Consider the following 72,089-nt stretch of genomic DNA (forward strand, 5'->3'; position numbering starts at 1 on the left):
AACTACTGCAAAAGTACAGTAATGAAATAAGGTACCAGTGGAATAGACATAAACACACAGCTCCGTGATGCAGAATTGAGCATCCAGAAATAAATATGTCCATGCATCTCTGGTCAAGTGATTTGTGACAAGGACACAAAGTCCATTTTGGGGGGGAGGAAAGAACCATCTTTTCTACAAATAACACTAAGAAAACTCAATATCTTCCATGTAAACAAGTGATGCTGGGAACATCCCGTATGCCATATATAAATATTACTTCAAAAGTCATTAGCAAAGTGACTATAAAACACTGGAGATATGGCTCAGCAGCTAAAGGTGCTTGCTTGCAAAGCTGGACAGCTCAGGTTCAACTCCCCCAGCACCCATTTAAAACTCTATGCATGAAATGGAGGATGCATTTGGAGTTTGTATGCATGAGCATAGCAGAAGACCACAGTGCGTGCGCTCGCTCGCTCTATTTCTCTCTCTCTCTCTTCCTCTCTCTCTCTTCCTCTCTCTCTCTTTCTCCTCTCTTTCTCTCTCCTTATAAATACATAATATTCCTCAAGAAAATCAGAAGTAAATCTTGAAGTTTAGCAAGAGATTCTCAGATTCCAAAATTATAAATTACAAAAAAACTACATAAAATGTACTCTATTAAAATAAGAAAAACATGTGCATCAAAGGCTTCTATCAAGAAAGGAAAGTACTCTTTAGGAAAATAGAAAATGCTTGATATAATTTAATTGATGATATTTCTGTGAAAAATATATTAAAAGTCTTATAACTTAATTGTTAAAATATAACCCAACTTAAAAATAGACAAAATATATTAATATCTATCCAATGATGATGTAAAAGTGACCAAAATACACCTGTAAAACATGATTTCATTAGAGAAATCCAAATTTGAAATAAAACTTTATCCCCACTAGGATTGTTAAAATCAACTAATCAAAAAAAAAAAAAGCACTAACAAAGGTGTGAAGACTGGTACTCCCATGCATTCCATGTGGAAATGTACTGTGTTCCAATCACTTTGGGAAGCATTTGTATGTCATGTTAAACATCAAGTTACTCTGTGACCTGGCAATTCCACACAGATATATAGGTACTGAAAATTGAAAGCATGTGTCCACACACTCAAAAAAGATTTGTGTGTAAGAGATCATATCACCATTGAACACTAATCATGATAATACAAATTTAATGCCCATCAAATGATAAGTGGATATAGGTATGATCTATCCGCACAATGTATGATAACATACTTGCATTATGAAAATGAAGTCCTGATATAGCAATGGATAAATCTTGCTACAAAATACTCATATAAAATTACAGATCCTATGGTTCTGTTTATACAAAACGTCAAACATTAGCAAACCTAGTGACAGAAATATCTTAGGGCTTCTGAACAGCTGAGGAGAGACGATAATGGGACATGAATGCTAGTGGGCATGGGCTCTTATTCTACGGGTAATAGAAAATTCAAATGAAAGATGGTGATGATGGCTGTATCATTGTTAATGTGCTAACATTACTGAATCCTGCACCTTAAGTGGCTAAATGTATGGTACTTAAATCAGTAAAGCTATTTTAAAATTCATTATTTCATCAGATTCAACAATTTGTTGGTATGTGAACTTATTTTATTCTTAAGAAGAGGTCTTTAAAGGGAAATATTTTCATAATATGCAAATAATCCTCACAAATTGGCCAAAAACAATTCAGTCAATAATGGGTGAAGTATTTAAATAGACATTTCTCCAGAAAAGATCTACAGATGCCAATAAGTCCATAAACTAGGTAAAATACCCATCGCCATTATGAAAATGATCACATCAGTTGCACAGTGTGCCATCACTTCACAGTTATGACCATCATCAAGAAAAGAAATTAAATTAACAACAAAACTAGCAAACATTGGTGAGGATGCATAGAAACAACAATCTCTGTGACTATAGGTAGGAATGTAGATTGGAATAGCCACCAAGGAAAACAGTATGTTCACCTCCCAAAAACTAAAAGCAATTGCTGTATTGTCCAATAATTCTACTCCCAGCTGTATACACATAGGAATTGAAAGAGGGGCTGACATAGAGTGTGTATGAACATGTTCATAGCCACACAATAGAGACAATCTAACTATAAATCACGGGATGAAGGGTATATGCATACAATGTGTTGTTATTTAAACAACAAAAAGGGAAGGGCTGATAACTGCTAAAGGGCCTTGCATGCCTTATGGTGAGTGAAATAAACAGGATATAAAGCCACAAACATTGTGTGATTCTACTTACATGAGTTACAGAAGACAGAAAAATGTATCCAGACAAGGCATAGATTAGACGTTATGAGAGCTGAAGTGAGGGAGTGATAATTGATTGGCTGTAATTCTTCTCTATGGAGTAATCAAAAGTTCTGGAAGTGGAATGGTGATAGTAATCCAGCATCATGAATAGCTCAGGACTGTGCAGTGCTTAAATCTTTCATCCTAGTAACCTTTTTGTTATCTGTGTGTGTGGGGGGGGGGTATATATAATGTAAAAGGTACAAAAATAGCCCAACCCCAGCTCTCCATTCACCTAATAATGCTTGAGAGCTCTCCCTTTTCTCTCCAGGGACTGAAGTTGTACTTTCCAACATTTTATTCATTTGACCTTTGTAGAGGATAAGATTAAACTATTTCTTTCCATGAACTATTGAATTTCCTCTCCTATCCAAAGTTGGTACAAAGTATTTAATCTTTTTTTTAAATATCCTATTATCTTTTCCACTCTCAGAAACTTTTCTCTGTATCTGAATTTTTCCTAGTTTCTCCGAGATGTAAAAGAAAACTGTAAAATATAGTTCAGAGAGCATGTGACAAATACTGTGTTGTGAAAACTAACTTTTAATGGAGGATCAGACAGATATCTGACTTTTTATAGTCCGAGAGTATATATTGTTTTATCTCCTGCTTTTTTTATTTGCATCTCCCAGTTATTTTGTTTCTATTCTCAACTTGAAATGCACATTTATTCTTAGTTACTGAACCCATCTGAAATTCCATTTTGTGACACCTAGTCACTTCTCTGAAGTGTGTGTAAATTCCTCATCCCATCTGGCTAAGTGTTGGTTACCTCCCTCCATGCCTGACCTGGGCTTAATGAAAGTTCTCACTCACCCAGCTCACAGATCAGACTTCTCATTTACCTCTTAGGGCTCTGGTAGAAATTAATTGGCTCTACCCCAGTATTCCCTCTGATAATTTTATTTTTATTATTTATTTATTAGAGAGAGAGAAAAAGAGGCAGATAGAGATAGAAAAAGAGAAAGAAAATATGGGGAGAGAGAGAGAGAGAGAATATGGGCATGCCAGGGCATTCATGCTGTAAACTAACTCCAGATACCTACGCCACCTTGTGCATCTGGCTTATGTGGGTCCTGAGGAATCAAACCTAGGTCCTTTGGCTTTGCAGGCCCATTTTCCCCCCTTATACTTTTATATCACATGTTCTGCTGCTTTCCAATGCCTCTTTTCAACAACACTATTCTATTATCAGTTACAGGGTCTTAGAAAAATCTACAGTGAAGATGACATGTGGAAGACAATACACATGTCAATATCATCATGTTTTAATAATACTCATTTTATCACAATAACACTATATAATCCTTATTTAAAATATTTGAAAACAGAGGAGAAGATTGTTTTTAGTTCAGTACATAAAATTTCATCAAGACTTTACAGTATTTCTCCTGTCAGTTGCTTTTCATCATGTATTTTTTTCCATCAGCACACAGGTAGCTAGAAAAAAACAAATTAGTACCAGACAAATGGGATCATTGTTGCTAGAGGCCTAAGTGGCTTTGGTTTTTGGAAGGGATTTGAGGAAGAATGTGCAAATATGTGAAACCTTGGATTAGGCTACACCTTATAGCAGCTGGAGATATGGCTCAGTGGTTAAAAGTGCTTGCCTGCAAAGCCTGTCAGTCTGAGTTTGATTCCTCAGTACCCACATAAAGGAAGATATCCAAAGCGGGACATGTATCTGAAGATAGTATGTAATGGCAAGAGCCCTGGCACACTCATTTGCATTCTTTCTTTCTCTTCCTCTCTCTCTCTCTCTCTCAAATAAATAAATAAAATTTTAAAAATTGACATACCATGCAGTACTGTAAATAGAGCTTGAGGGACCATTTTTGTGAGAGTTTAAAGACCTAAATGCAGAATGAACTATGGAATGTTAAGGCTTGGCTTGTGAAGGGAAGAAGGAACTTTTTCCAGACTAGGATCAAGGCATTTTGTGCTCTGCCCATGTCTTGAGATCTCAAGCAAAGATAACTTTAAATCAGAGGTAGAACAAAGAGCAGAAGAATATAGCAGAGAAAGAAAGAAAAGTTCTGCGTAGAAGACAGCAGCCAAGTTCAGCTGCAATTGGTTAAGAGATTACCACCATTGAGATTGGACCAGCTGTCCTATACTGACAATATGAAGAATGCTAAAGGAGTGGTGTAGACATAACTTAGCAGTTAAGGTGTCTGCCTGTGAAGCCTAGAGACTCGTGTTCAACTCTCCAAATCCTACATAAGCCAGATGCACAAAGTGATGCAATGTGCACATGAGGTTCCACGGGTCTGTAGTTTGATTGCAGCGGCTGTAGGCCCTGGCATGCCTGCCAATTCTCTCTCTCTCTCATAAAAAAAAAAAAAAAAAAAAAAAAAGTTTTTTACAAAAAGGAATGTTGAAGGAGTTTTAAAGCTCTTCAAATTCAGATTCATTCTCCCTGGATTAGCAAAAGTGGTAACATACCTGGTACTATAATAGTATAACAAATGCATGGAAAAGGAAGACTGCTGAATTTTCCAAAGCCACTTCTTTTTTGAGAAATGCTCCCCCGCCTGGGTAATATATGTGTTGTTGGAGTCTCTGCAGAGACCCATTGGATCCATAAGGATGAACTATGGGTTGTAGCTGAGACCCAGGATTTTGGAGATGTTAGTCTTATAGAAAAAGCCACTGAGGAGAGCTACTGGCTCAGTATAGTGTTTATTCAGGCTAGCAACAGCTGGGTTGGAGGGGTGGAAGTTAAACTTCACTGGCTGTCACTGGTTACAGATGTTAAACTTGGGGCTATAGGATTTGATATTTGCCCTGCTGGTATATGTCTTGCTTTGATTCAATCTTTTCTAGGTGTGCTATCTTTCGAAATGTGAATGTTTACTCTGTGCCATTGTATAGATTTAACTTACATTTTGGTTTAACAGGCTCATAGTTAAGAGATATTGGACTATGGGGATGTTTGAGCAGTTTGGGGACTGATTAAAAAATTATGGTGACTCTTACAGCTTGAGGAGAGATGATGTAGAAGTTTAAGGTACTTGCTTGCAAACTCTGCTGGCCTGTTTCAATTCCCCGGTACCCACTTAAGCCAGGTGAACAAGGTAGTGCATGTATTTGGAATTCATGTGCAGTGACAAGAGGTCCTGGTGTGCCCACTCTCCCTCTCTCTTAAATAAATAAAAATATGCTTGCTCAGCAGTTAAGATGCTTGCCTACAAGGTCTAATGACTTGAGTTTGATTCCCCAGAACCCACTTAAAGCTAGATGCAGAAATTACATGCATCTGGAGTTTGTTTGCAATGACTGGAAGCCCTGGTGTGTCCATTCTCTCTCCTTTCCCTCTCCCTCTTTCTTCTCTCTCAATCTCTCTCTCTCTCTCTCTTTCTTCGTCCCTCCTTTCCTCTCCTTGGATAAATAAATAAAATATTTTTAAAATATTTATTTATTTATTTGACAGAGAAAGATTGAGAGAGAATGAATGAATGGGCACGCCAGGGCCTCCACCCACTACAAACAAACTCCAGACACATGTACCCCCTTGTGCATCTGGCTAACATGGGTCCTGAGGAATCAAACCTGGGTCCTCTAGCTTTGCAGGCAAATGTATTAAACATTAAGCCATGCCTCTAGCCCTAAATAAAATATTTTTAAATGTTAAAAAATATTTTAAAAACTCCTAAATTCTTAAGTTCATTTTATATCATGGATGGTTAGGATTCTATGGAAGCCAGGGTTGGAATGTGGTATTTTGAATCTCATGCCATCCATAACCTCATGTGTTTTGAATGCTTGGCCCCTAGATGATGGCCTCTTGAGTGGTGGAGACTGGCTGGAGGAGGCATATTGCTAGGGGTTAGACCTTGAGGTTTATTAGTCTCTCACTTGCCAGTGTCAGTTTGGCTCACTCTCTCGCTGTTATTTTCCACATGTTGTGTCAGAAGCTATGTTCAGATTCTGCTCATGCCTTGCTTCCCCTGGCCGTCAAGAAGCTTTCCCTTGACATGATAAACCCAAAGAAACTCTTACCTCCTATCAGCTCTTTTGGTTGTTGTTGTTGTTGTTAGGGTGATTTGTCCCAACATGAAGGCAACATCAATAATAACATTGCCAAATGGCACTATCCATTGGGGACCAAGTGTTCAAACTCATGAAGCTATCAGGGACATTTTCCATTCAAACCACAACATTCCACCCTGGCTTCCATAGGCTCCAAGGCCAATTCATGATCCAAAATAAACTCAGCACAACTTCCAAAGTCCCCATGGTCTTTAATAACTCCAACACATTTCAAAAGTCCAAAATCCAAAATCTCTTCTGAGATTCAAGTCAGTCTCTTAAGTGCGGATCCCTGTAGCATCATAAGGCAAGTTGCGTACTCGCAACAGATAATGAACAAAGTAAACATTTCCCTTCCCAAAGGAAGTAAAAGGAGGCATAGAAAGGAAGATCGAACCAAAAAAAAAAAAAAAAGCTGAAACCTGCCTAGGCAGACACTAAATACTGGGGCTTCATGTCCAGTATCTGAGATTCTTGATAAAATCATGTAGGCTCCAGACACTTGGACAGCCACCTCTGCTGCCTAAAATATCCCAAATATATACCTTTTTTGTTCTGGAATATCCTGAGAGATGTTATCATCCCTTCACAGTCCTATGCAGTGGCCTTTCAGAGCCTGACCTTGCTGTGTTTGTCTGGCCTCAGCAGCTATCTGAAACTGTGCTGAAACACTCCATCATCCACTCAATCTGTATTTCTCATGCCCATGAAACCGCTACAATGTGGACAATGCTACCAAGTTCTGCTACCGTCTGGGGTTGAAGACACCCTGTTGGATCAAAGGTGCAGCAGGCTCCATGTGCCTACCGGGTTGAGTTTGGTGAAACTTTTTCCTAGGCAGTTGCTTTTCAGGAGAATGACTTCAACCTGATTCCCTCTAGGACTTCTTTCAGTAGAAATTACTTCCACATTAGCTAGAGCCTTCCATGGGTTGGGCCTTGCCCCTGTTGTAGTCTGAATGTACGCCCCCCTCCGGGTGTTTTATTAAAGCTTGTAACCTGGGTGTCCGGCTGCCTGGCTACAGGAGTCATCGGTGGGGGAAGACCCTGGAGTCCACCCTATGGTGTAAATGAATTAATTCCAGCCCAGAGGTATACAGAGCTATGTGAGCTGTGGGCTTGAGGAGAGTCCCTAGTTGCTGTTGGTTTTTTGTTTGCTGATTTTTTGTGTGTGTGTTGGCTGGCTAGTGGCAATTTTTCTGTCTATGTTTGGATTTATGAATGGGAATTGGCTTCTTCTCCCATTACGGATGGAACTTTTCTTGGATCCGTGAGCTTAAATAAAGCCCCTTCCTCCCAAAAAACTGTGTCTGTTTTGAATGTTCATCCCAGCAACATGAAGTCAAAATGTCTACAGCACCTTTAGGCATCTTTCCTGTTATCTCAGTGCAAAGCAGATTTCTCATTAGTGATGCCAATCATTTTAACAATTACCTTACTAGTGCACTCATTGTGGGAAATTTCAAGCTCTTTTCTTTCTTCACCAAATGGCACATTTTTCCCCCATATCTTTTGCCCGGCTTCATGTTCTCCCTCTCTCCCTCTCATTGTATACTTGGATAAGCAATCCAAAAGCCACTCTGCAGCATGAAGGGTAGGCTGTTTTGAAATTTCCTCCACCAAATATATTAGTCCATTAATTTTAAATTCATCCTCACCTAAGTTCTCAGAGCAGGAACAGAATACAGAAAATTTCAGCACCAAATACCTTAACTACTAAGCAATCTCTCCAGCCTCATATTGATTGTCTTGAAATTCAATCTTTTCTTTGTCTACTTGACATTTAATAGTTTTTTTTTTTTTTTTTTTTTTTTTTTTGAGATAGGCTGACCTGGAATTCACTATGTAGTCTCAGGGTGGTCTCAAACTCATAGTGATCCTCCTACCTCTACCTCCCAAGTGCTGTGATAAAAGGTGTGCACCACCATAGCCAGCTAATAGACTGGCCTTCTATGAGACAGATACAGGGGGAGAGAGAGAGAGAGAGAGAATTGGCATGCCAGGGCCTCCAGCCAGTGTAATTAAACTCCAGATGCATGGACCACCTTGTGTGCATGTGCAACTTTGCACAAGCATTACCTTGTGTGTCTGGCTTATGTGAGATCTGGGAAGTTGAACATGGGTCCTTGGATTTTGCAGGCAAGCAAACTGCCAAACCATCTCTGTAGCCAAGATATTTCTTAATATTAGTAATATTATCGTATTTAGTCAAAGAGTAAATCTGTTTCAAGGTATTTCCTATGTGCCTACAGTGTGCACAAGATCATAATAAGAATAAGGCCACATTTTCTGTTTCTTTATCTTCAGCAAACAGTAATCCAGTGGGAGCAACTCATCCATACACAAATCCTCATAATATGATAATAAAAAGAGAGTCCATGGACAAATAGGGCTCTAAACAATGGTGCAGGCCCAAATACTTCCAATACATCAAGGAACATCCTATCCTACTGCCATAAACAGTGAGTTATAGGAACACAAATAAGGGAATGATTGCTGTTACCTTTGTGAAGACAATGGAAGCTTTTATAGAAACATTGATTTGTGAAGACACCTTTGAAAATTCACAGGGTTCTGTCAACTAGTAAGGAAAGGAGAAAGCATATGTCTTCTTTGAATTTGCTTTCAGCATTTTATCTTAATTTCTCAATATTTGGCACCTGCTCAATATAGTAACTTTTTCATAGCACTGACCTTTGAGTTTAGAGAACAAGATTTGTGTGTTCGAGTGCAGAGTTGCATCAGATCATACTGAGCATACTGGGATGTTGGGACTCCAACCAGATTTCAGAACACAGAGTGGCTTTTTGGTGCCCAAATTTTATCTATGATGCAGAACTTAGCTCAGATACGGGGTTAAGTTTAGAATCAGATTACAAAGTATTTCTTATTGATTTATTTTCTTTTCTTTTACAGAGGATGTAGTCTTATATTCCTTACCCCTAGCCTCACTACCATTTTCCCTGAGGGCTTTCTTCTGTAAGGTTATTGATATTCAGTACTGTGTAAATAAGGTCTCCTACCATGTTTGGAGGCAGGGTACACTGCTGTGCCTACAGATATTTATACCTACCCTGTGGCTTTTACAATCTTCCAGGTCCCTCTTTCACAGTGATCTCTGAGCCTTGATGAGTCTGTTAGCAGTCTGGTTTAGGGTTGAGCTCTCCGTAGCCTCTGGGTTTCTGATTCAGTGTGTTTTGATCCCCCACAGTGCCTGTTGCCTTTCCCTGAAGTTGGTTGTCAGACTGGCAGTGGGTGCTAGGCTCATGTCCCTGTCTCCTCTGCAATTTCCCTTGGAACCCTGCAGTTATGGTAGAGGGGGAGAGTCTCGTGGCAGGTCGTCGGTACCTTCTCTTGTCACATTGGTGGAACCTGCATCTCCTTATTTTTCTCTGCCATCTGTACAATAAAACCAATCCTCCAACTAAGAGTGTGAGCAGCTTGGATTAAAGGAGATATGCATAGTATTTGAGTGTGTTGTTGGATAAGCCCACTCTTCTTGTTCAGAGGCCAGTGGGGGCTTCTCTCTGGACTCTATGAGTTTCCTGATAAAGTATTTTTAAGATAGTCCCTCCAAACAGGGAAAGGCCATTCATATTAAAGATGATTTTGCCAGATGTGACAGAGGGCACATGTGATCATAGCACTTGGAAAACAGGAAAAGATGGATCATAAGTTCAAGGAGAGAAGCCTGGGAGAGAGAGAGAGAGAGAGAGAGAGAGAGAGAGAGAGAGAGAGAGAGAGAGGGAGATAATAGATAGATAGATAGATAGATAGATAGATAGATAGATAGATAGATACAGAGAAAAGCAGTTGTTCTGCTCTCTTAACACCCTGTTTTCTCTCTCTCTCTCTCTCTCTCTCTCTCACACACACACACACACACACACACACACACATACAAAGTCATACAAATCACAGAGCAAGAAAGTACCTAGAGTCATCCGAGACAAGATTAAATACTTCAAAGTGACAGGATTCTTTAATTACACCCTATTCCTGGTCTTAGTACATGGGAATTTGCAGCTGCTTTGAGGATCAGACATGACTGAGGTTTCCAGGGTCCACCAATATGCCTGTGAAGTAAACAAAACGAATGATGCATTCTCTCCTTCCTTGTGAAACTCTCTTCTCACTTATCCCTGAACACAGGTCCTAGTGGCACACACAAAGAAGAAAAAACTTGCTATAAGGTGATGACCTAATTATCCACATTAGGGTTTAAAGTATTCCCTCATGAATAAACACACTAAAATGTGAGACAGGGTTTGATGAGCAAAAGATTCAATCACTGCTGTGGTTTCAGACCATAATAAGGAGTTGGAGTAGATTTCATTTTTATGAAGGGAAACATTCTTGAAGTCACTCCAAATTCTTGGTGATGTATAGGGCTAGTCATTTTTGGTACTATAATTACATAGAAATATGTTCACTCTAATTACTGTGTAATAGTATATTACAATGACAGGTTTACATGCCTTGAAGGACTTTTCCTATCTAGAACAAATGACTAAATTTAATGGAGTAGTTAAAAACTTAGATTTAGAAATAAATCAGCATGGAGCAACATTTTCTAATTGTTTAAAGATGAGAAGTTGGGCATATTGTCAAAATTCTGATTATTACAAAATATATATCACTTATAAACAGAAATAGTATTACTGAAATTAAAACATGAGTGGACTGAAGCAAAATTAAACTTCAATGTTTGAGTCAGTTATCAACAGCAGCTACTATTTTCCTTGTACTTATGCTATAGCTCGATGTGTGAGCCACCTCCCCTCCCCACACACACCACACATGTTGAAGCATGATAGTATTTACAGGTGGGATCTTTGAGAAATGGGTATGTCCCGAGGGAGGAGCTTCCAGGGATGGAATTCGTGGTCTAATAAAAGAGAAGCTCAGAAGAGGTCCCCATGAGGACACAGAAAGAAGATAACTTGCCTATTAAATAAGAATCCTCTAACCACCATAGCTGTGAGAAATAAATCTATTGCTTGCAAGTCTATGGCAGTGTTTCTGTAATAGCCCAGACAAGCAATTAACAATCCACAATGGTTTTCTTTAGAGCTGGAAGACAGCCCTCTAAATTTGTTAGAAAATATTGGTGCTGAGTAATAATAACATTATTTAATAGAAAATATCATAGGTCAATTCTGAAACTGGTGCTTGTAATAGTCTATAAAAATGGCGGCAAAGCTTAGCAGCAATGCTATTAAGATGTAAAAGCCTATTTGTCTACATTTTTGCTACTTTGCTTATGTGCTTTGACCAATAAAAGTGCAGCAAATGTGAAGGTGTCTTACTTTTTATTCTATGACTAAAAACATCCAGAAGCTTTTTTCTCTCATTACTTTCATATCCTTTTCTCTGCCATATTAACCAGGATAGGCTAACCTCCAAAAAAAAGGCGGGGTAATATGTACAATAGACACTGGCCTTCCAGGTTAGGTCCCTGACAACCATTCAGTCTTTAGTAATGTGGTCATGAAAAACAGACACAAAAGGACCTAAAAATGGTCCGCAAAATAAGCATACCATTAAGTTCTGCTCAAACAGTCAATCAGCAGAATTATGAGATACGTGCTTATTGTTTTAAACCACATCAACAACATTTTTTAAAATGTTGTACAGTAGCACCCTAAGTTTAATATTTTAGGAATAAGCCTTTTAGCTGGATGTGATGACATACACCTTTAGCCCCAGCCCTCAGGGAGCAAAGGTAAGAGAACTGCGGTGAGTTCAAGGCTAGCCTGAGACTACAGAGTAAGTGCCAGGTCAGCCTAGACCAGAGAACCTACTTTGAAAAAAAATATAAACAAAATAAAATAAAGGAAGATTTTTAAGCATTATCTGAGTAAAAGGAGAAAGTAAGCTTAATTAACTGAATATACTAGAAAGAAAAAATTAGATCTGTTTTTAAGCAAAAACAAATAGTGCAGAAATACATGACTGTTAAATCACAAATGTTTGTAAATAATTATGAGAAATTAACTAATTACTTTGAGTTACAAAGTATTATTAGATTGTGAGTTGTATTTTTAAGATTGAGTAAAAGAGAAATCAACTTTAAAATTTCTCACTCTGTCTAGATATGTAGTCATGATTTACAGTTCTTAGAAGATTTCAAAGTTTCACCAACATTTTTATTCAAATATCACAAAATTACTGTTTTCAGCATTTCATTGTTTTTATTATATGGAAATTTTGAAATATGACATAACATTATGAATCAGGAATAAACAGAACCAATCACACGATCAGTTATTGGACAACTTGTACTTTGGACTATTTAGCTTGTTTAATTTATACATAAATTATACAGTGTGTTAAAGGATTAGTTTTACTGTGATAACCTACTAAGAGTAGCCTGTCTCAATTTGTAACTTGGTCCATTCTTAGTACCTGATTATTTTGTTTGAAACCAACCCTTGAGTATTAGAGAAATAATGACATATTTGAAGATTTTAGGTTATGTTAATTGAGGAAGGAAAACCTAACAACATTCCAGTACGGAGAATTGTATCACTAATAAACACATGGAAAGAAACAACTTCCTAACACCATGGGGAAAAGAAATCAACATTGAATTGCTTCTATACTGAAAAGCTTTGTAGGAAGATGAGTAGATCCTGTGGAGAGGATAATCACAACTTGGCATCTATACTCCTTTTGTTTTTGCCTTAGCCATCATATGATTGATTTCATTAAACCCATTTTAATCCTCAAAAGCAACTTGTTAATTTCTCAAATTATTTACAAATACTTATGATTTAACAATAAATGCCTCTATAAAATTTGGCTTTCCTAAAATATCAGAGCTAATTTTGTCTCCTAGTGTATTCAGTTGAATAAGCTTACTTTCTCCTTTTAGATACTTCAAAGCCAATTTTTATAAATAACCTTACAAATTATCTGATTCTGCTTTTGCTGCTTAGATGAGAAAAGCTAAAGCCCAGAAATGGTGGTTCTGTTTTCTTGATCTTCTCTTGGTGAGTTTATCTTAGGCGATCACAAGATCGGTCTTACCTTCTAAAAACAGGTAGAAAATAAAACCATGTAAGTCATGACATTTTTTCAGAGCGTTTGTTTCTGAGTAGCTGAGTAGCTTACACCCTGGTTGCTCCAAATGTTGTTGGCCCCCCCCCCCCCCCCCCATGGCCCATGTAATGATTTCCAGCACAAGAAGAGCTAACTGGCTCTCTTCCAGATTCCAGCTAGGTCTCTCCACATTCTGTGCCAGTAGCATATGTTGTCTTCAGCAATAGGGTCTTACCTTTTACCTCAAGTAGGTAATCAAGTGCTTTGACAGAAGCCTGTCATGATTTGGGGACCACGTAGGTCCCTCCTCCAATCAACAGCTCACTGTGGGTAGCAAATTATTTCTGGTACTGGGTCCAGGGCCTTCTCTGACAAGCTATCATTGTTCACAATAAGCATCTCTGGCTTGAAGATCGCAATACATGTTTCTCCTCTTGGTAGATGTAGTATAGCCTAGTCCCAGACACTCCCTAGAGTTCTTCCAAAGGTTTGCTGACTGGAATGGAGTATCAGTGCCGAGCATTATTTGTTCTGTCATCTTTTAGGATGTCTTCCCCTGCGTACGACACATACAGCTATGCTTCCGTGATGAGAGGCTCTGAGTCCTTGAGCAGATGCTGTCCAATCTCACACCACCCTCATGCGCAATAGGTTCTTTCGAGTAACCTGGCATTTCTCAGAGGTCATGCTTTCCTACTCTCTAAAAACTGGGCAACAATAAACAACAAACAGAGTTAAAGGGTATTGTCAGAGCTGACTACATTTAGGACATACTTTTTAAAGATAACCTGCTCCATATCAGCTACTTTTAAAGTCATATATCCCTAGATAGTCTCCTAAAGAAATAGGTAGTAAATATAATTTTATGTAAAACAGTTGAGTACTCTCCCTATTAAAAAATATTTTTTATTTGACCTATAGGACTATACATACTTCCTTTATTTCTTTCCTCCCTTCCTAACATTCCTTCTTGATCTCAATTTCTAGCACCTTCTCCTTTTTCTGACACTTCAGTGTGAGAGTGCCTTATTATGCCTTCTTTATACTTCTTTAGGGGATTGATTCTAAAGCACTATCTTCAAACATTCACTCCCCAGTGCTAACCCTCTGCCTTCCCTCTCCTCCGAATGCTATACCTGAGTATCCATGTGCCCATCCAACATCTCCAGGTGCATGTAGAAGGTTATAACAGTTCACATGTGAAAAGCAGATGTACTCTCCACTCCCAGTAAACATGCTTTTCATTTGGTAACTCTGGGCTTGACAGATAAGGCCACCATTCATCTGGTTGCTCAGGAAGAACACTAACCTGAAGGATCACACCTTTCTGATAACACCTCTCCACAGCACCTGTAAATCCGTTGAGTCTAACTTCACATACATACGTCTGGAAAGTTCTAGGTTTTACTCACAGTTATAATGGTTAGCCCAAGCCAACACCATAGTTTCCATACTGCAGAGTCCCCGGCATGGGTATTTCAGTGTCCACTCTTACTTCCTGCTCCTAGAAAGCATCAAACAGTACTCGCAAATGTAGAATGTATCTGCTGTACCTCAGCTCTAAATTCTCCAAATAGAGTTTTGTCATGTACAGATAAAGGCATTTCATTTTGTGGCTCATAAGTTAGTTCAGTTGTTAAGAGTGCTTGCCTAGGATGCCTGAGACCCTGGGTTTGATCCTCAGCACCTCATATACTGGGTAGGATGGTGCATATCTGTAATCCCAGTACTGAGGTGGAGGAGGCAGCAGGGTCACAAATCCAAGGTAATCTTTCCCTACATAGTAAGTCTGAGGCCAACCTGAGATATACAAGACCCTATCTCAAAATAAATAAATAAATAAAATAACCAAAGCTCTCCAGGTTCTATACTCTTTACTCTCTTTCGCTCTCTCCCCACCTCCCCCTCCTTCTCTCCATTTCTTTTCCAGGATTCAGTCTTCATTCTGACCTTTGAAATGTGTCAACACAGAGACCTTCTGGTGGTTCTTTCTCTGGTTAAAAGTCTGTTCTCTCAGATACTGAAATAGCTGCTTAATAAGCTTATTCAAATATCTTTTTACATTTTAATATTTTATACATATAGACAATGAATTTTGACCTTATTCCCCAAAACTAATCTCCCTTATCCCTCCCCCCCCCATTAACACCCATCTTACCCATGACTTTTATTTCTTTTAAAAACCCATTGAGTTGAGTTAGGACTGCTGTGCATGATCATGGGTAGAAGGTTATTCACTGTGGAATGGGAGGCTCACCAGCAGCTACACCACTGAGAAACATGTCTCATTCCAAACAATCAGCCATGTAATTAATATTTTCATAACCTGGGAAAATTAACAACAAAATAATATTTTTACTGTCTATTAAATGGATGGAGGGCTGGAGAGATGGCTTAGCAGTTAAGGTGCTTGCCTGTGAAACCTAAACCTAAGGACCCAGGTTCAACTACCCAGAACTCTCTTAAGCCATATGCAAAGATGGTGCATATATCATGAGTTTGTTTGCAGTGGCTAGAGGCCCTAGAATGTCCATTCTCTCTCTCTCTCTCTCTCTCTCTCTCTCTCTCTCTCTCTCTCTCTCATAAATAACTATAACATGGATGGAAACATTGCCCATTTTAGAGTGTTTATCTGTTGATAAAAAATAACTTTATCTTTTCAAGGCACTTTATATAGTTTTTAACAGTCAGTACTCAAGAAATGAAACTAATCATTATTTCCCTGTCTACAGTCCATCATTTATACTAAGGCAAAGTTGCTTAAATTTGACATGCGTTTACAGGATTAATTTATCTCCATCCTGAAACATACAGTCTTCTCATGTACCTCTAACCTGCATTTCCAGTTTAACTCTACCACTTATGTTAATTAACTATGTGCTATATATTAGGCAGAACCCTGGGCCCTACAGAAACAAGGCATCCTGATGCTGCTAAGTCCTACTAATTCTGCCACACAGAGTGTTGGAAAATGAGCCCTGTGTGAACTATAATAACAAGAGTACACTCGTAGTATCTCAGAACAGATCTTTAAGAATCTAGTGTCTGAGAGAAAACTGGTTACCACAAAAAGAGAGATTACAGCTATGAAAGAAGTTCCTCCCTAGGAGACCAAAAACTAAGGATCAACTCACACTGGATATCATGTTTTGAAGATTTAGGATATATTTTCTTCCCCACAATGCTTCACCTAACATGCACTTTGCATAGGATCAAGGTACTTCCTTTTTTGTTCCTATTAACAAAGGCCCTGTGAGGCCCCCATAGGGACAAGTATCATCATCCCACTGCAATTGCAGCCACATGGGGCAGACCGTGGAAGTACATATTTCTTTTGATGAGATTGATATTTTGTATATCAACATCCTTCACTTGTGTGTGATATCCTGAAGGGAAAATTCAGCCTTTTTCTAGGTTGTCTAGGAGCTGATAAAGAAAAGCAAATACACATTGTGGCTGTCTGAATGTAAACTGCAGGCCCTCCCCCACCCCAGCCTCTTGTGTTTGTGATGAAGCTGCATACTTCCTCCTCAGCTGGCAGAGCCTTTGGGAGGTGGAGCCTTGTGGGAGAAGGTGTGCTGCTGGGTGTGGACCTTGAGATGTTGTAGACCAGCCTCACTTGCCATTGGTAAGGTAAGGACTACTCACATGACTTGTTGAGAGAATGTTCTCCAAAGAAAGGATGTGGGGCTGGAGGGATAGCTTAGCAGTTAAGACGCTTGCCTGCAAAGCCAAAGCATCCTGGTTCAACTCTCCAGGACTCACATAAGCCAGATACACAAGGTGGTACATGCATCTGAAGTTCATTTACAGTGGTTGGAGGCCCTGGTGTGCCCATTCTCTCCCTTTCTCTCTTTCTCTCTCTCTCTCAAATAAATAAATAACATATGTTTTTTTTTTTTTTTTTAAAAAAAAAAGCCAAGAAAGGGTGTGAAGGAAGTACAGCAGGACAGAGGAGAGAGCTGTACCAGAAGATCATCAGAGCCTACAGTCATCCCACAGGCTAAAGCCAGAGAATTTCCAGCCATGAGCTATATCACTTAACTGGTCCTATTTTGAGCTGCTGGTGTCTGAGAAAGTCATGGCCTGTGATGATCACAAGGAAGGAGTGGAACTTACTTGTTCCCCCCCACCCCCAGCCCAGTTCTCTGGAGCAGGTAGCTATGGATCCTCACCAGCCTTCTTTCTCACGGTGAGGGAGGATGCATGTAATGCCTGATTAGGGACACTAGGCCAGAGCCACAAAATGCATCACACTTCTTGTCAGTGTATGTAGGTAGCCTTACATAACTTTTCTTGTCCATGTACTAGATACTCAAAAACATTCAGTATATCCTGAAAAGAATGACCTGACTACATTAATGAGCAATGGTTTGTGCCTTAAAGAAGACAGGTACAGCCAGGTGAGGTGGCACATGCCTTTAATCCCAGCACTGGAGAGGCAGGGTAGGAGGATTGCCATGAATTCGAGGCCATTCTGAGACTACATAGTTAATTCCAGGTCAGCCTGGGCCAGAGTGAGACCCTTCCTAAGAAAACAAAAAACAAAGCAAACAACAACAACAACAACAACAACAACAAAAAAAAAAAAAAAAAAAAGAGCTGGAGAGATGGCTTAGCATTTAAGACATTTTGCCTGCAGACCCAGAGGATCCCGGTTTGACTCACCAAGCCAGATCCACAAGGGGGCACATTCATCTGGAGTAGGTTTGCTGTGGCTGGAGGCCCTGGCATACCCATTCTCTCTCTCTCTCTCTCTCTCTCTCTCTCTCTCTCTCTCTTATAAATAAATAAATAAATAAATAAATAAATAAATAAATATTTTTAGAAATACAGGTGCAAATAACTTTCCATCCAGTCATTAGCGATGTACCCTGATCTGTGAAGAGTGGGTGAGAAAGATAGAATTACTAACTCGCATAATTTAAGGCAGAATATGACAACTTCTACAAGATTGATCATAGATTTTAATGGAGCTACAGAAGAGGTACAAGTTCTGTCTCAAAGTAATCAGGAAAAGTTTCAAAGAAATAAAACTAGTGCTCCTCATAAGTACATTGAATCTGAAGGAAAAAAAAATGCAGATGAATAATCCAAGTAAGGAAAGTGACATGACAAATATCACAGAGGCAAGACATTTTTAAACTGGGCAAAGAGAAGTCACCCTGCTGCCAGATAGATCTACACAACCACACCTCCCAGCACTGTCCCGTGGGTTCATTCTAGGATTTGACACAGATACTCAAGCCCCTTATATTATGGAATGGCTGACAAATGGATAGGTACGATGAAAAGTGTGGATTTGATTGACAAAGGAGTGAACTATTTTTCAATAGGAAGGTACAATTTTATTACCCCACTTGAAACAACTTGCAACTTAAAACTGAGTAGCTGTTTATTTCTGGGATTTTGCATGCAATAGTTGTGGCTGACTGCAGGTTACTGACTCTATAAAAAGCAAATGAGAATAAAGGGTCATTGCTATATAAATGCAAGGTATGAGGAGAGATGTTTTGCATACATATGAGTGTGTAGTGTGCAAATATACTTATATTCATGTTCAGATGTGTATAGGCACATCTATGTAGGAAATGGTTCATGTGCACATGTGTGCATGTGCATGTGGAGGCCAGAGGTATGGTGTGTCTTCCCATGATATGCTGCTACATTTTGAGACATGGTCTTATGCCAAACCTAGAATTTGCCAATTCATCTAGACTAGCTCACCAGCAAACTCCAGGGAACCTCTTTTTATCTGCCTCCCCTGCGCTGGGAATACAGGTACATGCCACCACACCTGGATTTTAAGTGGGTGCTGGGGATCTGATCTCAGGTCCTCATGGTTTGCACAGCAAGCTCTTAATACACTGAGCCATCACCCCATCCAAAGAGAAAGGTTGTTATACAGTGTTATACAGTGATACAGGCTCACAGCCAGGCTACTGTATCATCACCAGTTCCCTAGAAGACCTAGAGGATATGGCACAGTAATATGGACTCACAGCCAGGCTACTACTGTATCATCAGCATTTCCTTAGAGGATGTTATAGAGCGACACAGGCTCACAGACAGTACACTAGCTGGTTTTGTAACCTTAGCCAATGTAATAGACCTTTCATGGTGTCTGTTTTCTCATCTGTAAAATGAAAGCATTTCATCACATGGTCTCTGCAGATTTTGGTTCTAATGTCTTGTGTAGCTAATTCCTATGAATTGAAACTTTTGCTTCTGTAAGAGGGAGAAGGAGGGAGGCTCAAATGATTCAGGAAGCTAATGAAACATAAGGCTCAGGAAGGTCAGAAGGTTACAAGATTCACAGTGCCCTCATCACACTAAAAAAGCAGTAGGCTGCCTCAGGGGAGAGGAAATTATCTTTAGTGAAGACACCTCCAACTTGTACATGCAGTTCCAGAGATGTGACTCTCCTGGCTTTCACGCTTACTGGAGTTGCATGTTGGCCATGCAGCTGCCTTTGAGTCACCCATTCTCCTCTATGTAATCCATTGGCCATGCTTCTGTGGAAAACACCAGTACATTTGTAAGTTCACAAAGTTATACTTGGGTGAGATCATTTTTTTGGTCTGTTGTCAGTGCCCAATCTAGGACTAAATGTTGGCCATTTGCCATCCCAGGCAAAACCATACAACACAACTCTATGTAGACATGGTTACATATCCAATGGATTATCAGTGGATGTGTTTTTACAGGATTGATCAGAAAAATTCAAGCAATATCACATCCTCAGAGGGGATGTGGCAGTGTGTAGGCACATGGCGGAAGACAGGAACCCAGTGCTTTCGGACTTTCGGGTAAGATGAACACATAGTAGCCATGCCAAAGGAGCCTAACAAGAGAAATAAGCAGAAAAACAGCATAATACACTTTTATACCAAAAAATTGATGGTGTATAATTTATTAGCCACAGCAAAGGAAGAAAGACTCAGATCTTCTAGAAAGGAAGAAACTGGCCAGAATCCTGCTGATACACCAATGGCCAGGGGCAGAAGCCAGGTGGAGGGATTTTCCACTCACATCAATCTCCTCGCAAAGTCAAGGAACCTGAAGGAGAAGACAGCAGTGGCTAGCTGAGCAGCTCCTGAAGGAAATCACAACAGGGAGAAGCTCTCGCACAGCTCCTGGCATCCCGCCTTCTCCCATCCCTCAACCATCAGAGAACTCATGCAGATCCTGGCCACAGAGCATCCAGCACAGCTGATTGGAACACCAGACCCATAGCGACCATAGATCCATAGATCCATAGAGAGGAACCGAGGTGGGCACTCGGCATTGGTGAGACTGGAAGCAATCCCAAAAGGGAATAGAGCCAACTTACACAAAGGCAGGTATAGGCCGGCACCAGAAGTGCTAATCTCTCTTTCCATCTCAGAGAAGGTTGTGTTATATATCTGTGGATGGCATCACTATTCTCAAATAAGCTGCATTTTGGTGTTGACTATTGTTGTCTTTGACACTTCCTGATTTAGAGAGCCTTTTTCTTCTGTCACTATTCGGGGCAGGGATGACTGGGAACACATTTCACACCAGAACTCACAACCTCAAAGTTGACAGGATTAAGACTGTGGGACAAGGAAATAAAATAATTCACAGGATCAAATGATGAGAGCACAACATACCAAAACCTTTGGGCTACAATGAAGGCAGTCCTAAGAGGAAAATTGATAGCTTTAAGTGCCTATATTAAGAAATTAGGTCACAAGTAAACAACTAATGGTTCATCTTAAGGCCTTGGAAAAAGAAGAACAAAACCAACCAAAGATGTATTGATGGGAAGAAATAACAAAGATTAGGGCAGAAATTAATGAAATAGTAACAAAAAAATACAATGAATCAATGAAACAAAGAGTTGGCTCTTGGAAAGGATAAAGATTGACAAGCCCTTAGCAAATCTGACTAAAAGAAAGACAGAAGAGACACAATTAATAGATAGAGATGAAAAAGACACCATTACAACAGATGCCAAAGAAATTCAGAAAATTATAAGGGCATACTTTAAGAACATATACTCCATTAAGTCTAAAAAGCTGGAAGAAATGGATGATTTCCTTGATTTATATGATCTACCAAAAGTAAATCAAGATGAAATTAAACACCTAAATAGACCTATTACAAGTACAGATATTCAAGTAGTTATTAAAAAAAAAAAAAGTCTCCCAACTAAAAAGTCCAGGCCAGATGCATTCACTGGTGAAATCTTCCCAGAACTTCATGGAAGAACTAACACCAATGTTTCTCAAACTTTTCCATAAAATAGAAAAGGAAGGAATTCTACAAAACTCCTTCTATGAAGCCAGCATCACCCTCATGCCAAAACCAGACAAAGGCAGGACAAAAAAAGAAAATTACAGAGCAATCTCCCTCATGAACATAGATGGAAAAATCCTTAGCAAAATGTTGGCAGACATGATTCAAGAATATATGAAAAGATCATTCACCCAGACTAAATATGCTTTATCTCAGAGATGGTTCAACATAGGAAAATTAATAAATGTAATACATTATTTAAATGGACTGAAGGCCAAAAACCACATGATCATATCAATATATGCAGAAAAGGCATTTGACAAAATCCAACAACCCTTCATGATAAAAGTACTACAGAAACTCAGAATAGAAGGAACAGATCTCAGCAGAATGAAGGCTATTTATGACAAACCCACAGCCAACATAATGCTAAATGGGCAAAACTTGAAACTTTTACACTAAAATCAGGAATAAGACAAGTGTGTGCACTGTCCCACTTGTATTTATTTTGTTTTTCAGGACACCCTCCTGCCTTACAGAAGGGAGCTTTGCCTTCTTTCTTTCCCTGAAATTCTACAATGAGACCTTTATAAACCTCACTCTGTGCAGTCTGTGTGTTCCATTCATGAAACATAGGACAAGAGCCCAAAGGACATGACTCAGTAGAAGTTTTGTATGGTGTAAACACCCAGTACCTAAATCCTGAGTCACCTCCTGCCAAGAGGCAAAAATGCCTATGTCACTCACAAAGACACCCCACACTCCCCTACCATTACTTCAGAAGCAGTACTCTAAGACTTAGCTGTAGCAATAAGGCAAGAGAAACGTATAAAAGGGATACAAATTGGAAAGGAAAGAGATCAAGTTATCATTATTTGCAGATGATATGATTCTTTACATAAAGGGCTCTAAAGACTCTACCAGCAAACTATTAGTGCTGAGAAACACTTTTAGCAATGTAACAGGATACAAAATAAACACACAGAAATCAGTAGCCTTCTTATATACTAACAACAAACATGCTGAGGATGAAATCAGGGAATCACTCCCATTCACAAATGCCTCAAAAAGAAAAATGTATAGTACCTTGGAATAATCCTAACCAAGGGAATGAAAGCTCTCTACAATGAAAACTTTAAAACTCTGAAGAAAGAAAGTACAGAAGACACCAGGAAATGGAAAGACATCCTATGATGTTTGGATTGGAAGAATCAATATTATGAAAATGTCAATCTTACCAAAAGCAATTTATACATTTAAGGCAATCCCCATCAAAATTCCAATGACATTCTTCCTGGAAATAGAAAAAAAAAATCATCCTAAAATCCATTTGGAAGCACAAAAAGTCCCAAATATAAAAAATAATTTTAAGCAACAAAAATAAGGCTGGAAGTATCACCATAATTGATTTTAACCTATATTATAGAGCCATGGTAACTAAAACAGCATGGTATTGGCACAAAAAAAAAAAACAGACATGTAGATCAATGGAACAGAATAGAGGACCCACATGTAAGTCCGAGCAGCTACAACCACCTGATCTTTGACAAAAGTGCCAAAAATACTCATTGGAGAAAAGACAGACAACAAATGGTGTTGGGAAAACTAGATATCTATATGTAGAAGGATGAAAATAGATCCCTATATCTCTCCATGCACAAGAATTAAGTTGAAATGGATCAAAGACCTTAATATTAGATGCAAAACTCTGAAGCTGCTAGAGGAAAATGTAGGGGAAATCCTTCAACATATTGGCATAGGCAATGACTTTTGAATATAACCTCAGTTGCTCAGGAAATAAAACCACTAATCAACCACTGGGACCTCATGAAATTACAAAGCTATCGTACAGCAAAGTAGTCTGCAAATAGAGCAAAGAGGCATCCTACAGAATGGGAGAAAATCTTTGCCAGCTATACATCTGACAGAGGACTAATGTCCAAGATAGGCAAAGAACTCAAGAAACAAAGCAAGAGATCAAATAACCCAATTAAAAAATGGGCTATGAGGGCTGGAGGGATGGCTTAGCAGTTTATGACTTGCCTGTGAAGCCTAAGGACCCTGGTTCGAGGCTCAATTCTTCAGTTCCCATATAAGCCAGATGCACAAGGTGGCACATGCATGTGGAGTTCATTGGCAGTGGCTGGAGGCCCTGGTGTGCCTATTCTCTCTCTCTCTCTCTTTCTTTTTCTCTCTCTCTCCCTCATTCTCTATCTGTCTGTCACTCTCAAATAAATAAATAAAAATAAACAAAAATTTTAAAATGGGCTATGAAACTAAATAGTTCTCAAAAGAAGAATTACAGATGGCGCCGGGCGTGGTGGCGCACACCTTTAACCCCAGCACTCGGGAGGCAGAGGTAGGAGGATCACCGAGAGTTCGAGGCCACCCTGAGACTACATAGTGAACTCCAGGTCAGCCTGAGCCAGAGTGAGACCCTACCTCAAAAAAACAAAAAAAAAAAAAAAAAGAAAAAATACAGATGGCATATAAACATCTAAAAAAGTGTAAAAAGTGTTCGACATCCTTTGCCAACAGGGAAATGCAAATTAAAACTACTTTGAGATTCCATCTCACTCCTGTCAGAATGGCTATTTATCAAGAAAACAAATGATAACAAATGCTGGTGATGATGTACAAAAAGTGAAACCCTTCTACACTATTGGTGGGAATGCAATCTGGTACAGCCATTATGGAAATTAGTGTGTATGTTCCTGAGACAGCTAAAAATAGATATACCATATGACCCAGCTATACCACTCCTAGGCATATACCTGAAGGACTCATCCTACTACCTTAGAGATACTTGCACATCCATGTTTCTTGCCATTCTATTCACAACAGCTAGGAAATGGAACCAGCCTAGACGTCTCTGAAAGGATGAGTGAATAATGATGACGTGGCACATTTAGACAATGGAGTTCTATTCAGTGGTAAATCAAAATCCAAGAGGGGATTAATAAATCATATAGAAACCTAATTTTTGGACAATGGCACACTCAAAGGCATAGATTGTCACTAGAAATTTCTTCTATCATAACAAAGATATGGGATGATAAAGGCTGGTCGTGAGTTTGTAAGTTCTAGTACTAGATGTCTACCGGAGTTTTCTGTGCTACTCTGTTAATGATTCAGCACCCCTTCATACGAGTTAATTCTGCCAGCATGTACTTCCCCAAATCCAGTGGGCCTAATGTCCTAACTTGAGACTCTACGTCAGCCCCAGGACTGATATTCTACTATCAATTCCATTCCTTTGATTTAAAAAGAAAATCCTCTTCTGTGAACTATTAAAAGTCAATCATTTTTTCTCTAAGAGAAGAAGCATGTTACTGAATAACATCATGAGGATGCTACTAGAGAACAGAGAGCAGGCCCCAAGTGAAAAGGACTAGGAAATTCTGCATTTCAAAGGCAAAGTGGATGAGGAACCCCTTAGGAAGGAAGGAGGCACTGTGGATTCTCCCTAATGCCTTTCTCTTTGATGCCCTTTATATATATATATATAATTTATAAATATATATATATATATATATATATATATATATATAATTTATTAGAGAGAGAAAGAGTGAAAGAGAATGGAAGACAGAAGGAATATGGGTATGCTAGATGGTGTATATACTTCCCTGTGGATCTAGGTTTATGTGAGCACTGGGGAATCAAACCCCAGCCATCCAACTTCGCAAGCAAGAGCCTTTAACTAGTGAGAAATCTTCTCAGTCCCCATGGACATCCTTTTCCTTCTCCAGACCACATCCCAGGTGTGTCTCTCTGCTTCTTCCTTGCTACTGAGACTTCCATAGGAAACTCCTTCTTCAGTCTGTCCTACATTGTATTGTGGGCATGTCAACCCCTGCTCCAGAGTTTCTCTTGGTCTTTCTCATGTCTAAGATAAAGCTCTAAGACATCCAGTAGACTAGAGCTCTTTTTAACATGCATGCATGGTATATAATGATTCCCTACTACAGCAAACATGTCTATAGATGATTCCTACAACATGATACAATCAAGCACTTAACTATAGCCCTTGAAAGTTTCTTTACCAAGAAAGTCCAGGCTCTCTTTTCTCTCTCGAAATCCTCTCTTTCTATGGACATTTTCCTTATCCCCCATTTTTTTATGAATAGCTACTTCTTGAAATCCTACGGAACATGGTTTAAACACTGTGTTTGTCATAGAAACATTTACTTTTTAAAATGTAGGTGGCTGTTTTTAATGTAAATATTCTATGCTGCAACCACATCCTGAGTCTCTCAGTAGACGATGTCTATCATATACTCACATGCTGTGTCCCCAAACCACAGCACTCTCTTCCTCATAGCCGATTCTCAGAAGTCTGATGACTCTGGTGTCCATTTTAAGTTGTGGACCTGGAGCATGTGTAGTTAAAAGAGAAAGCTTGTCCATCATGGAAATACAGGCATGGAGATATTGTAGTTACAAAGCTCTGAGTTTAAGGAAAGTCGCCAAGGCAAGTGCTATAAATTTTAAGATTCAGTTTAGTGCTCTGAAATGAACTTTCATCAAGAGTATTAAAATCAAATAATCATGATGTTTTAAGCAACTACTTGATAAGATTCCTGAAGCTAAAGTCAATCACCTTCTTTCCTGAGAAAAAGTATTCTATTTTACTTCAAGTGTTTAACTATAATATATGCAATGGTTGTTTTAGCACTAAAAAGCATCACACAGTTCAGAAAATTGAATACCTTCCTTGGGAGCTTCTGTTGTGTGTTTTTCCTAAAATGATTTTTTGCTTAGCTAAGAAGAGTCATGAACTCACTTTTGGGTGACTGTCTCCAGTACTTGTTATTCTGGAAAGCCTTTCCCAGACCTTTGCAGAATTAGTCGTTTTTCCCAATATGCTCCCAAAACACCTTTCTCCACTTTAACCCACACTATTTTTTTTAATGAGAGAGAGAGAGAGAGAATTGTCACACAAGGGCCTCTGCGTCTTAACACTAAGCCACCTCTGCAGCCCACGCCTAGCCTTTTACTGTGCAGCTTACTCACATTTCCATAACAGTCACCAGGCTGAAGGCTACTTCAGGATAGTTTTCCTTTGCTATTGCTTTTCATCTGTTCATTTTCTTTTTGTTTTCTTTTTTTATTTGCAAGCAGCGAGAGATAGAGAGAAGAGAGACAGACAGAGAGATAATGGGCATGCCAGGGCTTTCAGCCACTGCAAATGAACTCCAGACACATGTGCCCCTTGTGCATTTGGCTTACGTGGGTCCTGGGGAATCAAACCTGAGTCTTTGGCTTCTCAGGCAAATGCCTTAACCACTAAGCCATCTCTCCAGCCTGCCCCCCCCCCCAACACACACTTGTTTGTTTTCTTAATGCTTGGAAATTTACACAGTAAAAATTGCTCCCTAAATGTTTATTATATGCATGTTTTAGGAATAGATGCAAGTTTGAAATTTCAGCCACCTGATTCTGGAGTTCATGGCCTCAGATGCCCTGCAGAGTTTGAAGCAATCAGAAGTTCACAGAGCCAACAGAGGGTGTGAGGTGTAGAGCAGCGCCCAAAGGTGGGGTGGCACCTCCACTTAGCACCACTCACCAAGCCCAAGTCACAGCCTCAGTCAAGGTTTCTTGAATGACCATTAAATCCTAGTCTGGGGCTGGAGATGGCTTAGTGGTTAAGGTGTTTGTCTGTGAATCCTAAGGACCCATGTTCAATTCCCCAGAAGCAATGTATGCCATATGCCCAAGGTGGCACAAGTGTCTGGAGTTCGTTTGCAGTAGCTAGATGGCCTGGTGCACCCGTTTATTCATTCTCTCTCTCTCTCTCTCTTTCCTGTAAATAAATAAGCAAATAAATAAATCTTAGTCTGGCAATGATCCTCTATATGTGAAGAAGGGTTAGCTTTCAATCAGAGTTGTCTACTATGATCCCAGTGAGATGTGCTAAGCTCAGGGAAGCTGTGCTGTACACTGGGTACTGGAGCACATGGGATTTCTGGTAGTTCTTGTTTCTGGGATATGTATCTTTACTCATACTTGTTTTAAGTTATTATTTAAAAAATCAAAGATTTTTATAGTTCCTCTCAAACTTCTGATTCTTTTTTTTAATACAAAAGCCTAACTTTTATTTAGAATAATTTTTGATTCTTTTTTTTTCCTGATTAACACTACCACAGTTGATATGCAAGTCTGTGATTTTTAGCCAAGTATATACATTTTTATGCCATGTTACAATCAAAGGACCATATCACAAAATATGCAAAATCTGAAATGAAATGAAACAGCAGATTTTCTGGGTAACATCCCATTGACAACAGCTTAGAAATGATGGTTTATTGAACGTAATACCAAGGAGCCACTACCAGTAGGGACATCAATATCTATCTGTAGGTAGGAACTGCTTCAGACCTACCAATCACACGTCTGTGAGAGCCACTTATACTGCAATAGTACAAATGGCATTCTACTGCACAGAATCCCGAATAATTTTATAGCTTCTGGTACTTAGCTGTTCCAGATGGCTTAACTATGCAGAGATTCAAATGAATGGTATTATGTTACTCAGACACCTGGGGACTGCTAACAAACATACGGATTCCAGGACTAGAACTCCCGCTATTACTTAATGGCAAGCTCATTAACATTTTCAAAAGTAAAATTCTGATATGACAGCATGTTACCCAGTTCCATTGTTGAGATTTTTGATAGTTTTTATATTACCAACTTATGCCAAGCATTTATTTATATGCTGAGAAATCAGCAACGTATACATGGTATGATTTTTTTTTTTTTTTTTTTTTTTTTTGCAGCACAGGTGTAAGAGTTTAAAGTATGTAAAGAAAGGAACAAAGTAAGTATAGCTTTACTTTCTTGCAAAAATAAGGGTATTTGTAGAGACCTGGTTCTTTCTCCAACACATAGTAACTGTTTGACCATCTGCCCATATTTGATTTATTAGAGTGGTGTTTCTACATTTAGTGCTCAAGACAGTTCTTTGAGATATTAAAAAACCTTGTACTACCTTCTTCTTTGACATTTTCCAGTTTAACTGATTTTTTTAAAGTCCTACATTCCTCTCATTGTGCAAGAACAAAGATATCTCTCCAGAGTTCTTATGGATTCCTGAACACATTGCTATAAACAAACCTTGTTTAAAGGTATACTAATTTATTCTATTTAGTCACTGCAAAAGCTCAGTAGGATTTTAAAAAAAAGCAATCTAAGAATAAGTGTAACAATCCAAGTAGAACTGAGATCATCTTATAAGTAACCCAACAATACATATTCTATGACTTCATGATGGCATAAATGCAAATTAAACACTTTCAAAAACTTCAATATGATGCAAAACTATGTACTATGTCCCTAGTCAACCTTTCAGGCTGATTCATTCAATGAATATTTCCCCACTCCTTTCTCTCAAGCAACTGGGCTACATAATAATCACAGAGTAATGCACAAAACACAACCTATTTCTACCCTTATGGAGCTTCCACTTTATCAGAAGAAATAGACATCATCAAATCAAAAAAAAATCAATAGATTAGCATATAATTATGGTGTCAGTCCTTGGGGAATAATCACTCATGTGCAAAGGAAACATACATGATAATGGCCAGTGCAGCATTATCTACGATAGTGAAGAATTAGAGATTTTGCTGTACCCATTCTTCAGAGCATGAAGAGCAGTTGGAGGCAATGACATAGCAGCAGATGCTTTCATATGGCTAGATCAGATGTGCCATTTTTACCTATAAATATACATATTTTACTGGCTGTAGTAGCTCAAACTTGTGATCCAGCACTCAGGTGGCTGAGGCAGGCAAATTACCATGAGTTTAAGGCTAGCCTGGGCACTCCGTGAGTTCAGGACAGCCTCAGTTACAGAATGAGAACCCATCTTAATTCATAAACAAATAATAAAAATTCAAAGTATGAAAAATTAAAGAGAGAGAGAGAGAAGAAGAAGAAAGGGAGAGAGAGAGAAAGTAGACCCAGTGGAAAATAGGTATTTATTAAATCATCTCCTTATCCAAAAAGGAAGAAAGTTACAGTTTTAAAAGATTTACCTATGAAGGGCTGGAGGGATGTGTTAGTGATTAAGGCCTGTAAATCCAAAGTACCCTGGTTCGATTTCCCAGGACCCACATTAGCCAGATGCAGAAGTGGGAGCGCGTGTCTGGAGTTTGTTTGCAGTGGCTGGAGGCCCTGGCGCACCTATTCTCTGTCTCTCTCTCCCTCCTTCTCTGTCAAATAAATAAATAAATAAAAATAAAATATTTTTAAAAAGAGTTACCTATGAATAAATTCTGTACCTTAGTAAGGTATCAACAAATATCATTGAGTTGCAAATGTTCACCTTGATGCCATAACTATTTAATTCATTTATTAATACTAATAATTTATTTATAAATTATTTTATATTTTGCAAATATTTACAACCATAAAGCTATTCAAATATGTTTGTAGCTTTCATTGGTCTATGGAAGTTCTCATCTGATATCTTTTCAAATATTTTTAACCATGACTGACGGTAAACTAGAAATTTTCACCATGTCCCTTTTTAAATATTTTATATACTATTTTTCCTTTCTGAGAATCATCTGGATATATTTTTAGTCCATTTCTTCTAAATCACTGATCCAGCCTTGAAGAGTCTCCTTGATCTTGTCAAGCATATATTTAGGTTTTGCCCTGGCTGTAATATTACAAGTGGCCTTCACCTTTGGGCTGTCACTGTTATCATTCTGGCCATGGTAGGAACTTAATGATATGTATCAGCTGGTCTTTAATATCAAATTGAATCACGCATATGCTAAAATTTCAGTTTCGTGTTTTAGACTCCAGGCTGTTTACCCCTGATAAATTTACAAATTTTTTTGGCACATGCACAGGGAGGATTATCCATTGACTTAATGATTGGTATGTGAATTTTAGAATAGGTTCTACAATTCCCTTTCTCTGTGTATCTGTTGCTTAAATTTTAGTCATTTGGGAAACATCAAACTCCACCTTCTTTCTGCATAGCTAGTAGTTTCTTTCTATACACATAGCTCTGATTGCTATTTAACCTTTCTTTCCCCAAGAGATAAACTAGAAACGACCCTATGGAAAAGAGCTAAGATGGACGTGGAAACTGCATGCTACCTTTTCCTTCTGTTGAAACGTTAGCCGTCCAAATGTGAGGTATGTTACATGCTGTCTAGGAGCCTCAAACCAGTGAGTTTTTAAAAGTATAATCTCCTCAGTTTTAACATTATGCTCAGTAGAAAAGAGTATACAGCAATGCCATGTCCAAAGTCAGAATATCTTGCTTGCATAAATTTTGATTTCATATTGAAATTGATCATATTATATATCATTATGAATAAGTGAGGTATCAAAGAAGATACTGACAATGTCAGGTTTAAGTATAGAAAAATGGTGGAGCAAGGTACCAAAACATCATAAATTCTAGATACTAGCATAGTTTTAAAATTATATACATTGTAAGAAGATTACAAGTATAAATCTCAAGCATTGGAAAGTATAAGTTTTCTGCCTCTAATTTGATTTCTTTACTCAATCTTACTGAAAGTCCTGTATGCTATCCATTTCATAGATTTAAAAAGGTATTTTTACTATAATTCTGGTTTTTCATCTGAGCTCCCAAGTGTTCTATAGATGTAAATTTTCCAAAATAATGTACCATACTGAGTTTAGAATGAAGTACCATCAAAGTTATTGAATATGAATTTAGGAACTCAAGAACATACATTCTTCTTAAACTAAATTGTCACAAAACAATTTTAATATCACTTTTTTTGAACAATGGGCTACTTCCCATGAATTAATCAGCAGCTCTTTAAGCTGCTGTTTCAGCTCATTGCATTTTCTCTTTGCCCTTGTTTTAATTCTTGTGGTAGAAGCTGCGGGATTACCTCTGAGATCAAGATTATCACACTTGTGCTGGAGAGATGGATCACCAGTTAAGATGTTGTCCCACAAAGTCTAACAATCTGGGTTCTAGTCCCTAGCAACCACATAAAGCCAGATGTACAAAGTGGTGCATGCATCTGGAGTCATTTGCGATGGCTAGAGACCCTGCCACACCCATTCACTTTCTCTCTGTCTCTCTGTCACTCTTCTTCCCTCCCTGTCTGTCTCTCTCTCTCTCTCATTCTTCCTCCTTCCCTCTCTGTCACTTTCTCTCTCTCTCTCTGCCTCTCTCTCTCTCTCACACACACTAATTCTCCCTCCCTCTCGGTATCTCTCTCTTCCTCCTCCCTCTCTGTCTCTTTCTCACACTCTCCCTCCCTCCTTCTCTGTATCCCTCTCTCTCTCTTTGTTGCTCTCTGCTTGCAAATAAATAAATAAGTTTTTTTTTTAAAAAAAAAAACATGATCACACATACCAAAGCAGAAAAGATGAGTGTTTTTATGTCATGCCTCCTAGCTACCTCAACCACTAGGCACTTCATTACAAGTTAGATCTAGTTAGCTGAGGAGATCCTAAGAGTGCAAAGAAACTGACTACACAAAACTGAACAACTAGGAGACTATAAAGTGTTATGAGTTATTTGTCAAAGGCCACTAGAGAAAATAAACTTTATTGAGATTACAATTAAGTATTAGCCAGAAAAATCATTTGAAATATTTTTATTTTAATGTTAAATATATAGAAAAATTTATAGCAGCCTTATTTACATTCAACAAAAAAAACCTGAAAACAATGCCAAAGTGTTTCTTAATGGGTAAACAAACTGATTACATATATATATATATATATATATATATATATATATATATATATATGAAAAAATATTCTGCAAAAAACCCACTGGTGATTCACAAAGTAATGTAGAAAATACAAAATATAATATGTGAAGTTAAAGAAGCAAGACAACAGGTGACATGCTGTATTATTCCCACATATTTCATTTTGTAAAGTACAAATCTATAAGGACAGAAAATGTATCAGTGTTTGCTACAGGTCAATGATGGGACTGGGTATTTAACTATGAATAGAAACAAATGAACACCAGAAGGACCAAAATTCTTTTATATCTCAACAATGTTGCTGCTTTTCTGTGTACTGTGTACATTTTCTAATTTAAAGGATCAGAGTTTCTATGAACAGAGAAAGACTGTATTAACAAGGCAGGCCAGCTGGGATTTTGATGGCCACTGGAGCTGAGGTCTATGGGATTATCTATAAATATATCAGTATATAAAACATACATATATTGATATATATTATATATAATTACTCATGTTATAAACTACCATAGAAGCCTAAAAAAATAAGATCAAGTGAACCCAGTTGAGAAGTTTGCCCTATGTCTACAATTGAGCTCACCCTGCTGCCTTTCCAGAGACTCTTCTCCTAGTACATCACAAGCCTCCTCAGCACCATGAAAGCTTTTTTTATGGTGCTGAGTATTGAACACAGAGCTGTACCCCAGCCCAGCACCAGGTCTTATGTCCCAAAACAGTAGGTCATCTAACAACATGGCTGAGCCTATTTGCGAGAATATGTTACAGCAGAAGGAACCGCAACAAGCCTGTGAGTATTCTCTCCTCAAGGTATCATCAGATGTAGATGCCAGCTGTGTGGGGGCTACGAGCAAAGCTGAAAACACCTGGAAGTCACAACGTTCGGGGTAGAGGACTGAGAAAACTGCTAAGTGTTTCTGTCAAGACTGTATAGGGCCTGTCCCAGCTTAGACTATGCAATAAAAGCTGAGGGACACTTCTCAGTGTCCTGGAGTTGTTAGGAGATAATTTTTCTAGCTGGAAGAAGAAACGCATTTGAGGCAAATAGATATCTCCTAAGTCTCAGTAAAGCTGCTATCTGGTGCTTATGAGGACACCAGTATAAAATCATGCAGCCACACTATATCTGTGGGGTAGACCACTAGTTTGGAAATCTATAACTCTTTGAGCAATATGTGTGACAGAAAAGTACAACAAGTGAAAAGGCAGGGAAAACAGAGGGAAAAGATTGAAATAGTACTATGGAATATCAAACAATAGAAAATACGATCTTAAAAATAACTATGTTTGGGATGGTAAAGAAAACTAGAAGAGAAAAGGAAGAACATTAATGAGCAAAGCCAGAATAAATCAAAGGAAATAATCCATAAAACATAATCAACCTGATGACAATCTAAACTCCTGCATGCATGTGTAGAAATATCACACTAAACCATATTAATATGCACACAAGAAACCTCAACCCCAGAAAAAATGTACTTCATCTTCTTAGAAGCAGCAATTAAAGCTTATTTCTACCAACAACAACAAAATTATGAGACTCACTGTAGAATAGGAAAAATCTTCAAATAAGCTTAGATTTTAAGTAGAAAGGGAAAGTAAACAGCAAAAGAAAGACAAAAATGAGTGTCTTATAGTTAAATACTTTTTGAACATATACTGCAAAAATTGCTCAAGAAACACAGATCTTTCTACCAAGAGAAAAAGAGAATAAGTTCTATATAAACCTTTGAAAATACCTAATAAAGTTCTTGAGGTTGATTGAAAACGATCCCCAATGGAAATGGGGTTCCACAAGAAAGAACAAAATGTATCTGAAAGCTTTAAAAATGGCAATGCTTATATCACAAATCAACAAGAAATAATAGTGCCTTAAGAGGCCTGATAATGCTTGTAAAAGTACAAAACACATAAACTGTTATGTAAAAGACAAGCAAGGATGAATGGGAGAATCAAAGATTTTTTTTTTTTTTTACTTGCATGGTTTACTAAGTAGTAAAATTATAGAACCCATCTAGAACAAAATATGGGTCTTGCCATATCTGTGTGGTATGTAAAGCAAGAAAACAAAAAGAAAAGAAACATGTAAGTTTGTGGTGGTTTGATTAAGTTGCCCCATAAATTTAGTATTCTGAATACCAGGTTCCCAGCTGATGGAGATTTGGGAATTGATGCCAATTGGAGGAAGTGTATTGTTGGGGGTGGGCTTATGGCTATTACAGCCAGTTTCCCCTTTGCCAGTGTTTGACACACTCTCCTGTTGCTACTGTCCACCTTATTTTGGCCAGGAGGTGATGTCCACCCTGTTTATATCCTCATTTCCCCCTGCTATCATGGAGCTTCCCCTCAAGTCTATAAGCCAAAATAAACCTTTTTTCCCACAAGCAGCTCTTGGTCAGTTGATTTCTGCCAATGATACAAACCTGACTGCAACAAAATCCAAAAAACTTTAGATATAACTTGAAATTGGTAAAATAAAACTATTCAAGTAGCCTAAAATAAGGTTTGTAAGGTAGAGCTTAAGAACGAGATCATTAGATAATATTCTAAAAAAAGTGATAAGAATTAAGCCCATAACCTGTAGCCTTACTTTCTTGTATGGAGTGAAAAGGTTGAAAGTGAGGGAGGGGAGAGGGTATTCATAAAACTAAAGATAGCATTAATAAGGACTATGAAAACCTCTATTACTTAGTTAAAAGTCATGACTCTTAGAGAGAAAGAGAGTGAAAGGGAGGGATAGTTCAGGTAGAAATACTCTGCTTGGGTGGAGAAAGCTTTACTTTAAAACAATAAACTGTTGCAGGTGAATCTTAGTACCAGTAATGTGCCAGGCCGGCCCTCCCTCCCAGGGATCTGTTGGTTGGGGAAGACAATGCCTCCATCCCAAATACAGGCCATTGCCAAAGCACTTAGTTACCCACAAGAAGTAGATAGTAAGACCTTATTTCTGAGTAAACCACAGAAAGTGGTCTCAGGACCTTAAGAAATCAAGGTAGAATTGGGAGAGTAGTCAGCTCCCTGTGAGCTATCTATCAGAATGCACTATGCAAAGTGCTTTGAGGATAGAAGTCATCTACAGTGTGAGAAAGCAATAGACCCTGCAAGCTACAAAATCTGCCAGCCAGGCAAGATGTACTCATAAGTACAATAGTGGCACATAGTTATTGGGATAATCAATTGCTCTCTGAAGGTAGTATACTATAGAGGGAAGCTTATACTGTCCTTCAGCTAAATGGATTAAGTAAAGGAAAGGTGGAGGGAGGGCTAATCAAAACCTAAGAGGATATAAATAACTCACATGGAAACCTACATTTTTGGACAATGGACTCACAGGAGCCAGAGTTGTTAATAAAAATTTTCAGAGGCTGGAGAGATGGCTTAGCAGTTAAGCACTTGCCTGTGAAGCCTAAGGACCCCGGTTCAAGGTTCGATTCCCCAGGACCTACATTAGCCAGATGCACTAGGGGGCACACACATCTGGAATTTGTTTGCAGTGGCTGGAGGCCCTGATGGGCCCATTCTCACTTTCTCACTTTCTCTCTCTCTCTCTCTCTCTCCCTCCTTCCCTCCCTCCCTCCCTCTTTCTCTCTCTGTCATTCTCAAATAAATAGATAAAAATAAACAAAATTTTTTTTAAAAAAAAGAAAATTTTCAGTGCTAGGGATGGGATACCTTCCAGTGAGTTGCTGGCCAGGGAGGTCCTTGATGCCCCCAAAACATTACAGGTCATTGTGAAGACCCTGAGTTTCCCACCAGGAATATATGGTAAGACCCTATTGCAGAAGACTCCACATACTTGGGCTGCAAGGTCATTGAGAAATCCTGCTGGAGCTGAGCTGAACTCCTCCATGAAGACCAGCTGACAGAAAGCTGGAAAAAAAACATGCTGCATGCAGTTCAATGGAAGAGAGAGAAATCATCAGTGAAGATACTCAACAGTGGACACTGCAAGCCTTACACTTGGCCAGCCAGGCCAAATGAGCCAATGGATGTAATAGTGGCATGTCTGTTATGGGGAAAACCAACCACCCTCTCATTAGACTGGAGGCCCACTCCATGGGAGAGAATACATCCTTAAAACTGAAAACTTACAACAGGGTTAGTCGTGAGACCTAGGGTTTTAATGTCTTCTGCTATCTGGCTAAATGTATATACTTTGTTCACCAAACTGCCTGGTAATTACTTCTCTTAATGTTCATACCCATATATTACTGCTACTTTCACTTTTGGATAGAGAACCTTCTCTTTTCAGAGGGCAGTGACCTTGGGATGACCCAGGAGGCACCATGGTGCTGAGAAGAAGTGACAGAGGAGTGCTCAACACTGAAATATCTCAATCACACCTTCCATGGCTCAGGGTCCATTTGGAAGAGGTGGTGGAAAGAATGTAAGAGCCAAAGGAAGGGTAGAACTCCTTACAATGTGTTCCTCCAGGCACAAAATGGCCTGGATATCCATGACCTTACAGTGCCTGACACTACCTACACAAGACCACCATAATAAGAAAAGATCATGACATCAAAGTAAAAGAGAGACTGATTGGGAGGGGGAGGGGATATGGTGCAGAGTGGAGTTTCAAAGAGGAAAGTGGGGGGAGGAAGGGGATTATCATGGGATTTTGTTTACAATAATGGAAATAATCAATAAAATAAAATAAAATAAAGCCAGGCATGGTGGCACATGCCTTTAATCCTAGCACTCAGAAGGCAGAGGTAGGAGGATCGCCATGGGTTCAAGGCCACCCTGAAACTCCACAGTGAATTCCAGGTCAGCCTGGGCTAGAGTGAGACCCTACCTCAAAAAAACAAACAAAAAAAAAATTAAAATAAAATAAACAAATAAATAAATATTAAAAGTGTGCACCATCATGCCCAGCTTGAAAATAAAAAATAAAATAAAAAGTAAAAAGTTCCTATGACTGGACAGATGACTTAGTGTTTAAGGCACTTGCCTGCAAAGCCTAAGAACTCATGTTCAAATCTCCGGATCCCATGTAAGCCAGATGCCATGATACAAGTGCTCAGTGTCACACATGCACTCAAGGGTGCACAGGCCTCTGGAGTCTGTTTGCAGTGGCTGAAGGTCCTGCCATACCCATTCTCTCTAAGTAAGTAAATAATAAATAAGCATTTTATACATATATATATGTGTAAATATAAATATATGTATATATATATATATATATATATATATATATATATATATATATACACACACACACACACATACATATATATATATATGTACATCCTTTTTGATCAATGGTACTCTCACTCTTTTTTAGAGACTCTGCTTTGTACAGATGGTGGTGAATAATGGAGTGACCCAAGACCCATCAGAATGAAAAGAGAAAGTCAAGTGCCTACCATGAGAGATGTCTATCACACTCACCAGGGTCCAGAAATCATTAAAAAAAAAAAAGTGGATTAACTATGAGTGTTGCTGTCACTGCTAAGCAGAGAACCTTCTTCTGGAAGATAGCAGTAGACACTAAGAAGACTCAAAACTCATCAAAGCAGAAAATAAGCAACTGCTTAATGCTCAACCATAAAAGAGACTTATAACATGACCCCCCATGGCTCAAGGAACATTACAGAAAAGGGGATAAAAAGAATGTAAGAGCCTCAGAGTGGAAAGGTTTATGGTGAGGCATTGTCCTCCCCATAGGATAGACTGGAGCAACTGTGACCTCACAGTGACTCTAAATACCCCACTTAAGAGGATCCTCAAGGGAATGGGGGCAGGGCAGACGGGACACACAAGGATAATCTGATGAGAACATGATCAATTTGCAATACGGTCATATATTAAGTTTCCAATAGAACTAGATAAACTAAGCCCAATTACATCATAAATGTACAGTATGTAAATGAACCACATAATCTAATTATAAAAAGATCATCATAAATAAAGCAAGTAGAAACTACATCCTGGTTTTATGACATTCATGGTACATATAAGATGATCATTGCATGTAAGAAGATGCAAAATGACCCTTATTCAAATACAAAAGAGGTTTTGTAATTATAAGATAGAGCACATATCATGAAATTTTGAATTTGTAAGAAATAATATCATGACTACAAACATTTAAATTTAATAGGAAGACATAGTATTAAATACATATCCACCTAATAAGAGTTTCAGTTTTATTAACAAATATTCGATAGGCATAGGGGAGAAATAGATAAATCCAGCATCATGCAAGAATTTTTAAATTCTCACAGTAAGATGGACAACAAAGAAAAGGTATGCATGCATATTCATGTAGATATACACTAATTACTTATATATGTGTATAACATATGTATTATATTGAATGTTATTAGTTATCAACAATGGCTGGAGAAATTGCGTAGTGATTAAGGGGCCTGGTTTTAAAGCCTAAGGACCCAGGTTCAACTCCCCAGAACTCACATAAGCCAGACATACAAGGTCATGCATGCATACAATGTTGTGCATGTGCAAAGATGGCGCATATGACAGGCGCTGGATTGTGGTGTCTGGTGGCCCTGGCATGCCAATTCTGTATGTGTGTGTGTGTGTGTGTGTGTGTATCAGACAGTAAAAGAAAGTTCTGTACTATATAAGGGCCTGATTATGAAGAGCAAGAACTTTAGCTCAAGAACTAACATTCTATTTGACATGTGCTGTGAAGTCTCTGAATTGCTTTAAATGAGAGCTGGCATGGCTGGATGTGCATTTTAGGTAAATTAATCTGGTGGCAATGTGGAAGCCTAAATATGAAATGTTAAATAGCAACAGATTTTTTCATTCTAAAAGAGGATACAAAAACTAGAGTGTTAATTTACTTTTTTTTGTTTTTTGAATTTTTTATGTGGTTTAACTTTCAGACACACATAAGTTCCAATAGAATAACATTGAGGGTGATGTCCTTGTCCTCACTCAAAGGGAGCATATTCTGCTAGGTTCATCGAGGAAGAACTTGATCCTCACACACAGGGGCCACGTTCTCTAAGGTTCACTGAGGCAGGCCCTTATCCTCACACCTGGAGGACTAGTTCTCCAAGGATACCAAAGGAAAGTCTTTGTCCTCACACACAAGGGCCACATTTTTCCCAGGCTCATTTGTAGGTATAGTTTCTCAGACCAGCATCTGGGAGACTTGAGAGTTGTTTTTTTTTTTTTTTTTTTTAATCCAAACAATTGACATTATTTCTTCTCCATTGGAATCCTACTAATCTGCATCCCTCTCCTTGAGGCAGTTCCTTCTTTAAAGTCAATCTCTTTTCACTCTTACCTTGCCATAGCATGTTATTACTTAGTTCATTAAGCATTATAGTTGGTAGCATAGGCATCCATCTCACAAAATTCCAAAGTTGTGTTTGTTTGAGAATTTCTCTGTCACAGGATGTTTCTCTACAACTACTCTCTGAAGCATAGTTATTTTTCAAAAATTATTTAGTGGATAAAATTTTAAATATTTGCTTTCAAAATAAAGGCTTTCTTTCCTCAGGAAATATTTGAAAAAAACTAATTGAAATTTATCACATATGTACATTATATATTATATATTACTATTATATACTAATGCATATGCATATACATACCACCAAACACATGAGAGACACTAGCCCATATGTTCAACAGGGAGAGGGTATTGACCACAAGGATTTGAAATTTTTTCCTGCATCTGGGAGATTCTTAATTAGGTCATGATTCATAACCTTTTAAAGAGCTATATAGTTGCTTTCCTTGCTGTGGGGACCAAACACCTAAGACAAAACACCTTAAGGGAGGAAGGGGTTATTTAGGCTTACAGTTTGAGGGCATAGTCCACCATGGCAGAGCAGGAGGTGCCTGGTCACAGAGCATCCACCATCAGGAAGCAGAAAGAATAGACAGGAGTATAAAACCTAAAGTTCTGCACCCACTGACCTAGATTCTTGAGTAGGGCTCTAACTTCTAAAGGTTTCCCAGCCTTCCCAAGCAGTGCCACCAGCTGGGAATCGAGCGTTCAAACACATGAGCCTGTGGGATACATTTTGTATTCAATCCACACTATTTAATATTAGAAAAGCAAGGCACAAAGATGTTAAAACAGCAGCTAAGCAGCTGAAGCCTTAATTACCACATCCATAGTTCATATGTGAGTGCCTAGCTCTTACAGCCCAGGCTCCTTTTCCAATAAAAGTACTAGCTGTTCCACACAAAATATACTCTCCACCAAGGGTGACTTCCCTTCTGCTCAAATATTATAGCATCAGTTCCCTATGAAACTGTCATTTATGATATTGAATTCCACAAGGATGGTAATATATATGTGGTATTAAACTTTTACAGAGTGAGAAGGGCTAAGAAATAATATATTAAATGATCCTTTACAGCATATAATTTTTTAACTACTTCATTTATGTGACAAAGAGGGAGGAAGGAGAGCAGGCAGGTGCACTGGGGCCTCCTGCCATTGCAAATCCCAGGCTACTGCACCGCTTTGTGTGTCTGCTTTTACATGGGTACTGGGAAATCAAACCTGGGCCAAAGGCTTTGCAAGCAAGTGACTTTAACCACTGGTACATCTCTCCAGCCCCTAGAGTATATTATTTTTTCAAACATGAGAATATTGCTTAAGCATATAGTGGAGAGAGAATGAATGAGATACTTACGCTAGAGAAACTTATGTTCAAGCAAGAGTAACCAACCGTTGAACAGGAAGACAACGTAGTATCTGTGAGAAAATACGGCACCTGAGCAACATAAGGGCGCAGAGGCTTGTCTTGGTTATGGTTTCTGAGGTCTCTGTCCATAATCCTGGGGCAGGCTCATTCTGAGCCTATGGAGAAGCAGAACGTCACAGTGGCAGAAGCATGGTGCAGAGGCTGCTCTCTTCTCGGAGGGCAGGAAGCAGAAAAAGGGAATAAAAGAAGGGGTCAGGACAAGATGTAGCCCCCAAGGGCATACCTGTGGCATACTTCTAGCTAGGCCCTCAGAACAGTTGAAATGAGTCGTGCAGAGCCAGGTGTGGTAGTGCACACCTTTAATCCCAGTCCTCAGGGGGCTGAGGTAGAGGATCAGTTGCTACGAGTTTGAGGTTAGCCTGAAACTACATAGTGAATTCCGGGTCAGCCTGGGGTAGAGCGTGACCCTACCTCAAAACCCTGTCCCAAAAATGAAAAGTAGAGAGTCAGTTTAACTTTTTTTATGAATTGTCATGGGGAGCCCAAATCGTTCAACAACATATTAAAATCTTGATCACAGAGAAGGTTAAGAGGTAAGAAGAAGAGGAAATACCAGTCAGGAACCTTTTTCCTTCTGTTTTCAGGGGGAGGCAGTTAATGCAGAGAATCATAACAGAATATGTGGTGAGACTAAGTGGCTGATGAGCCATTGGCCCTACACAAAGTATACATAACCCCCTACAGGGCTCAGAAAACATCACAGAAGATGGGATGGAGAGACTATAATAAGAGCTAACAGGGGCTGGGTATGGTGGTGCATGCCTTTAACCCCAGCACTTGGGAGACACAGGTAGGAGGACTGCCATGAGTTCAAGGCCAGCATGATACTGCATAGCTAATTCCAGGTCAGCCTGGCCTAAAGTCAGACCCTACCTCAAAAAAAAATAAAAATAAAAATAAAAGAGAGTGAGAGAGAGCTAATGGGTGGGGACAGATGCTGTGGAACTCTGTCACTTGGGTAAAACAAGGACATTGTACTTGTGAACTCACAGAAGCTGTGAGTTCATGACTGAGTTCACAATTGAACCATTCAGCATTCTAGGACTTAGGGTGAATAAGGGAGGGTGATGTGGGATGCATATGATCTAAACTGTGGTAAATAATATGAAAAAAAAAACTGAATTTAAGAAAAAAAAAAAGAAGCAAAAGTCAATGGACTTCTTCAAATGTCTGGAGTGAGGAAAGACATATTCAAGACCTTCTACCAAGTTCCATCACCCTTGGGATGGTCTCCAGTGAGCCTTCTGATTGATAAACTGATTTCTGTTTATTAAGTATTCTTAATTGAAAACAATCTCAGTGGAGAGAGCAGGATCCAAAGATTGATGTTTCAAGTTTCTGCCCCATCGAAGTATTTTACATACCACCCAATTTTTCTGCCAAGATGGGTATGAAGTAATAAAAATAGCAAACTTGTAGAAGAATTGGAACATTTAAAATTTAAATCCTAGAAAATTGGATTTGTATTTTTATTGCATTATTTTCCAAACTCTGTCCTGCTGCATTTCTGAATTCTCCACGTAGATTTTCCTCTTGGAGTCTTCTGTTACAATAATCTAAGAAAACATATACCTGCTTCCTCTCTTTGTGCTCTCAATGTAACCTCAGAGGGCAACTGATGCAGTAATGAGTAATGGTAATAAATAATAGAGCTATGTTACATCTGCTCACAAAAGTAATTCAGAGATGTCCAAAACTGTGGCCAATAATTTTCTGCAGATTAGCTGTCTGGGGGAGACAAACCCACTGACTACAGCTCTCAAGAAGGTTGCACAGAGCAGGCCACGCTCAGTTTCGCACGTCAAATGTAAAAGCAGGTGAGAACTTAAGGCCGTTTTTAAAGTAAGGAGCTATGAAATGAATCCCAGGGCATTCTAGAAAATCAAATGCACATTCTTCAGGCTTCACCTGCTTCGAGAGAGAACATCAATAAAAGAGACAGAACTGAAGTTGAAATCTAAAAGGAATTTGAAATCTTCAGGGCAGAACTAAGGGAAAGAAAGAAAAGAGGACATCCTGAGAATGTGAAGACTGGAAGGGGCAAGCTACAGAAAACCACATAGGAAGCACCTCCAGCTATCCTGTCAGAGTTAGTAACATACCTGCTATTACCCTTCCTCCTTCCTTCGGTCTTTTGGGAAAGGATTGGGAGAGGGCGATGGAAGGATCACTCTGCTGCCATATGCGAACTGCCTTGAGAAATGTTTATTCCCAGCGCTTGGTTATGTTCTTTAACGTGTGGCAGGGTATCCATCTACAAAGACTCACTTATGATTCATAAGGAGGGTGAGAGCTTGCAGCAGGGTATCCTCAATCATTCCTACATTCTAACAAGATATTTCCATTCTTCCTGGGTCCAAACCCAAACTATTTCTTGCAGGTTAATTCTGTCAGCTGTATTCCATGTTGCAAGTGCTCCTAGGTATTTCTTAGCTAGCAATAGATTCGACTCAAACCCAGATCCTTACTTATATTAAATTCAAGGATTTGCCTTAATGCAATGTAACATTTTCTTGTTTCTTAGAGTATGACCTCATCAAGACTAACAATTTCATAAATTAGCTTGACATCCTAAGCATCAACACGTGACTGTCACACAGCAGTGGTTAGATACACATGGCTGCTAAAATTAAATAAGATAATGTTTATAAGACTATCATCTGGCACATAATGAGCACTTAGTTAATGTCAGATTATTATGACAGCAGGCAGTGATTAAATGCTTACTGACTGTCAAGGATAAATGCAAAAGAAAAGGCTTGAATATCTTTCATTTCATATAATTATTACATAACTGTGACAACATCTGAAACATATTTTTCCCATTTTAGATTACAGATTTCTTATGTTTTTAAGACTCCAGGTGTCCATGTGTCTAAAACAAAGACATTCCTCAGCAGGCATTCTTGTAAAATGGAAGAATCGTACTGAGAATTACAAAAATGTAATAGCCTACACCTTTTTACAGCTGGGCACAATTTTCTGAGGCTATACAGTATGTACTGCACAGAGAAGAATAAAAATAAAGCTGACATTCTTAAAATTATATCACTAAAAATGCCAACAGCTTCAAGCAAAGAAACAGGGAAACGTACAATACAGCCAAGGAATACTGAGAAAGTATTAGAGGCTTTAAGGCCAGTAACAACAACAACAAAAATATGTAAGTATCGTAGGCTGCTTTTATAAATATTCATGTGTTTTATGCAGAAAGTAAACTAGCTGACCTGTGAGGGTGCATATGAGAATGTGTTTAGGTAGATTGGCCCAAATCATCAGATTACTTCTCTCAATGATATCATCTAACAAGTTTGCTATGTACGTAGAATAAAAATCAGACATCTTTCCAGGTTTAGAGTCCCACACAGTGAGATGTCTGTCAATCCAGCTTCATGCCGTCACACCTACTCACTATCTACAAACGGAAACTTTTCTCTCCCCCCCCCTTTTTCTGTTGCTCTCAAATAAACCCCCAAAAAATTATTTTAAAAACACTTGTTCAGAATTTTTTTTCCTTTCTAGAAACATTCTACTTTCCAATTTGTGTGCAACTGGGTTATTAATCTTGTCATACTGTTTTTTTCTTTCTTTCTTTCCTTTCTTCTTAACCTTCTCCTTTCTATCTAGAAGGTCTCACTGCGTATCACAAGCTAGTCTTAATCTTCCAATCCTCCTGACTCAACTTTCCAAGTTCTGGGATGTTGTGGGAAATGTTTTTCCCCGGAGAGATAAAAACATGTATCTATTCACCCCAGATAAGGCTCAGACAGCAGAGCAAAGTATGAGAGTACGAAAATCAGATTTGGTGAAGTGGTGAGTTTATTGGGGTTACTTACAGAGCAGAGTGAGGAGTTGCTTACAGAAGCGGTAGATGAGTCAAAGGCCACTGCATCCCTGAAAAGCCCGCTCCAGCACAGGTGAGGAGTCACAAAAGCTCCATTTCTGCTCACTGCACAGCCTGCAGACAGCACATTGGTCAGTCTCTTCCCCTAGCACTTTTTCCCCCTTCATATAACTTTAGAGACAGGTCTTGCAAGCATTCTCCCAGACTTGATTTCCTGAGTCTTCTGAACTTCCTCCCCCTAAGGTAGGAATCTCTCAATTTCTCAATAACACTGGTTTTTCTCAGCCACTCAACAGTTATTCCTGTGACCTTGGGGAAGTTTGTCATGTGACCTTTTAAGTTTCTGCTCTTCCAGACTTGACCTCCTGAGTTTCCAGAGCCTCCCTCCATTCTTCATGAGGGAATATTTTAATTTGGCAAAATTTTCTATACAATATGAAATTACCTGTGTTCACCCAGCTAGCTATTCTTTTTTTAAAAAATATTTTTATCAATTGCAATTAAAGACAGAGAGAGAGGGGGGGGCAAATGGGTACTCTGGGACCTCTTGCCACCGCAATAAACTCCAGATGCATGTGCCACCTTTGTCTGTCTGGCTTTATGTGGATACTGGGGAATCAATCAAGTTTTGCAAGCAAGTGCCTTTAACCACTGAACCATCTCTCCAGTCAGCAAAGTATTCTTTAGTTAAATACTTCACTTAGGGAGAAGGCTCAGCAGTTGAAAGGCTTGTTTCCAAAGCCTATGGCACAGGTTCAGTTCCACGTTATTCAGATTAAGCCAGATGCACAAAGTGGCACCTACGTCTGGACTTCATGTGCAGTAGCAAGAAGCCCTGGCATATTCATTCTCATTCTCTCTTCTTCCTCTTATCCTCCTCCTCTTCTTCCTCCTTCTTCTTCCCCACAAATAAATAAGAATATTAAAAAGAAATTAAATATTGGCTGGAGAGATTTCCCAGTGGTTAAGGTGTTTGCTGCTAAGCCAAAGGACCCAGGTTTCATTCCCCAGTACCCACATAAGCCAGATGCACAAGGGGATGCATTTGTATGGAGTTTTTTTACAGTGGCTAGAGGCCCTGATGCATCCATTCTCTCTTTCTCTGTTTCTCTCTCTCTCTCAAACTAATTAAATTCATAAAAAATTAAAAATAAATAAAATATGTCATTACTAAAAGACAATGAACAAAATAATACAGCCGCCCATCACCTACCATAACTCTTCACAGGATACTTATTACTGATGCCTTTTTATTTCTTTCGTTTAATTTTGGTTCCCTTTTATTCCACTAGACCTTGTATTCTGATAATAGAATACTCATCTCTCTCATTCACTTGTCTAGGAACATTTGCCAGAACAGTGCCTAAAGAGCAGGTACAAACTCAATGAACGACCACACGAATGAAGAAATCGTAAGGGGGCCTCACCTCTTTGTCTTATCCTAACTCTTCTACTTATTTTCCGCTCCTTGCTTTCATTATCTTACCTTTAAGATTTGTCACATGGATTCCTCCCAACCTCTGTGGCATTCTTAACTGCATCCCTTGCAAATTTGTTCGCATTCTCAGAAAGAGGCAGTTGAGCCTTTTAAATAGAGAAGCGCTACAGTTATTTGTTGAGACACTAGTTTCCACGTTAAGATACAACAGCCCACACCCATGCAAGCCCATTCTTTAACTTCTATATGAAAACATTTTTCTGCTATGTAAACATGCGTTTTCAACCCTATTAGAGGATAAAGGCTGCTACCACTTGTCAGAGCTCTCTTCTTCACACTCTGGGGAAAATGAGAAACAGGCTTGCTCGTGGAAGATCAGTTTGTTCCTTTAGCTCCACTGGGATATAGCAAGATGTGGAAGGAAACCACATGGCTGTGACGAGGAGGAGGGGTGTCTCTGGAAAATGAAAATGCATCAATGCAAATTCTGTGAGAAACACTGAATATTCGCAGATGGTATTTTTTTACTCCTGTTACCAGTTACATAAATTTTTCAAGATTTGCATGGTGGCACTGCTATTACCATATTTTAAAAACCATTTTAAACACATAATGGGAATTTTATTCTCAAAAGAGTGCAGAGCATTTTACTGTTTATAGTTTCATAGTGCATTTATATTTCCCAGCACTCCTGTAACATAAAATGGAAATGAGGAGCATGTGCAGATGAAAATTTAGTTACTTTTGGTTCCCCTTTTTAGTCCTGGGACCTGGGGTAACTTGTGTCTGTTAATCTAATTTTTTGTTAATAAAACGATGATAATGATGGTTTTGCTTATGTTGTTGGTGTGAGTTGTAGATAAACCAAAATAATGATTTAGTCAAACTCTAAGACATAGCACATGCTTTGAAGTACTAAGGAACTTCTTTTAGATACAGAAGTATAGACACAGGTTATTGAAGTGATGATGTAGTAACATTTAAAATGTCTTGATTTCTAGTTCAGGATCACAGCCGTTTCAGCTCATCCCATCTCCTTTATATGCTATTGGCTCCTCTACAACAATTCACTTCACATTCAACCTCCTTCTTTACGGAGTATAACATCTCCTTAAATAACTTCTTTGTCCACATCCTGAACTCTGCACAGTGTGGTGACTTGCATTTAACTTACTATGACATTTTTGCTAGCATCTTTAGGTTAAAAAAAAAAAAACTCTTCATATGTCCTCTTGGTTACATACAGTCATAAAATCTTCTAAGAACTATTTTTTTTGTTTTTTTAAATTCTACCTATACTTCACTTGAGTACACTGTCAGACTTCCCTTCCTTAAACAAAATTCACGATCCCACATATCTTTCTAGCTATTACTAGAAGTCTGCTCTACTCCTCCATGCCTCTCAGGACACCTATGTTAACTACACATTCTATTGCCTTTTCTCCTTTTCCTCACATCTCAGTAGACCTTCATCCTTCGTTAACAAACTGTGACCCCACCATCGCACCTAAACATTTACTCATTGAAAGTTGAATATTGCCTGCCTACCCCGGCGATATTCAATTTTCCATCAGTAAACCTTTTACGATTTTTCTTGAAGTTTTGGTAGCACTTAGCAGTCACTGTTGCCGTTGGTGTTCTCCTGTCTTTGTACTGTCTTGTGTGGCATACACCTCGAATCAGCCTCTACTGCCTCTCTGAGTATCTCTTCTCAGTGTCTTAGGGAGTTTCCTCTCCTCCTGCCTCCCTGCATCGCTTTGCCACAGGTGCCCTCAGTCTTCACTCTTGTTCTGACACAAAGGTAGGAGGATGTGAGTTCAGGGCCAGCATGATACTGCCTAGTGAATTCCAGGTTGGTCTGAGCTAGAGAAAGGCCTACCTCAAAAATATATATATAAGGCTAGAAAGATGGCTTAGTGGTTAAGGCACTTGCCTGTGAAGCCTTAGGACCCATGCTGAACTTTCCAGATTCCACATAAGCCAGACACACAAAGGTGAGGCAAGTGCAAAGTTGCACATGCCCACTAGGTATCACAAGTGACTAGAGTTCAGTTTCAGTGGATGAGACCCTGGCACACCAATTCTCTCTCTCTCTTTCTAAAAATATTTAAAAAAATAAATATATGTATACACACACATATGTCTTGTTTCTTTTAATTTTTTGTTTACTTTTATTTATTTATTTGACAGTGACAGACAGAGAGAGAAAGAGGCAGAGAGAGAGAGAAGAGAATGGGCGCACCAGGGCTTCTAGCCACTGCAAATGAACTCCAGATGTGTGCGCCCCCTTGTGCATCTGGCTAACATGGGTCCTGGAGAATCAAGCCTTGAACTGGGGTCCTTAAGCTTCACAGGCAAGTGCTTAACCACTAAGCCATCTCTCCAACCCATATGTCTTGTTTGAAACTATTGTCACATTGCTTCAGTTCTTTCTTCATTTTTCATGGATACAAAGAAAGCAGGTTTTTTTTCTCTAAAAAATGTTCATTTATGAAACTATTTTTGTAGATGTAGTATGAATTCAGGAAATGTGTATACACCAAAAAGTAAGTGCTTTTTTTTTACATATCGAAAAAGATTTTTTTTACATTACAGAAATAGTAACAGCTAACATAATTTCACAAAGTTTCCTGTTCATGCACAGAGTGGCTAAAAAGCAGAGTACATCCATTTGGCATCCATTCTAACAATAGCCTGATTTGGTGTATCCATTCCTGTTTGAGGTAAATAATATCTTCATATCGTTATGAAAATTGGCATTCTCTTGCAGACATAGAGCACACATAAAGGACCACCAACCCATATATTTCAAGGATTATTAGACACAATGACGTTAACAAACCAGGGTCACTTAGTGCATTGATATGAAAAGACTGTCTCCACAGCATTGCAGCTAGAGTCATGCATGTAGGAGCAATGGCATGTAGAGACCTGGGCCTACTTAGTCGCAGAAGATCCTCCATGAGTTGGGTTGCATTCTTACTGGAGCTCTAGCCTTTACTGTGATAGTGAAATCAGTGAAGAGAGGAACGTTTGCAAACAAATCACCTTTCCCTCTTTTAAACCAAGATATCTCATTTAGAGGAAGAGGCTGGGCATGAGGCTACCAGTAAAGACTTACCGTTAGGGCTGGAGAGCTGGTGTAGCAGTTAAGGCACTTGCCTGCAAAGCCAAAGGACTCAAGTCTGATTCCCCAGGACCCACATAAGTCAGATGCACAAGGTGACATATGCTTCTGGAGTTCGTATGCAGTGGCTGGAGGCCCTGGTGTGCCCATTCTCTCTTTATCTTTCTCTCTTTCTGTTTCTCTCTCCCTCCCTCCCTCTCTCTCTCTCTCTCTCTCTCTCTCTCTCTCTCTCTCTCTCAAATAAATAAATATGAATAATTTTTTTAAAAAAAGATCTAACATTATAGTAGAATTGTTGCTTGTGTATTCTATTCTCACTTAATCTGCCAGTCTGGCCCTTAATAAAGTTTAGTGGATCCATGAACATGACTGTAGATGACCAGCACCCCAAGGAAGTAGTGTCCTTGATGAAAGCTACCAGTGTCAGGTAGATTACAGGCCTCTTCTAACATGGATGCTTCTTGACTTAGTATGGAGTTACATCCTACAACTTACCAGAAACTAAAGATACTGTAAGTAAATTCTACATTAAAATCACTTTCAACATATGTGCCAAGCAAGTAGCATACACTTTAGAATACATGTTGTGGAATACTGTCCCCAGAGCATAACAATCATGACCACCTCAATCAGAGAAGCTGTGATTACCCACAAGAGATATTCAAAGTTGAGTTTATGACTTTCCCTCATAGGAAAGGCATGAGACCCTCTCCTGAGACTCCAACATTTCCATCCTTCCTGTACCTCCCTCCAACCTGCACATGTCCTCAGCAGATACTAGAGTATATAGAGGGTGGAGTGCTAGCTGAAGGGACCTCAATCATTGCAGCTGTCATTCATGCTAGGATGAGACTCTTTGGTTATGTCCATTTCAAGGTTACCCATGTTCCTATAATAAGTAAGCCTAAGAAACTGCCTGGTCCACAAAACTAGACTTGGATGGAGCCATTATTTGGTTTGTAACTGGTGCCCTATTTTGAGTGAGTGGTGTTTTTTCACGCCAGCTCATAGAACAGCATGTGATGTCCCAGCCTTGTGATTATGTAGGCTAAGTGAGCACCATTGCTTGCTTCAGCCACTCAGCTTTGCAAGGGAATAATGTTCCACATATGGTTAGACCAAGTGAAAATCCAAATTCAAAATGTGAAGTAATGAATCTACTGAGTGGGTAATATTTTCTCACCATCATAAAATAAAAAGAATCCTAAAATACCCCTAAGTTGAACCATAATAGGACTGGGACCACCTATACAATGATCTAAAATATTTGTCTAATATAAAAGACCACCTGGGAGCAGAAGAGGTAGATAATGCTTCAGATACATGGCAGGAAGATACTATCCTCCAATGACATATAAGTAATTTTACCTTATCATAAAATTTACAATGTCTGTATACTCTAAGGATGTTAAGACTTCCTCCCTCTATAATAATATAGTTTGAAGACAGAGGCTATCAAAAACTTGGTGCTTAACATCATATCAATGAGATAATGCTGACGGAACTTTACTAGCTCTTGGTGCCTGTGTGAAACAGATGTCTTCCATAAACTCATGTGTTTTGAATGCTTGGTCCTCAGCTGGTGGCAATTTGGGAGGCGGAGGCTTGCTGGTGGAGGTGTGTTGCTGGGGTGGTTTGGGGGATGTTATAGCCAGCAGGAGAGGGTTGACTCATTCTCTTGCTGCTTTTTTTTTTTTCCACCTGCTATGGCAGTGGTGATGTCCAATCTCTGCTCATGCCATGCTTTCCTTGGCAGTCACGAAAATGTAAGCCAGAATAAAAATTTTCCTTTCCCATCAGCAGCTTTCATTTGGATGCTTTGTCGCAGCAGGGAGGAGGTATCTAAAACAGTAGGGACACATCAACTTCAAATGCTGAGAAAGGATGACTGAAGAACTTGGTGTTTGGTAAAGCTTCTATCCAGTTGTCAGTGACAGTCCCATGGAATAGTTACTCCAATTTGAGAGAAATCACTTGCCTCGAATCTTTTATAGCTTTCTTCCTCATAAAGGAGAAAGAAACAAAGACAAACAGAAGAAAACCCAACACATTTTAAACCTATTTGGGCTTGAGAAGGTTGGGTGGCAATACATCGCACAGTTAGTATTATGTTAATATTATATGTGACATGAAGGACTGCTATTTTTGAGTATAGGATTCACACTTTCTTAGGCGTCTGGTAGGAACACTAGTCCTTTCATGAGGTCTCCATCCTTATGACCTCATCTGAGCTTATGAAAAGTCTACATCAAATAAATAGTTCTGGTACTAAAGTTTTAGCATATCAACTTCAGGGGCCAGAATATTTAGTCAATAACTGCAGCAATATTCAAGAAGGAACATTATTAATGCAACTGGAAGTAAATCTACCACCATATTAATTGTTTTATATGGGTGTCACATCTTCTAGTTACATAGAAATCACGAATAAGTGTCAGACTTAGTCAAAATCTTTATTTGGCCAGACAGTGTGGCACACATCTTTAATTCTAGCACTCAGGAGGCAGAGATAGCAGGATCTCCATGAGTTTGAGGCCACCCTGAAACAACATAGTTAATTCAAGGTCAGCCTGGATCAGAGAGAGACCCTACCTAGAAAAAAAAAAATCTTTATTTGCACATACTGAGATTGACATAGGGAACTCAAAAAGAGGGGGAGAAATCACGATATAAATTTTGTTACAAAGTGTAGTTCATGCCACATTAACAAACAGTTCCCAAGAAGAGTTAATTTTTCTGCTTACTCCAGAAGGATGAAAGTTCCTTCTACTGACTGCAATGCAAGTTGCTGTGGTAATATGAAAAGAGTATGGATATGTTTATAGCAAACCTTAAATATTTATTTTTGTTTGGAAGTGACACATTAAGTTACACTATCATTTCTTGCACAAAGATAAATAATATGGCTTTATAGGGTACAGAAGTATGAATCTCAAGAATAATTGGAATTAGAGGAGCATTTGGTAGTAGAAAACAGCTATTACTTACTATCTAACTTTTTTACTTATTCTACCTTTGAAACGATGAAAGGACAGTGTGTCATGAAGTCAGTCTGAATATGAATTGAATCTAGTAGAGAATAAAAAATTTTTGTAGGTTTAAATGCTAATGACATTGCATGTCTATACACCCCTCTTATCAATATACTTTCAAGTATCTATTCCCACCTAAAAATTGTTTGCTGTTGGGTGCAGTAGAGATGCCTGCAATCCCGGCACTCAGGAGGCTGGCATGGGAGCACTGCCATGAGTGAGAGGCAAGCCTGAGACACGGAGTGACCCCAGGCCATCTTAGGTTACACAGCAAGACCCTGCCTCAAAAAAGCAGTGCTTTCTCTCCTGCCGCTGGTAGTGGAAGCAATCCAAACAGAAGCTAAACTATTCCTAGAGCTGGAGAGATGGCTTAGCGGTTAAGCGCTTGCCTGTGAAGCATAAGGACCCCAGTTCCAGGATCGATTCCCCCAGGACCCACGTACACATAAGCCAGATGCACAAGGGAACACACGTGTCAGGAGTTCTTCTGCAGCGGCTGGAGGCCCTGGTGCCCCTGTTCGCTACCTCTCTGCCTCTTTCTCACTCTGTCTGTTTCTCTCAAATAAATAAATAAATAGTAATAAAAGGTGTTTCTAAAAGTGAATCACACTGCTAAGTGTTCAGCTGGCCATGGGCGTGACTCTGGGCTTTGACTGTCTCAGCATGAACTGCAGGAAGCGTTTACACACCACTGGCTAAGGCATTTCTTTTGCTTCTTAATGAAATGCATTTATTGCTTTTGAGTCTAAGAATTACCTTGTTATTTCATGAGCCCAGCCACTTACTTGTGCTATGGATATTTAGCTCTTACTTTATTCAAGGTATTACTGTAGATAGGATTGGAGGTTCAGTAAGTTCAAAAATGTTTCTGACCGGGTGTGGTGGCAGACCCCTTTACTCCCAACACTTGGGAGACGCCATAGTGAATTCCAGGTCAGCCTGGGCTAGGGTGAGACCCTAAAAACCTCGAAAAACCAAAAAGAGAAAAGAAAAAAAAGAGTTTCTGCCTCAACACAAAAATCATCTCAAGCTTACCTCAATTCATGTTTTTGTTGATAAACAACTAGGTTTGTTTTTTACTTTAGTTTTCTTGCCTTAAAAACTTTCTGTACTGCTTTGTTGCTGCTAATGGAGAAAACTTCAATTTTGAAGTTCAAAGCATGTTGTCAAAATCTTTTCTTTCTTCTCCTAACTAAATATATTTCCCAACCATGATTTAGAGTCTGAAAACATGTTATTTGTTCCCCTCCAGTAGCTCATATCCAAGGAGAAAAGAAAAACATGCTATAATAAAAGACCATAATTTCAGTAGCTTATAAAAGCTACTCCTGAGTAGCTTATTCCTAATCATTTAACTTTATGATTAACAAAGGCATTCAAAATATTCATTCTGTTGAATACATAGAATTAAACAAAACAACATTCACCTCTTCATCTGTTGATGTTCTATTCTAAAAGTTGAAGAGAAAACTAATCACTACTAATCATGAATATGGCTTAACAACAAGTCGTTCAAAATAAACTCACAGGTAAAATGAGAAGCCAGAAACCAAAGTCAGTTACAATCCAAGAGCAATTATAATGTCCCCAGCAGGAATGTTTATAACAAGTGTAGACTGAAGTCGAGTGAAGCATATTTATGATGCTCATTGAACATATTGTCAAAAGTCAGCAGGGGAAGAAGGGCAAGAAGAGAAGGCACATGTCTCAATTACAGTGTCCAGAAGTCATGTGGAAAAAAATCATCCCTTTCAGAGAGATTGCATATCAGTTTCTAGTGTAAATTGAACATTTTGGTCTCCACAGTAAGAATCAATAAGCAGAGTCACTATTTTTTTATTTTTATTTTATTTATTTACTTGAAAGGAGAAGAGAGGTAGATGAATGAAAGAGAGTGAGAGAAAAAGAGAGGAAATGGGCACACCAGGGCCTCTAGCCACTGCAAGCAAACTCCAGATGCATGGCCAACTTGTGCATCTGGCTTAACGTGGGTACTGGGGAATTGAAACGGGATCCTTTGGCTTAATAGGCAGGTATCTTAGTCTCTATGCCATCTCTCCAGCCCACTATTTTTTAACTGAATAAAAATCCTCCTCATTCAAACAAATGTAGATCTAAGGATGATGTTGGGCAGCTGCCCAAGATGATATGGTCACAGAAGCAGTGTGAAGAGCTTACTGGAGTCTAGGGTTCAATTGAATGGTATAGTCTGCAGAGGAAATGGCATCAGGGTGTTGAATGTACCTGGGGAATTTATGGGAGAATTTGAAAGCCAAAAGGTAAAGGAAGAAATACAAGTAGTTATGGAGAAAATTCTAGACAGAAAGGACAGTGTATGAAGACTCTACCTTCTCAATCAGGCACTTAACTGTATATAGGACAAGAAATACCATCTAACTGAAACTTTTTGAATCTATTTTAAAAAAGAAAACATTTGGGTCATAGGTATACATCAAATCTCAGGTCTACCAGCTTTGAGATTTTGTATCCAATATGGAGCACAGACAGAGCTATGGCCAATGGAGAGCTAGAGCCAGGAAACAGGACACTGTGTATGATCTGGTCAACAAACAGCTGGAAACGTCCACTGAGAAGTAAGACTAGAGAGAATGGAAACAGTGAATAAGGTTCATACAGTGCCTGATCTGGGTGACTGAAAATGCAGATGTCCCATGTCATGTAGATACTAGAAAGAGCTTTTAATATTTGATTATTTGTATGTAAGGCTTTCTAGCCAAAGACTTCTTTTCCTATTTAGGAACCTTCACATTCTTTCATCATAGTTTTAAATAAATATAGGAGTAATGGTGCAAGCTACACCTTAAACTTATCTCCTTATAGCTGCTGGTTTTCCTCACTTTTCTTAACCTGGTCAAGAAGATACAGTGATGGAGATAATATTTTTTTTCTCTGTATGACTGTTACAGCGGTTAGCAGAAAGGCACTAAGGTTGCTTTTCTAAAGTGGGCCTTTTTAGCAGGTAAAAAAAGGCTATCGTTACTATTATCCTCATTGCAAAGGTGGGCAAGAATTTGAAATGTTTCTGATCTTATTCTGATTCCCTCAAAAGAGCATCAGTATTGTCAGTGGAATAAGACACTCTATGGAGTCTGGTGGGTCAGAGCAAGAGGGGCAGACATAAGAGAAAGATAGATGGATTTATTTTTTATTATCTATAAAATGAGGAAAAACAACTAAGTCATGGCTTGCAATATTTGAATATTTAGTGCTATGGATATATCAAAGGGTTAGTATGACAGAGTTAACCTGTTATACAAGTTGTTGCAGAAACCATCATATATAAGTTTATTACTTTTTGTATAGCTATGACAAAATATATCACAAAAGCAACTTAAAAAAAAGAGCTAAGTTTGGGGTAGATGGGAAAGGTATGGCCGTCTCTGTTAATAAAACCTTGATGGTCAAAAGAACTTGAAAAGGATTTATTTGGTCTCATAATTTGCGGTTTTAGCCCATGATGATGGGGAAGATGTGGACAGCTTCATTGCATTGCATCCACATTCAAGAATCAGCACGTAAGGAGAGCCAGTGCTCATCTCACTTTCTCCTTGTTGTAGAGTCTGGGATCTCCAGTCCATGGAATGGTGACACCCACAGTTGGTGTGGGTCTTCCTACCTCAGTTAACCTAATCTGGAAATTCCCTCACAGACATGCTCATTCCCACCTCAGTTAACCGAATCTAGAAATTCTCTCATAGATGTGCTCCAAGGTTTGAATTCATAATGATTCTAGATCCTTCAAGTCAGCAATCAATATTCACAGCATGCAATTGATTTATTTTGAATTTTTTTGTGTGCGGAGTGGACACAGAAGGGTCATGTAGCACTTATGACCTGAGTGCTGCTGGCAGAAGCAGGGGAAGCAGCAATGAAGCCAAACAGGACCATGGATGTGTAAACTTCAAGCTCCAGTGTTTCACGTGGGACAGAATCGTAGACATTCATTGACTGATCTGACTTACATAACAGATGTAGGCGACAGATGAGAATATTCAGATGGCAAATCCTAGAATAGAATCAATAACAAGTGAAAGATGCATCACTAATTATCAACAGCATCTCCATGCTTCTGTGAAGATGACGTTAGGTTACCTGCCAAACACTCCTACCTAGAAGACATGCTGATATGATTTCCAATGTATTATGTCACAGCAGTATTCAAATGAATAGTGACATCATAATCTGGGATACACCTTTCCAAGGATGTTGCATCAGCTAGCCCTTGCTGAAAAACAAAATTACCCCAAAACATATCCAGTTGTAATCAAAAACCATTTATGAAGGTGGGTTTTAATAGACTCAGTTCAATTAGTAAGTGGTTCTTCTGGTATCATCTAACTCCTCACACGTGTGTGTGTCTTGCATGAGTTTGAGGCCAGTTGCCAGGTTAGCAGGAAGCTGTTCTATGGCTGCATCAGTTGCAATGGCTGGTGTCTGCTCCATAGCAACTTTTTCTCTGACAGGTCAGTACAGGATTATTCCTACTGGAGGAGTTACTGCAAGAGGTATGAGACACATTTTGTAAGCCCAGATCCAAAATGTTTACATCTCACAGGCTCAGGTGCTTGAACACTTGGTTCCCAGCTGGTGACCCTGTTTGTTAAGGGTGTGGAAACTTCAGGATGTGGAGCCTTGCTGCACGAAGCAATTTGCTGGGAGCAGGCCTTGAGCTCTTATAGTCCAACCCCACTTCCTGTTCACTCTATGGTCCCCCCAACTGTGGATACAATGTGACCAGTAGCCTCCTGCTTCTGCCACCATCCCTTCCCTGCCATGATGGATTCTATAGCCTCAAATTGTGAGACAAAATAAACCCTTCCTCCCTTAAGTTGTTTCCTGTCAGGTCCTTGGTCACAGCAATGAAAAATGTAACTAATACTCATCACGCTGTATCAGACAAAGTAAACCATGAGATCATTCCAGATTGCAGGGATTGACAAATAGGCCCCAAGTCCCTATAATAAGTCATAACTAACCTCTGAGGTTTTAAGAAATTTATATAGAGAAACTAAATGTCTGCCATTAATTAAAGACCAGCAGTCATTATGAGATTTCTATGTCTCCCAGGAGCCAAGTAGTCATAAAGATGGTAGAATAAATTGGCATTATAAGAGTTTTTTGTAAAAACCTGCTTTCAGAACTTGTATTTCAGATTTAAAAATCATTTAGTTTAGGCATGATCCTTCTTATGGCCTGCTTAAGCAATAATAAGTAGTTGCTGAAAATTTGCATAGCAAGGATTGTCTTAAAGCGTTAGATGATTATAAGTGCATTTTCAGAAGGGTGTACTTCACAGTAAGCATTTTGCAAAGATGAGTCTTAGGTATTAATGAGATAAAATATATTCATTTAGGTACTTATTGGAGACTGGAATCTAAGCCCATTACTTTGTACCTTTTGTTGACTTAAATGCTTTGCTGAAAATGAAAATGGACAGCTTCATATAGGTGCTCCTAAAGGGTGCATCTCACATTTAACAGGTCTCTGTAAAAACCAGGTCATATTTCCTTAGGAGCTGTCACAATTTCAGGGCACTTATGAATGTCCCATGAATCAGTGAACTAGCTAGGCATGTCACTGAAACATTAATACATGACATCTTAAATGCTTTAATGCAGTAACAAGTCAAGATAGTGGAAAAGATGAAGGTTGTAGACTCTAGGAAGTAAGAAGAGTACCAACCAAAATCCTTCTAAAGAACGAGTGACACGTTTTCTCAAAATGAAAGCTGAGACCTGAATCCAACAATCTAAAGGTGACAACTTTGCTGGAAACACAAAAGGACTGGGTCTTTCATTTTGTTAAGACCATCACTCCATGGATTCTTCAGGCCTCCTTGGTTTATTACTTTGAGTTTTAGAGACAACAGTGAAGCCAAAAGACTTGCTTTACCCTTCTTTATGATGGGAACCATGGTGTTTGCTTATTTAAAGCAGTAGGAGAGTCAAGGATAGAGCTGCCTATACCCAAACAGGTTACACAATAAATCTGGAGTGAATGACAGCTGGAATAACTTGTCAGTGTATCTGTAATCGTTTACATTGATTGTCCACTGGACAGGACCTAGAATCCCCTCTGAGGGGTTATATAGACAGGTTAATTCCTGAGAATGTCTATGAGGGATTGTCTGATTAGGGAAAGACTCACTTTAACTGTATATAGCACCATTTTATGAGCTGAAGTCCTAGACTGTATAAAATAGAGGGAAAAAAACTGACTGAGCATCAGCCAGTTTCTGCTTCCTCACTCTGGACTAGAAGTGGCCAGCTACCTCACACTTTTGCCTCCACTCCTTCCCTGCCATGATGGGCTGCAACCTGGAACTGTAAGCAAAACAAAGCCTTTCTACCCTAAAGTGATTTGTGCCAGGTATTTTGTCCCAGCAACAAGAAAGTAGCTAATACAGTATTTAAAAAGGAAACAGGACTTTTTTTCAAACTATTAATAAAGGCCTATTACAACCAGCCTAAGTATTAGGCTAAGTAAAAACAGTATAGGGCAAGAGAGGTTGCTTAGCAGGCAAGGTGCTTGCCTGAGAAGCCTAAGGACCCACTGTCAATTTTTCAGATCCCACATAAGCCAGATGCACAAAGGTGAGGCAAGTGCAAGGTCGAACATGCCCACTAGGTGGTGCAAACATGTGATATTTTTCTCTCAAAATTTTTTTTTAATTAAAAAAAAGAAAAAAACAGTCTGTACATATAGACAAAGAGAATGATGGAAGGAGGCCGAGAGTGAAAGGCATAGAAAACAAGAGAGAAATAATTCATGTATGGAATACCCATTATCCTCACACATAGATAATTTTCCCATATTATGATTAATCCTCCCCAGAACAATCATTCAATATAGGTATCATTGTATTCACTTACAGATGAGTAAGCTAAATCTTTACTTAGGAAAAGATTACAGACTGAGCACAAAGTTTTCTAACCATCATTTTCTATCTTCTTGACTAAATTAGAACTTATACACTACCTAGTATAATAGTTTTAGTTATTCACATTTACCCAGAATCTCCTTTCTCTATTTAATTTTTAAACCATGATTTGATTTCTTTTTCTATAATCCTTATTTCATTATACTGGGCTTGAAACACTGTGCTGAATGTTTTGGGAATAGAAACAAGTCCTAAAAACAAATGAATAAACACATAAATATAATAAAGAGTGTATACTAGTGTTTGGCAAATGGAGTTTTGCACTGTGCAATCTCCTTAGTTCACTCTACAAATGACCCTCCTCTCTGCTCCTCAGTTCCTGAATAATGTGCTCCAACCTGCTTCAGAGAGCTTGCTTTCTCTTCCGGTTTGGCTGGGAACAACAGACACAAAGCCTTGTTTATGTCCTAGTTTGATTGAGGTGAAGAAAAACACCAGACACAAAATAAGATAGAATTCTACTTCCTAGAACTTTGAAATGGGAGCTGACAGACTCTGATCTCTTTTTCTAAAACACTGGGCTATGAAGGCATAGAAAGCTAAGACTGGGAACAAAGAGTCAGTGTGAAAGAAAAGGCTGATGTCTGGTAAGAGGAAGAGAGAAAAATGGTTGTTCAGAGGTAAGTCAGAATAAAAGGCTATTGAGAAAGGTCTTCTTAGGACTTTTCCATTTCTTACTCTGGTGCCTCTAGTACACAGATTTAGTCTCAATTGAGGAAATAACACTTCAAATAGAACAATGATTCCTAAGGCAAGGAACAACAAAATCCTAGATTTTATAATGAAACCTGGCCCCTCCAAAGTTCACCCCTTCCTGAAAAATCTTTAATTTACTTAACTATTTAAATAAAATAAAAATCTACTTAGTTTTCTAGAGTTAAGTTAGAGGTTAGGGAAAAAACACTGTAAGGGTTCTTTGTGAAGGTGGTAAAGAAACAAGGTTGAGAAATCCTGTCCTAGCTCCTCCTTCACCTAACAGCGTTTGCTGAATACCATTTCTAGGACCAGCAACTATCCCAGACACTGGGACACAGCAATTAATAAAGTATCAATCCTGCATGTGTGGAAGAGTCCTAGTCCAGAGGAAATCCTCCTATCCTCATTTCAGTCTTACTAGTTTTACTAGATACTGCCATTTAAATGCAAGTCCTTGACTGGCTGTGAATGCTCCTTCCCGCCACCAAGATACTCTGATTTTACATGAAACTTCTTTGACACTAATGAGTATACCTACAACTTAGTGAACTTTACTTCCACGTCAGGTACAGAATATGAGGTAGCTATAACATGGACATGCTTCCTTGCTATGTTAAAAATGAAGAATTTCATGCCCAGCATAATGGTGAATGCCTTTCATCCCAGCACTCAGGAGGCAAAAGTAGAAAGATCATCATTACTTCAAGGCTACCCTGAGACTATATAGTGAATAGTTCTAGGTCAACCCAGAGCAAGACCCTACCTCAAAAAAACCAAAAAAGTAAATAAATAGAAAAGAGAAATCAGTCAAGTGCAGTGGTGCACTCCTATAATTCTTGCACTTGGAAAACTGAGGCAAGATAATCATGAGTTTGTGTCCCCCCCTGAAAAATTAAGTAAATGAATGAATGTAAAAATGAAGATATTAGATTCAAGGAAACTGATTTGTTTAAGGCTTCCATAGCTAACAAATGAGAAAATTCCAATTTTTCACAAGTTATGCCCAGCTAACTATAAATTCTTTTCCTCGTTGTGTTTTCACATAGCCAATACTGCACAAAAATTAGACAGACACCTAGTTTGCTTCATAATTTCTCTAAATGTTAGTTAATGTCCAAATAAGGCAGATGATTTCTGAATCTAAATAAATGAATTTACTATAACCATTCACTTTTTACAAGTCCATGATGTAATTAACTATTCTGGTATATTTTTCTGCTGTTCAGTTAACAAAAGCAAAACTCATTGGTTTTTATTTATGACATAGAAGGTCATCTCATACATCTTATTCACAGATTTTTACATGTGTTATGCTACAATTTATTTGCTTTAAACATTATTAAATTATTTTTTAATAATCACATTTTTTTAGTTAATTAATTTGCTTTTTGAGACAGTCTTACTATAAATCCCTGGTTAGCCCGGAACTTCCTCAGTCTCCCAAGTACTGAGATTATAGCCTTGTGGCACCATACCCAGCTATATATCTGCTTTTAAGTATGAAATATAAAAGTATAACACACTAGAATAGAGACAGGGAAATGAGTGATAGAGGAAAAAGAGTATCCACTCTTTCCTCTTTTTTTCCCCTCATTTGTTAATAAAAATATTATCTATTTATATGTATTTCTTTTCTTGTTGCTGTGACCAAAAACCTGACAAGAATGAACTTACCAGGTACAGGGATATTTTGTTGTTGTTCTTGTTAGTTTGGGTGTTTTTGCTTACAGTTTAAGAACTGTACAGCCCATTGTCACATGAATGGCCTCACCAAAGCAGCATGAGGTGGTTAGTCATATTACTTCAGTAGTCAGGAAACAGAAGAATGCACAGGAAGTAGGGTCAGACCCAATGCTCAAGGATTTCCATTAGTGCTCCACTTCCTCCAATGAGGCTCCATCTCCCTAGAGTTTCCATGCCCTTCCAGAAGAGGGCCAACTCTAGACTAAGTGCTCAAACACGTGAGCCTATGGGGGACATTTTACATGCAAACCACAACATCTTTAAAGAAAAAACAAAACACAAAAGCATTAAGACAAGCAACTGAAGCCAAGTTTCATATGTGATGGTGTAGCTCTATAGCCTAGGCTCCTTTTTCTACGGGAAACACTGCCTCCTAGATGTTCCACACAACAATATACTCTCCACAAAGAGTGACTTACCACCTTTTGCTTGGATGTTATGACATCAGTTCTCCATGAGACTGAAATTTATGATAATCAATTCCTTATATATTTATATTTTCATTCCCTGTTTATGTCATTCAACTTCCAACCAAAGCAATTTACAGCATAGCCAAAATTTTCATTTACCCTCATGCTGTTTCAAAACAAAGTCATCCCTTATGGATAGTGGAGAGACTGGAGGTTCGGAAGAGCTGACACTTATAATGTAATACACTCAATGGTAGATTTTAAAGGGAAAACTGTATTGATTGTACCAGGCCTTCTTGTGGCCTATCTTCCTACAGAAGAGGAAAGTTCTCTGATTACTTACATGGTCAGGCCATGTGCTATTCACGAAATATCATTGCTTTGTCTCCTATATACCTTACATCAAAACCATATGCAAATGTCACAAACAGTACATGGTATTGAAAATCCATATCCTTCTTAAAGTTTGGTTATGAATTATCTACAACTCAGACTCTTAAGACACACATGAGATAGAAACAAGGGCCAATCCCTTTCTAAAGTACATTGTTTTCTAAAGAGCAGTCCCTGTATATTTTATTCTTAAGGACTTATGCTCAAATAAAGAAGGAAGATTCTGTAGATCATCCCAACTCACTGAATAAGTCTTGGAAATTGGCAGAGAATGTGCTCCTGAAGGAACAAGCTCTCCAGGTTGTTCAAATGCATATTTCATTCTCTGATATCAGCATTTTATGTGGCATCAGAAAAAGCAAAATATAAGTGTTGGATGAATTCTATAGAAATGTTATACACTGTGTGATAATTATTATTTCAGAGCTATTTTATTAACTTCACAGCCTTAGGAAATGTTTCCTGAAACTATTTTTTAAGTGTGTACAAAATATTAGCTTAGCTCACTCTCCATTTTATTGCTCATTTCTCTTTATATGAGCATCAGTATGATGAATTTTATACTTAGTTTAATTTACAGGAAAGTAATTTATCTCTCGAAGAAGAAGGAAATTTACTTACTGTGGTATGTCAGCAGGAACTAGGTAATTCAATATACAAGATACTATAATGTATGGGTTGCCAAAATGTAGGTCAACTACTACTTCAGTGTTAGGGATAGAAACACAATAAGACAGGGCCTCTGCTAATGATATTATAAGCAGAAACAAGGTACAATGGAATTACAATGTATGTCTCTTGATTTTGTTATCAAAAAGATAAAATTAAATTGTACATGTCTAGGTTAAGTTCTGACATTCCCTGTACATGACAGCATGCTTGCTTCCTTGTAGTAAGAAGAAGCTGGGAACACTGAAAATCAGTCATCTTTGAAGCTATCAGAGACCTGAGGTATCTAAAAAGTTAAATTCTAGGAAGAAGAAACACCAGAGGTTCCCACATAGAAGCTGTGAAGCGGTAAAATGAAAAATGCTGAACTGGTAAATTAATGAATTACTGGAAAGGGAGTGTAGACTCTCTCAAGAGTGAGAAATACCTGGGGATGGAGTTTCCAAAAACTCATGAATTTACCTCTAAAATCCCTCCCAGATTCTGATAACAAACTCTGAAGAAGACCCCAGCCTGTCTCTGACAGTGGGAGGAAGAATGAAGTCACTTTGAAGTTCACTCCCAGAACCCCAGAGCTTACTCCTTAACACCCACTCCTCAAGAAAGACACTGCCAGAGTATTTTCTCCCCCAGACTATGCTTGCTACTACAGCCCTTTCAGTCTTGCCTGGGTCAGGGAGCAGCACAATCAATGTAGATTAGAGCATCATAGGTTAAGAGCACTGCAAACAGCAGGCCACATGGCTAGAGTCACACGTGCAAGGGCTGCAGACTCCAGAGAGATTCACAGGGGACTTACATTTGATGGTAATGCTGTGCAGACCATTCATCCCTAACCATGTCTTTCCTTCAAGCCATTAGGGCTTCAGTAGAGTGGCACTAGATTTCAGTGTAGTGTGCAGTAAGAAACAAATTTCTTTGAGGAGATCAAATCCAGGAAAACAGACAATAACAAGGACACTCAAGCTGTCTGAAGCCTTGACAGCTTCTAATTTGGTGATAGTACCTATGTATAACAAGCATTAAATACAGCAAGCTACTTGGTAGAATAACGTAAGTCCACATACATGAGCTCTATTCACATCATTGCTGATGGCTCAATACATGTCTAGCATCTAGCAAAAACTAATAAGACATACCAAAAGGCAAGAAAGAACACAGGCTCAAGCACAGAAAGCTAAGCATCACATGTTCTCTCTCATATGTGGATCCTAGCTACAGATGATTGGACTTCCGTGTGAGTAGGAAGAAAACTCAGTAGCAAAGGCCAATAAACTAGAAAAGAAATATGAAAGGAAGAGAAAGGAAGGGAGAGGGTACTTAATAGGATGGTATTGTATATGAGTAGAAGAATAGATTAATGGGAGTGAAAAAGCCCAAAGTGAGGTCAGGGGAAGAGACTCAGTAAAGGAAAGGTGGAGGGAGGGCTAATCAAAATCTAAACGGATATAAACAAATCATATGGAATCCTACTTTTTTGGACAATGGAACAGTCAGGAGCCATATAGATTGGTGCTAGAAAATTTTCAGTGCCAGGGATGGAATACCTTCCAGTGAGTTGTTGGCCAGGGAGGCCCCTGATGCCCCCAAAACATTATAGGTCATTGCCAAGGCCCTTGGGTTCTCACCAGGAATAGATGGCAAGACCCTATTGCTGAAGACTCCACATACTTGGGCTGCAAGGCCACTGAGAAATCCTGCTTGAACTGAGCTGATAACTTCCTCCATGTAGACCAGCTGACAGAAAGCTAGAAGAAGCCATTCAGCATGCAGTTCAATGGGAGAAAAAGAAATCACCAGTGAAAATATTCAACAGTGGACACTGCAAGCCTTATATTTCACCAGCCAGGCCAAATGAGCCAATGGGTGCAATAGTGGCATGTCTGTCATGGTGGAGACCAGTTACCCTCTAAATGGACTGGAGGCCCACTGCATAGGAGGGAATACATCCCTGATACTGAAAACTTAAAACAGTCATGAGCCCTAGGGGTGTAACATCTGTTGCTGTCTGGCTAAATGTATATACTATGCTTATCAGACTGCCTAGCAGGCACTTCTCTTAATATTCATACCCTTATATTAATGCTACTCTCACTTTTGGCAGAGAATCTTCTCTTTTCAGATGGAAGTGGCCTTGGGACAACTCAGAAGGTATCATGGTGCTGGGAATAAGTGAAAAAGGAGTGCTCAGTACTGTAATACCTCTATCACACTTCCCAAGGCTCAGGGTCTAATGTGGAAGAGGTGGTGGAAAGAATGTAAGAGCCGAAGGAAGGGTAAGACTCCTTACAACATGCTCCCTCCAGACACAAAATGGCCTGGATATCCATGACTTCACAGTGCCTGATACTACCTACACAAGACCATCATAAGAGGAGGAAAAGACGATGACATCAAAATAAAAGAGATACTTATGGAGATGGGGAGGGGATATGATGGAGAATGGAGTTTCAAAGGGGCAATTAGGGGGAGAGAGGTATTACCATGGGGTATTTTTTATAATCATGGAAGTTGTTAGTAAAAATTTGAAAAAAAAAAAGAAAAAAAAGAATGTCATCATACTGAGGCTCAGTTACAACACAACATATTTAAATTCTCAAATGAAAAATTTAAAATAAATGTGGTAGCATCTTTTAAAAATACAGTGGAGAGGGGGCTGGAGAGATGGCTTAGCAGTTAAGGTACTTGCCTGCAAAACCTATGAACCCATGTTTGATTCCACATAAACCAAATGCACAAGGTGACACAAGCATGCATGGTCACACATGCATGCAAGATGGCACACATATCTAGAGTTCAAATGCAGTGGCTGGAGGCCTTGGCATGACAATTCTCTCTCTCTCTCTCTCTCTCTCTCTCTCTCTCTCTCTCTCTCTCTCTCTCTCCCCCATAAAAAATGTAAAAAGCTGGGTGTGGTGGTGTACATCTTTAATCCCAGCACTCAGAAGGCAGAGGTAGGCAGATTGCTGTGAGTTTGAGGCCACCCTGAGACTACATAGTGAATTCTAGGTCAGCCTGAGCTAGAATGAATCCCTACCTCAATAAAAAAATATATATATATAATGAAAAGTAAAAGAACAGATGGCTGTACAAAAGAGGAAAACTCCAAAAGAAAGGAAAAAATGAAAACATTGTAATGAATTAAAAAAAATGTTTCTGATAGGCTTAACTGTAGATTAAACACAAGAAAAAAAAAATTGAAAAAAAGGGAATAGAAATTTCCCAAATGAATTGAAAGGGGAAAAAAAGAGAATAAAGAACAGATGGTCAAATATTTAAGGAACAATTTCAAAAGGTTTATCATATACGCAGTTAGAATACCAGGCAGAGAGTACAAGACAGGAACTGTATGAAAAATCAGACCCTACCTCAAAAAACGAACAAAAAGAAAAGAAAGAAAGAAAGAATGTACAGTTAAGAATCACATTTTAACTCTGCAGCTTTTATAATTCATTTATCTACATACTCATGATTCATTCATTCCTTCCTTTAGCTGTCTATGAGGTGAACATAGTTTCTGTCAGCAGTAGCTAAAGAAATCATAAATAAAAAACAGATCATAGCTGCCCCTCAAAAGAAGAGAGTTAGCAGTGTCTAGGACAAAATTCACACAGTTGCTAAGACGACATCAGAGGAGTGAAAGTTTAAAAGTCAGAACTAGTAAAAAAAAAAAAAAAAAACACTAAAAATTATGAAAAAAAAGTTAAGGCAGTCAGTCAGTGCCATTCTTTAAAGACTGAGAAGTAAGGGGCAAAAAATTGTAGGAAACAAGAACAAGCATGTTCTGGGGACCTTTTTGTTAGAACAACTTTTGTCATCTTTCTTGAGAAATTTCAACCAAAAAGAAAAAATAAAGAGCTCTTTGTAAGCTAGTGAGAGAGAACGGGAAAAATGAAATTGAAGGTGCTAGAGGAAAAAAGAAATAAATGTGTGTTGTGGTTTGAATAGAACAGATGGCCCCCATTATATTCAGTTGCTTGTTTGTAGTTTGCATCTACAGACACCTAGCTGGAGGCAGTGTCACTGGGTGGATCTTAAGGTATGGTGGTGGGCTTCAGATTTCAATCTAAAGATATGCAAAGTGTGCTTAGCCAGAATAAGTGAAGTGTGCTGTGGCCTTTAGCTTTAGGCTTGTGCTTCTCTCTCTCTCTTTGCTTGGACCTGTGAAGGCAGGCCAGATCCTTTGGCCACTATGGAAGTTCCCCTGGATCTGTAGGCTTGAATAAAAATCCCTTCCTCCATAACTGTGCCTGGTCTGTAAGTTCATCTCAGTGAACCTGAAGCTGTCTGCTACAGAACTTGGTACCAAGGAGTGGACTGAAATGAACCTGACCATGTGGATGTTGATCTTTTGGAATTTTTGTTTTGGAGAAATGGGCATGGACATGGTGATTGCAAATGAGGACGCCTTCTGGAGTGGCAAGCCAAATTTTATGGACTATTCTGATCAGAATTTGGGAATGCTAAGTGCAGACAGCACTGAACTTTGAGGCTTGGCTTATGAGCTTTCTAACGGGAAGGAAAGACTATAGAGGACTTTGTTGGAACTGGACTACTGGCATAAGAGCTGGATGTGTTCTGGTGCCCAGGCCCAGAGAGTTTGATCAAGGTTACATTTGTTATGGACTGATGTGTTTGGCTAAAGATATTGGATTGAGAGATTTAAGATTTTAGGCTGGAAAATCTCAAGCAAGTTAAAATTACAGGTACTGAGACTGGTTTTATGTTACTGAATCTGCTATTGTCAAACACATTAGCAATCTTAAGGAAGATGGTCCAATTGCTTTACCATGGAAAGGATGCCTGAGGAAAGGCTATCATAGAAATGCAAACACTTTTGGAAAGAGTTGACTGCAGAAGGAATCTGCTTTCCAAGGCTATGATTTGTTTTGTCCCTGAATTAAGAATATGGCTGTATCCTGTACACCTGGTATTGGTTTCAGAAACATGAAAAATGCATGGATTGGTAGTGAATTGCACATGGTTCCAGGAGCTGCTGCTGAGATGTGGCATGAGGCAGGGCCTGATTCCCTGATAGGCTGAAAGAGCCTTTGTAAGATGGACTGTGGTTTGCATGAAGACCTAAAGATGTTTTGGATATACCAGGGCTATGCAAGTGCTACCATAGAGCACACTGTTGGCCTGGGATGGAAGTGTTCCTTAGCTACTCTGCCCAGCTGGAAGGGTGGAATTGGAAAATCTGGAGACTGGCAGTCTCTGGTTACATTGAACTTGAACTGCAGAAGTTTGATGTTTGTTTGATGGTGGTTGAGTTTGCATTGTTTTAGTCTCTCCTTGCTATGCCTTATACCAGTTAAAAATGTTTACTCTGTACCTTTATAAGTTGGAAGTATTTAACTTGTTTGATTTTACAGGACTTACTATCTTAAATTGGTCAAGACTGTGGGGACCTTTGAAATTGAACTGAGTACAGTGTACAATGTGTGATGGTTATAAATCTATTGGGGGCCAGGGGTGGAATGTGGTGGTTTGAATATAATAGATGACCCCCAATATATTCAGTTGTTTGTTTGTAGTTTGCATCTTCAGATACCTGGCTGGAAGCAGTATCACTGGGCGGATCTTAAGGTGTGATGGTGAGTTTCAGATTTCAATCTAAAGATATGCAAAGTGTGCCTAGCAAGAGTACCTGAAGTGTGCTGTGGCTTTTGGCTTTAGGCTTCTCTCTCTCTCTTTGCTTGGACCTGTGAAGGCAGGCCAGATCCTTTGGCCATTATGGAACTTCCCTTGGATCTGTAGGCTTCAATAAATATCCCTTCCTCCATAACTGTGCCTGGTCTGGAAGTTCATCTCAGCGAACCTGAAGATGTCTGCTACAATGTGCTTGCATTAATGCTTCTGAGATGTTATTTCTGTAGGCAGCAGCTTCTGATAGAATTAGAGCTCTTTTCCAGGGTGACATTCACCTTTCCCAGCCAGAGTCGTAGAAACACGTTCATTGGGAAATGGGGCAGAAAAGGAAAAAGGAGGAAGTCAGAGGGATGGAAGAGGTGAAAGAGATACTTGGCAATATCATGCTGTGATAATTATCCCATCACTTAAAACACAGCGCTGTGTCCCATATTTGATGGGTGTATTTTGAAATGCTACCTGCAGGTTATTGTTTGTGTCTTAGGCATCTTAGTGTTTCATGTTTTTCACTCAATGGCCCAACCCAAGGATGAAAATAGGTGCTTAACAGGTTTCTTTTACTCTATGAATGTACATATTATGAAGTATGTATACTGTAAATTTGTACTACACAAAACGAAATTTCATAAAAATGTAAATGGTTGATAAAAGCCCTTCATTTTCATATAATGAAGAAAAGATCATAGCTACTGGACATACACATCCCCATCAAACCTGTCCCTTTATCTGCTTCTTCACCTCTAACTTTTTCCTTATGGCTTATTCAGAATGTTCTGTAATATATGTAGTGAGATTTACTTAAGGGATTGCTGACAGAAACCTAGAATAGTTGTTCTTATTTCAATTTGTACGTATGTGTTTGTGTGCGTTTATTTTTTAAAATATTTTAAGCATTATTTATTTATTTGAGAGAGAAAGAAAGAGAGGCCGATAGAGAGAATATGGTTGTGACAGGGCCTCCAGCCACTGCGAAGGAAATCCTGATATATGTGCCACTTTGTGCAAATATGGCTTATGTAGGTCCTGGGGATTTGAACTGGGGTCCTTTGGCTTTGCAGGCAAATGCCTTAACCTCTAAGCCATCTCCCCAGCTCCTGTGTTCATTTAAATATCAGCAGGTGTTCAAATACTATGTGAATGAAATAATGAAGTGATTGAGTATGTGTAATTAATTACATCATGTAATCATTTCCCTATTTCCCAGTTCTTTTGGAAACATTAATTTCTAATCCTTTTTTGGGAATCTGTGATTTATTCATATTGTGGTAAAGAAGAGCTAAAAACATTAGACACTGAGCCTCACAAAGTAATACTGGGTCTCGCTATGCCGGTTGCCTCCATTGAACAATTCCAGCTGGCTTTCTTCCATAATTCTGGCAGTTCTGCTGTGTGCATGTTTTTCATTTGTGCTATAGCTGACCTGTGCAAAAGCACCCTTGCCACCGATATCTTTAACTTATCTCCATGTCTTCAGCCTCCATTCTGGATCTAGACAGATCAGCTCTGCATATACTATACATATTACTGCACGTAACATGCTCAGTTCTGACATACCAGATAGGGTCTCACAAATGCTTGGCCAAAGCAAGCTTGAAAAATGAAAAAAGAAAAAGTGTGGGTGGGGGGATACCTAAGCCACCTAAGTTATGGAGTCACTATGAAGCCTCAGTAATACATTGTGGCCCTGACCCAAAGAGATGCACAGCACTGAGAGGCAGGATGCAGCAGCAGGGATACAGTCCATGGGTCTTCAGCAATATTGACAAGGTAAGGTCAACCATGAGGAAAGATGGCTCCTTACTTTTTTTTTTAACATTCTCTTTGTTGCAAATGGGGCTAGAATAACCAGAAACCTTACAAAAAAAAAAAAAAAGCCAGTCTCAACTCTACCCTTACACCAGTGACCAAAATGGCTATAAAATTGATCGTGGGAAAAATGTGAAAGCTAAAATTAGAAGTAGGAAACATGAAAGAATAGCATTCTGACTTTGTATTTGGTGATGATTTTGCTCATTTTTCTTTTGGTTTTTAAGAGTATGAAGGTTTTTTAAGATTTTTTTTTTTTTTTTTTTTTTTTTACTTGAGAGAGAGGCAGATAGAGAGAGAATGGGTGTTTCAGAGACTCCAGCCACTGCAAACAAACTCCAGATACATGCTGGCTTACATGAGAATTGGGGCTTTGAACTTGGGTTCTTTGGCTTTGCAGGCAAGCACCGTAACCACGAAGCCATCTCTCCAGCCCTTCTTTACTTATTTGTTGTTGTTATTGTTGTTGTTGGTGGTGGTGATGGTGTTTGAGCTGGGTATTAAACCCAGGGCATTACACATGCTAGGAAGTAAGTAATATCCCCTCCTCTGTGTCGATTTCTTACATCACACAAACGTACACTCACCATTAGATAAAAAATGGACTTTACAAATATATATGCTTTTTAGTTGTTGTTTTCTCTAGGTAGGGTCTCACTGTAGTATAGCCTGGCCTGGAATTCACTATGTAGTCTCAGGCTGCCTTCAAATTTACAGCAGTCCTCCTAACCCTGCCTCCCAAGTGCTGGGATTAAAAGCTTGCACCACCATATCTGCAGTATATGTGCTCTTTTTTTTAATTTATATTTATTTATTTGAGAGCGACAGACACAGAGAGAAAGACAGATAGAGGGAGAGAGAGAATGGGCACGCCAGGGCTTCCAGCCTCTGCTAACGAACTCCAGATGCGTGCGCCCCCTTGTGCATCTGGCTAACGTGGGACCTGGGGAATCGAGCCTCGAACCGGGGTCCTTAGGCTTCACAGGCAAGCGCTTAACCGCTAAGCCATCTCTCCAGCCCAGTATATGTGCTTTTTAAAAGACTGTTCAAAATTAGGGATAGTGGCATATACCTATAATTCTAGCACTTGAGGGTGTGGGGGGATAGAGGCAGGAGGACCAGAGTCAAGGTCACGCTTGGTTACTTAGTGAATTAGACTCATCCTAGGAAACATGAGACCTTTTGAGGAAAAATTAACAAGAAATAAAATAAATATTAAA

The 72,089-nt window shown here is 38.9% G+C and overlaps 1 long non-coding RNA gene across 2 annotated transcripts; it reads right to left on the bottom strand.

Annotated features, from left to right (window-relative positions):
- Positions 1–13,212: 13,212 nt before the first annotated feature.
- Positions 13,213–45,044, bottom strand: LOC123462036. Of its 2 annotated transcripts, none has more exons than XR_006638056.1 (5): positions 44,935–45,044; positions 41,027–41,246; positions 15,569–15,736; positions 14,823–14,914; positions 13,213–14,117 (listed from the first exon to the last, which is right to left on the bottom strand). It is a non-coding gene; the product is annotated as an uncharacterized LOC123462036 (long non-coding RNA). The 2 variants fall into 2 exon arrangements; XR_006638055.1 differs by lacking the exon at positions 44,935–45,044 and adding an exon at positions 43,201–43,310.
- Between the last annotated feature and the right edge of the window lie 27,045 nt (positions 45,045–72,089).

Source organism: Jaculus jaculus, chromosome 7 (genome assembly GCF_020740685.1).
Source record: "Jaculus jaculus isolate mJacJac1 chromosome 7, mJacJac1.mat.Y.cur, whole genome shotgun sequence".
Taxonomy (NCBI): Eukaryota; Metazoa; Chordata; class Mammalia; order Rodentia; family Dipodidae; genus Jaculus; species Jaculus jaculus.